Source organism: Vombatus ursinus, unplaced genomic scaffold, assembly GCF_900497805.2.
Source record: "Vombatus ursinus unplaced genomic scaffold, bare-nosed wombat genome assembly UNPS02012122.1, whole genome shotgun sequence".
Classification (NCBI taxonomy): domain Eukaryota; kingdom Metazoa; phylum Chordata; class Mammalia; order Diprotodontia; family Vombatidae; genus Vombatus; species Vombatus ursinus.
Window position 1 is genome coordinate 82557 of NW_020951900.1, and position 72089 is coordinate 154645.

At 42.9% G+C, this 72089-nt stretch overlaps 1 protein-coding gene across 1 annotated transcript; it reads right to left on the reverse strand.

The window, feature by feature from the left end:
* Positions 1 to 23918: 23918 nt before the first annotated feature.
* ALDH2 (aldehyde dehydrogenase 2 family member) lies at positions 23919 to 51668 on the reverse strand. The gene is made up of 13 exons (XM_027857367.1): positions 51480 to 51668; positions 38194 to 38298; positions 36264 to 36404; positions 36007 to 36086; positions 34419 to 34530; positions 31304 to 31432; positions 30552 to 30665; positions 29008 to 29110; positions 28185 to 28369; positions 27654 to 27818; positions 27160 to 27317; positions 26566 to 26680; positions 23919 to 24381 (listed from the first exon to the last, which is right to left on the reverse strand). Exons 1-13 carry the CDS (start codon positions 51591 to 51593, stop codon positions 24349 to 24351), a joined length of 1554 nt encoding a protein of 517 aa, XP_027713168.1. The 5' UTR covers positions 51594 to 51668; the 3' UTR covers positions 23919 to 24348.
* Between the last annotated feature and the right edge of the window lie 20421 nt (positions 51669 to 72089).

The following is a 72089-nucleotide window of genomic DNA, read 5'->3' on the forward strand; positions in this document are numbered from 1 at the left end:
AACTTAACCATGATCACACACCAAATCATAACTCCTTCCCCAGCTGGTCTAACCACTTTCCTCTTCTCCTTGCTGTCCTTCTCTGTCTATCTCTACATGATCATAGGATTATAAATGTATGGCTGGAATGGACCTTCAAGGTCATCTAGTCCCCTAATTTTACAGATGAAGGAACCTAGGCCCAAAAAAGTTGAGTCACTTGCCCAAAGTCACATGAGTAGGAAATAACCAAGCCAGGATTCAAACCCAGGATTCTGGCTCCAAATTCACAGCATAACACTGAAATACTTTTTGTATCTTCTGGTGCCACTGGTGTGGGGCCATTCTGTTCTCCTTTGGTCTCCGAAGTCATTTTCTTCTTCCATGTTGTATAAAGCATCTTTCCTGCCTGCCACAATGCCAGGTTCTTCCTCAGACTCCAGGAAAGACTCCTGTTTCCTCTGCTTTGTCCTTCCCAACACTATTGATCTCCCTATACTCCCTAGTTCCCTTTCCCAGAAGTAGCTGAAGGCTGAGTCTCCTTAGCTAACTCTCCCGAATCTATCCTGGGAGAGCATTACCAACCACTGGTGGGTCCCAAGAACTGGAGAAAAGAGGCTAGAGGTGGAGGAATAGGGACCCCTAGTGCTGATCAGTGAATGAATGAAGGTGAAAGTTAACTTGCTGCGTTCAACCCAGGAGATAACACACTTGCTATGTGTTATCTCCAAAGCCTAATCGCCTTTATCCAGCATTTTAAAACTCTAACAAAGGCTTAGGCAAGCAAGTTAATAAATAATAGTACAATTATTCCCTTTCTTCTTTCATTTGTGATTCGCTTGTCTCCCATATTATTACAGTTGGAACTGAACCCATCTTGCCCCGATGGAGCACTAATGATGGACCCCTACCAGGCCCTGGACTTTCCCACGTGGCCCAGGTCCCTGGCATTCACCTGGGGCAACCAGCCCTTTCCAGTTAATCCTTTCAACTGCCCTTTCATTGTGGCCCGTTGTCTGCCCCTGGCCCCACTCTAGATGTCCACTCCTAGATTCCATCTGGACCTCCTCTCTGTTACCTCCCAGTCACCTCAGCCTACTGTCCACTCCCATCCAGATCTTCCCATAGTCTTACTGTATAAAAGGTCCATCTTGCCTCCATTAAGGTGCTCAGATTCCCTAAGAGTCTGGCCCCCTTGTCAATACAAGCGTCACAAATGCTCAGATTCTCAAAATCTTGCCCACCTCAGTCGGTGTTTTAATAAACCTCGTCTCCGACTGAAAGAAGGCTTGAGTCGAAATCATTTAAGTCAGGAGCCACGTCTTCTGCTCTTGAATTTTGGGGTTCCCAGCACCCCTAAACCTCAACAGCCCTGAGAGAGTACACCTAACTCAAGTTCTTGGAAAAATTGCCCGAGAGCGGGGATAGGCCTTGGGGACTTGGTTTTTCATCTGGTCCACAAGATAATATAACTGTTTTTATTTCTCAGGTAAAAATATTTTCCCTGAGGGAACACGGAACTATCCCATTTGGAGGATTTTTAAGGAATAAAAAGCAGTTAAAGAGTTGTAAACTATTGGTTAATTAGGTAATTAGCATTTTAAAGGGCAATGATAAAAGCTGATAACACTTTGTGGCTCAAAACCCTAGTTAAAACTGGTTTACACAAAAATTTGTTAATCCTCGTTAGATAATTCTCTCCCCTAGGAGATTACAGAATCTTTTCCTCAGTCTCTCATCTACTTCCACATATATATAAGTGCCTTTTCTTCTTGGAGGCTGTCCCTCCCTCCGCCCCATCCCCCTCCCATCCTTCTTTCTCTTTCTGCCTTTCTTCTTTGCCATTTTCCTTCTGTCATTGCATTGGCTAGGTAAATTGCCAGTTTCTTCTGTGAAACTGAAGACATATTTGGATAATGGTTCATCAGCCCACCCGAGATTCTTGTGTCCCTGAGAGATTCCTCTAACTTGTCTGAACCTGAACTGCATCTCATTATACCCTGAGCACCATGTTAAATCTGTAGATTTAAGAATACTTTCACGGAAGCAGGATGCAATAATAGAAAATTGAGTCAGGGAGACCTGAGTTTATCTAGTTATGTATATGTTTGCCCCCCATCATAATAAGACCTTGACCAAATCACTTAACCTCCAGCCGTGGTCCTTGAATACTCCCTTTCAGGGAGTCTACAAGGTCAAAACTAGTCTCATAATAATAGTAAGATGTTTTCATTTCTAATACCATATCAATAGATATAGTCCATATAAATAAGAGCTTTGGGAATAGGGGAAGTCTTCTATAATTTTTAAGAATATAGAGGGTTCCTTAGACCAAAAAGTTCAAAAAATCTTTGTATTAAATGGTAGACTGTTGCTCTCTGTGTGGATAGAGTTTCACATTTGAAGTTCCTGATGCTAATGAAATCTCACACCCTTCACTTTTAAAAACCCTTTTACTACCAAATGATAAAGGAAAACATCACTAATGGCAGAACCAGGAAAACAGTGCAATGACTACAACCATGTAAATGGGAAGAAAGAGAAAATAATCAAAACTGGATGCTGGGAAATTATGACAGCCAAGCTTGGTTCCACAGAAGAGAGATGAGAATGTGCCCACCCCACTTCTTTGAAGAGGTAGAGAGCTTGAGTGTGGGACACTGAACATTTCCCATTTCATGTTTCAATTTTTTCCATATTGTGGTTGGTTTTATTGAACTATGTTTTACCCTTTCCCCATCCTTGTCGTAAGAGATAGTTCTCTGGGAGGAAAAGAAAGATAATTAGTTCACACAGAAACAAAAGATATCAATACCAATTTATTCTTTTAAAAGAAGGAGAAAAAAAAATCCCTAATGATGAGCTGAACACCTGGAAAGCACAGTAATTATTCAGTAACAAGAAAGCTGTAGCACAAAATGAAGCATAGGAAATGAAGATGATTCCTGTAGGATACAATCACTGGGCCCCATCTAGGAGGCAGCCGATTATCATTATCATCCCCATTTCACAAAGAAGAAAACAGGCCTAAAGAGGTTGTATAGTCGTGGGGGCAGCTGGGTAGCACAGGGAATAGAGCACTGGCTCTAGCGTCAGAGTCAATCTGAATTCAAATCTGGCCTCAGACACTTAACTAGCTATGGGACCCTGGGCAAGTCACTTCACCCTGTTTGCCTCAGTTTCCTCATCTGTAAAATAAGCTGAAGAAGAAAATGGCAAACCACTCCAGTATCTTTGCCAAGAAAACCCCACATGGGGTCCCGAAGAATGGGGCACACGACTGAAAAATGATCAAACTAAATTAGGCTACCTTCTTCATCTCTGCCTCTTGGCTTCCTTGCCTTCCTGTCTCAGTTCAATTCTCACATTCTACTAGAAACTTTTCCCAATCCCTCTTAATTCTATCCCCTTCTCTCCCAACTTATCCTCTCTATAGCTTGCTTATACATAATTGTTTTTATGCCATCTCCCACATTCGACTATGAGCTCCTCAAGAGCACACAGTAGGAGCACACTTAGTACAGTGCCTGGCACATAGTAAGCACTTAATACAAGCTTGTTGACTGATTGGCTTCCTCATCTGTATCATGAGAGGAGTGGATGGTCTTGGGGTCCCTTCCAGTTCTAAAATGATCCATCTCTGGTTTATATCTTACACCAATACCTTTAAATATGTTCCAAGGAGCAGGTTTTTAAACTTCCTTACAGTCTTCTTCAAATCAAACATGCATTTTTTTTCCTCCTTTGCAAAAGGATTAGAATCAAATAAACTCTAACCTTTTCTGCAAGTAAAGGTAAAGGCAACCAGGAATGGGGAAAGGAATCCTAAAAATAGACCCCAAGAACCCTGGGATTTTTTAATGTGAGCAAGGATTTTATGGCAGACGAGTAAGTAAAGAATGTTGGTCCTTTGGGAAAGGATGGGCTGGTACAAATTTTATGGGGAGGCGTATTTTTGGCATTACCTGCTTTTGCACGTTGCATTGACTTTTGTGAGGTGTGTTTGTATCAGACTGACTGGTTTTTGGTTCTGAGATTAAGAAAGGTTGTTGTTGTTTTTTTTTTAATTGAAATGTCCCCAGTTTATAGGATTCTTTGTTCCCTCTGCTCTTCTCATTCCTCCCTTATGCCAGCCCCCTCCTCCCATGACTTGGAAGAACTTGCCAGACCTTGTACCACAATGGTGTAGCCTTCAAGATCCCAGGATCACATCTGTCCTCCATCAAGTAACCAAGTTACACCCATGGGCAGGTATCAAAAGGGCTGTGACCTGTGTTGTTGCAAGGGATGCTAAACTCCATGTGATCACAGAACCACCAGGGTGTCTGAATGAAAGAAATGAAATGAATAAGCAACCATTAGGTGCTTTCTATATGCCAGGCGCTGTGCTAAGCATGGGCACATAAATGCACGAATGAGGCAGCTCCTGCCCTCAAGGAGAAGGGAAGGAGGGAGAGAACAAGCCTTTATTCAGTGCCTACTATGGGCTGAGTACCATGCTAGGTGCTCTACCAATATCATCTCATTTGACTCTCATGACAACCCTAGGAGATAGGTGCTATTTTGCTCCCCATGTTACAATTGAGAAAACTGAGACAGTCAGAAGTTGAAGTCAAACTTGCCCAGTGTCACATAGCTGGAAAATGCCTTGAGGCAGGATTTAAGCTCAGGTCTTCCCAACTCCAGGCCCAGCACTCTGGGCATTGTGGCGCCATCTAGCCGCCAAGAACCTTACATTTTAATGCATTTATTTGAGCAAAATGTCCAAACTCTTCTCAAGATCCTACAACTGTACCTTATGCAAATCATAACTAAATATTTATTAAATATTTATCAAATTTTAAATATTTATTTAAACTATTTTACTTTCATATTAAAATCATTTAAATATTTAATTTAGATTGAAAATGAACTATTTCTCAAACTTTGTTAAATATTTATCTATATTTATTATTAAATACATATCAAGTATTTGTTGGCAATGACAGAGCTTTATGGGAAGATGATACAATAGGAGCATGAGGGTTAGAGCTGGAAGGAACCTTAGAAAACTTCTACCAAGTGGATAAGAGATGAACATCTGCTCTAGGAGGCCAGAAAATAGAGATCACAGGAGCTCAAGTTGGAAAGAACCTTAGGCATTATCTAGTTGCCCTCTTGTCCTACCACCACCAGCCCTGCCCATTTTACAGATGAGGAAATTGAGTAAAGCGCCAAGAGGTTAAGGAACTTGCTCCAAATGCACATAGTATAAGTCCAGTTACTTTTCCATATGATAGCCCTTGAAATGGTTGAAGAGAGTTATCTTGTCCCACCCATCTGTTGTGTAACAGTTAAAGTTGTAGTGATTACATTATTTTCCAAATAAATACACAAAATGCAAGTTATAACCCTTCAGTGGTCAAGTCTGCCAACAGGTCTTAACAAACAAGTGTCAGCAGGCTAGCATTGTCAGGAAATCCAGCAAGCATTGACAGGAATATATGCATGTAATGACTTGTTTACAATACGATACTATTAGTTAAATAATGCAATATTGCATAATCAAAATTTCAATGCAGGAAAAAACCCCACAAATTTACAGTAAATTATTAAATTTAAGATGTGTCATTTAAAAATACTACTATTAGTTAATACTACTAAGCCTAAGCCGAATGTCTTGTCCAAGGTCAAAGCTGTAACTTGCCTAGAACAAACAAGACTTTGCCCCAGAGTACTAACTTGGGGAAAAGGGGAGATGCTTCCTCCTTGCAGTGACAACTGTGACTTTAGGATAATAGAAACTAGACGTTAAAGGGACCTCGAAGGCCACGTATCCTAGTCCCCTCATTTTACAGATGGGGGAATTGAGGCTCAGGGAGGTTAATCCTTGCTTCCCAGTGTACCACACAGCACAACCAGTCCTGGGTCACCACTCCTAGGATTCTGTCACCATGGGGCTCCTCTCTTTGGGGTCCGTTTTCTACCATAACCCTTCACATGTGAGAGCTGGATTTTCTAGGGGATAGGCTTCCCCACCTCTGGATGTAGCTACCTATAGTAAGACAGCATGGTATAGTGGATAGAGCTCTGGACTTGGAGTGAGAAAAAACTGAATTCACATCCTGTCTCAAGACACTCACTAGCTGTGTGATGCTGGGCAAGTCACATAAATCTCTGTTTGTCTCAGTGTCCTCAGCTGTAAAATAAGGATAACAACAGCACCTGTCTCACATGTTTGTGAAGATGATGATAATAATAGTAATAACAGTACTAAGAGCGAGCATTTGTAGAGGGCCTACTATGTGCCAGGCACTGTGCTAAGCACTCTACAGATATTATTTCACTCGATCTTCATGACAACTTCCAGAGGAGAGTGCTGTTATTAGCTCCATTTTACAGTTGAGGGAACTGAAGCAAACAGAGGTTACATGACTTGCCCAAGGTCACACAGCTAGTAAATGTCTATGGCTAGATTTGAACTCAGGTCTTCCTGACTCCAGGCCTGCTGTTTTATCCACTGTGGCTGCCCAGCTACAAATAAGATAACATCTGTAAAGAGTTTTGTAAGTTTAAAAATGTTGTCTTATTAATATTACACTTGTTATTACATTAATATTATTATATTAATATTTATTGGTTTTGTTCAGTCATTTTTCAGTCATGTCCAATTCTTTGTGACCCCATTTGGGGTTTTCTTTGCAAAGATACTGAAGTGGTTTTCCATTTCCTTCTCCAACTCATTTTACTGATGAAGAAACTGAGACAAACAGGGTTAAGTGACTCGCCCAGAGTCACACAGCCAATAAGTACCTGAGGGCAGATTTGAACTCACAAATCTAAGTCTTCCTGACTCCAGGGCAGGCATTCTGTCCACTGCACCATCTAGCTGCTCCATATTAATGTTATATTATTAGATATTTATATGTTATATATTTATATGATATAAGCCCATACAATGTAATAGGCATATTACATTAATAATAAGATTGGTTATTATTATATCCTCTGTGCTGCTTCCCAGTCCATGTTCTCATTTACCCCAGGTACCAGAATTCTGAGTTATGACTCTGTCCAAAGTAAAAAATATAGCAAGAAACAAAGCCAAGAATAAATGAAAAAGCTTTACTAAGTGCTTACTATGTGCCGGGAACTGTGCTAAGTTCTGAGTTTCAGACTGCAATTCCCTGACTATAAAAACCACGTTTCTTCTTTGAAAAACACATTTTTAAATTGTTAAATGAACAATTACTAAGTTGCAGGGCAGATGCTGATCCAAGTTGGCAAAGGGAGTCCCTCCCTGGAAGGTTCCTATATACCAATGAAGTCACAGGAGTAGAAAAAACAATCATCAAAAAAAAAACATTTCACTGGACAAAAAACCACCACCAACAATAACAAAGAATTGAATGTGAAATTGTGAACATCAATCAAGTGAATGATGTTTCTCCAGTACTCCAAAACTGCAGTTTCTCCAATTCAATTCTCCATTCTTTCTATTCTGTATATATGTATAAAGGTGCCCGTAGTCTCTGCTATTGGGATGGAAGCTCCCTATGAGGAGGGCCTGTCTTACTTTTGTCTGTGTATCTCCAACCCTTATTAGTATGGTATAGAGGTTCCTAAATTTATTTGGCCTATCACCCCCTTTTAAAAAAATTACTCAGCACCCCCCTGGAAACCTACTTTCTTTAACCCTTTAACATTTTTTTAAAATTTGCATCGTTTCAAAGAATATAAAATATTTTTAAATGACACATCTTAAATTTAATAATTTATTGTAAATTTGTGGGGTTTTTTCCTGCATTGAAATTTTGATTATGCAATATTGCATTATTTAACTAATAGTATCGTATTGTAAACAAGTCATTACATGCACATATTCCTGTTAATGCTTGCTGGATTTCCTGACAATGCTAGCCTGCTGACACTTGTTTGTTAAGACCTGTTGGCGGACTTGACCACTGATGGGTTATAACTTGCATTTTGTGTGTTTATTTGGAAAATAATGTAATCACTACAACTTTAACTGTTACACAACAGATGAAACATGTATGCATGATTTTTCAAATTTTTCTTATCTCCCCTTCTTTCTTTATGCTTCTACTGCCCCCTTATTTTTATTCAACGCCCCCCAATTTCACCAGAAGCTACTACTACCTCCTTGGATTGTTCCAGCTCTCCCCCGGGGTGGTATCACCTACTTTGGGAACCACTGGATAGTTCCTGGTGCATCGGAGATGCTCAATAAGTTCTTATGGATAGACTGATCAGTATAAACGCCTCTGTTTGGCATGTAAAGCTCTGTATAACTTGGTTTTTTCCTATTTTCCCTATCTTCTGCTATTGACTCCCTTCCTCACGTTCTGCAATTCAGAAACTGGCCTCACATGTGAAAGCCCATCTCTCTGGCTTTGCACTGGTTGTCCCTTATGCCTGGAATGCTTTCGCTTCTCACCCTCACCTCTTAAAATCCCTTTTTTTCCTTCAAGACTCATCTCAGACACCACTTTCTGCTGGAGACCTTTTCCAGTTCCCCCATCTGCTAGTGCCTTCTTATTCAAGGTTATTTTCCATGGACTCTATATGTACCTACTTAGGTAATATTGGCTCTCACATTAGAATAGAAGCTTCTTAAGGGCAGAGACTAATTTTTTGGGATGTCTGGAATGTTCTCCCTCCTCAACTCTGTTTACTGACTTCTCTGACTTCAGGTCCCAACTAAAATTCCATCTTATATGGGAAACTTTTCCCAAGCCCTCTTAATTCTAATGCCTTCTCTCTGTTAATTATTTCCCATTTTTCCTCTATCTCTATCTATGTATCTATCTATCTATATCTATATCTATCATCTATCTATAGCTATCTATATTTATCTATCTATAGCTATCTCTCTCTATATATATTTTATATATATATATATATATATATCTGTATGTATGTATATGTATATATCACTTAGCACAGTGCCTGGCACATAGTAAGTGCTTAATAAATGTTTATTGATTGATTTTGTGTGTATGTGTTCTGAGTTTGGCACAGTGCTCAGCACCTAATGGGTACTTAATAAGGCCAGGTGGCTTATTAATCATTCCCTCATCAAATACCTCTCAAAACAAGAAGTAATCATGGTTTACTGAAATATACAGCTCTGTCCTGAAAACACACACACACACACACACACACACACACGTGTGTGCAAAAACCAGACACTCCTTCTGGATCTTAGATCAGGGCAGAAGAAAAATCATCTAATCAGTACCAAGATGGGGATTTACTTGGGGGAATCCAGGTTTGGGTGGAAGAAAAGTTTTGGCAACAGAAAGCAAAACCTCTAAAGATGTCTATGCCAGGAAGGTCCCCTCCATCTCCAGACTTAGAAGTGTCCAGAGGCAGCATCAATAGTGAATAGTTCATTAATTTATTGAGACCCAATAACAAGGAAGTCCCTCCCCAACAAGGGCCCTCGAATTCTACCAATGAATGCATAGTATCATGCTCATCCAGAATTTAGTCTCAGCCCTGATACTTTCAGTATATAAACTAAGAGAAAGAATTACAAGAGTGTCTGGTTAGGTTGAGGCAAAAGCACTTGGTTCTTTAGACACTCTCATGATGGCATGGAGCGAGGAGTAATGCTTCCGTTACACTTTAATGAGGCACAGAATGTACAGAGGCAAATGGCATGGGACAGGGGATGGGGTGGGAGAGGGAGGTAGGCAGCCTGGGGAAGAGAACAGGTATGGAGAGGGCACAGAGTCACTTATATAAACTCATCACTGGACAGCAGTACGGACCCCCAGCTTGTGGATTAGCGCTCAAGAGGCAGGAGTTTGGGGTCACAAGAGGTGGAGGGCCGACTAACTCTTATCTATGCCATCTTTGGCTTAGTTCATTAACATATTAACATCATCTCCAAGTTATCAACATGACCTTAGGATTGGTTCATTTGCATCACTTTCTGCTGGGCCTACCTGGAGCTTATCTGCAGCTTCCAGACCCAGGGCAGTTAGCACAATGAGGTGTCCCCCCATTAGCCTTCTTCCCCTAATGTGGCCTCAGTCCACTTAGGAGACAGTTGCCTGTGGTTTCTATGCTCCCCTAAAATTTATGGGACAGTTTGTGACTTCTATGTCTCCCTCTTACAATCGTATTTCCTACTATTGTTCCTTATATTAGCTACTTATAAACTTACTGTAGAGTGGGGCTGGAGAAAGGGGATCACAGAAAGCAGGGCAAGATATCATTTCAACACAAATGGGAAGAGGAAAGGAGTACGAGATTATCTGGTGCCTACTGTGTGCCAGGTTCTGGGCTAAGTGCTTTACAAATATCTCCTTTGATGCTCACAACAACCCTGCCAGGTAAATCCAGGAAAGAAGTAAACAGCTGATCTGATATCCCCCTCTTCATATTTCTCGTAGCATCTTACTTGAGTGTCTCCATTTAATTCAATTCAATTTAAAAGCATTTATTAAATATCAAGGTGAGAAACAGTATGACTTAGTATTTAAAGGTCTGGCCTTAGAGGCTGGGTCCGTGTACCACTTCTGATATGTATTGGCTCTATGATCTTAGGCAGCCTCTTAGTACAGGCGGTCAGCAAACTTCTTCTACCAAGAGCCAGATGGAGGGGACAGCTAGGTGGTGCAGTGGATAGAGCACCGGCCCTGAAGTCAGGAGTTCAAATACGGACTCAGATCAAACACTTGACACTTACCAGCTGTGTGACCCTGGGCAAGTCACTCACTTAACCCCAAATGCCAAAAAAAAAAAAAAAAAAAAAAGGGGGCCAGATGGTAAATATTTGTGGCTTTACGGGCCAGGAGGCACAATCAAAGTCATATGTACATATTTCTATAACAAAAGAAAACAAATTTCCTCAAATCTTTTAATTACAAAATTAGAAGTATAATAATGAATGAGTACAATTATTTGCAATAAAGGTTGTACTAGTGAGAAGAATTAAATTCTTTGGGGGAGGGGTAATATTTTACTTAATTAGGGTTCAAAGTTAGTGTTCCCTATCCACAAAATCAATTGCAAAAGTCCATCTGTTAATGGTGATCTGTAAAGAGATTTACGTATTTTATGTCTGAAAATGTCTTTTCATGAAGATAGGTCCTGCCAAATACTGATATAAATCCATGGACATATGATTTTAATTGATCTTTAATTGAGCATATTCATCATTGTGTGGCAGTGGATAGAGCACTGGGCCCAGAGTCAGGAAAACCTGATTTTAAATCTGGCCTTAGACTGTGTGACCCTAGGCAAGTCACTTAGCCTCTATTTCCTCTTCTATAAAATTGGGATCATAATAGTACCCACCTCCCAGAATTGTTTTTAGGATGAAATAAGATAATATTTTTAAAGTGTTTAGCATAGTGCCTGGCACAGAATAGGCCTCATATGTTGTTCACATGTTTGGTCATTTTTCAGTTGTGTCTGACTCTTCATGACCCATTTGGCATTTTCTTGGCAGAGATACTGGAGTGGTTTGCCATTTCCTTCTCCAACTTATATGACTTGCCCAGGGTCACATAGCCATTACCTTTTCCAGTTCATTTTACAGATGAAGAAACTGAGGCAAACAGGGTTAAGTGCCTTGCCCAAGGTCACACAATTAGTAAGTGTCCAAGGTCAAGTCTGAACTTAGGAAGATGAGTCTTCCTGACTCTAGGCCCGGTGCTCTATCCCCTGCACCTGGCTGCCCTTTAGGCACCATATAAATGCCAGCTATTATTATCACTTAAAAGGTAGTTATAGAAGTCTATTAGATTCTTCTCTTTATAGTTACCTTTAGCATGTCATTGTATTGCAGATTAATCACTTCTGATTGAAGGTTAGATGGAAGCTCCTCAATTGCACAGTTAAATAAATTTTAAAATATGGACATTTCGTTTGCCTTGCATCAGGGCTCAAAAAGCGCTAATGGAATTGTAGTTTGAGCTCAGAAAATAGAGATCTAGCTTCTTGTTTTAACTGTTGACAGCTCAGGAAGCGTATAAAGCAGTTGGACATTTCTGGTCACCCAAATAGCATGAGTTGTCACTGAATTGATTTTACTATAGAATAAGTTTCACCTATAGGTACTGTTTTGCCTTATAATTTTAGGTTGGATTCACTAAGAAAAATTATCAAGTCTGCAGCAAAAGCTAATTTCCAAAGACATTCAGTGTTTGATAATAGTGGTTAATGGCAGTTCTTATTCAGGAAAAAAACATCAATATCAGCTCTCAGCTCAAAAAATCATAATTAAACTTTTTTCCCCTCTCCTTTTCTTATTTTGACATGATATATATGCACTGATAATAAAAAGGAAATAAAATGTGGAGGTACAGTGAAATGCATGGCACTTGAAACACTGTCAAGTTATAAATTTTCACATCACAAAATATTGTTCTTTTAATTTTTTTTTCTTGAGTAGAAAAACAGACCAGATTTGTTAAGGTTTGCAGACCCTTATCTTAATGCCCCCACACAACTCTCTAAGATTCTAAGTTACAAAACAGTCAGTCAAAAAGCATTAATTAAATGCTTGCTACGTGCCAATACAAATAAAGGGGGAGAAAAAAAGTCAGTCCCTACCCTCAAGGAGCTTACATTCTGTTAGAGGAAGACACACAAAAGGGAGCTGAGAAGGAAAGGGGTAGAGTGAAGGGAGAAAGGAGTGACTTGGTGGTGAAGTCCAACCAGTCAGAAGAGCCTGGAAAGGAATGAAAGATGGTTGGCCTGGGGCCCTTCCTCAAAAGAGCAATTCAGCAGAAGCTGGCCGATGAGAGAAAGGAAGAAAGCTGTTCCAGCATGAGAAAGCAGCCGGGGGCATCAGGTACTAAAGTGCACTGGTAGAGGGAATGGCCTCACCAGGACTTCCCCGATGAATGAAATCACAGGTCGGGACTCTCCCTTTCCTCTCCCAGTCATGTAAATGTGTAAGGCACTGGTGACCCAAAAGTGCTCTCAAAGACCTTGCGTTCTATACATACTTGTATGTGTGTATGTGTGCGTGTATGTACATGTGTATGTATGTGTATGTATATACACACATATGTATGCATGTGTGTATATAGACACACACACACACACACATATATATATTCAGGCATTCTGTTCCTCCTGTTACATTATAAATCCCTTTAAGGGGCAGGGCCTGAATCCTATTTTATGTTAACATTAAAAGTAATACCCTTCAGTTTGCCCATTGGGAGCTTACATAAGGGAATAAGTAAATCAAATAAACATTTTAGAGAGGGAAGTCCAGTTTAAATTCTGGTTTTGCATTTCCAGGGAGTTCCCACTAGGTGGCTACTAGACCTACAATACAATATACTATATTGTACTGTAAAATAGCATTCCAGAATTTTAGAGCTGGAATCAATCAACCAAACAATCAACAAACATTTATTAAGTGCCTACTATGTGCCAGACACTCTGCTAGGCACTGGGAACAGAAAAAGATGCAAAAAAAAAAAGTCTCTGCCCTCAAGGACCTTATGGTCGAATGAGAGAGACCACATGCAAACAAATATATGCAAAGTCATTATATAGGAAATAATTAATAGAGGGAAGGCATTGGAATTAAGAGGGATTAGGAAAGGCTTCCTGTAAAAGGATGAGGTTTTAGTTGGGACTTAAAGGAAGTCAAGGAGGTCAGTAGTTGGAGCAGAGGAGAGAGAGTGTTCCAGGCATGGGGAATAGCTAGACAAAATGTCTAGAGCTGAGAGAGATGGAGTGTCTTGTTCATGGAACAGCCAAGAGGCCAGTGTGAGTGAACTGAAGAGTAAGTGTTGAGGATTTAAGATTTAAGAAGACTGGAAAGTTAGAAGAGGGGTTAGGTTATGAAGCACTTTGAATGCCAGACTGGGCATTTTGTATCTGTTCCTGGAGGTTATAGGGAGACATTTATTGGGCGGCAGTGAGGGGTGGTGGTTAGATGGAGTATGACGTGGTCTGACCTACACTTCAAGAAATCGCTTTAGTGGATGAACGGTGGATAGGCTGGAATTCCAGGTATGGGGTAATGAGGCTTTTCACTAAAAAGAGGCAGAGTCAGAGGAAAGAAGGGGACATATGAGGAAACGACCTCAAAAGCAGCTAGTCCAGTCTGTACTTGTACAGAAAGTCCCACATACATACATGACAAGAGATCTTCTATAACATGTACAACAAGAGATCTTTCAGGAACTACTGAAAGACTTCCAGTGAGGAGGAATTCACCACTTCCCAAAGCAGCCCCTAGCACTTTAGGACAGTTCTCCCTGTTAGGAAGTTTCTCTTTACATCGAACCTGACAAAGGACCATAGTTCTAGAGCTCTAGTCTAAACCCTTCATTTTATAGATGAGGAAACTGAGGTCCAGGGAAGTGAAGTGACTTGTCTAAGATCACATAGGTGGTACATTGGTAAAGCTGGAATTTGAACTCAGGTTCAAAGGTCTCCAAATTCTGTGCTCTTTCTACTGTATCAGGTTTCCTCTACTTAAATTTCCCTCTTTGCACCTTCTACGCATTTTTCCTAGTTCCTTTCCAGGCTATACTCCTGACTTTCTGGACTTTTGCTACCGTGCCCCTCCATGTGCACCCACTGTCCTCCTGATATTCAGCTTCTTTTGATATGTCTTCTCTCATTAGAGAGTAAACTCCTTTAGGGCAGAGACTGTCTTCCTTTCTGTTTGCATTTGTATTCCCAGCACTCTGCATAGTGTGTGGCACATAGCAAGTGCTTAATAAGTGCTTGTTGACTTTTATTCTTTGAGTTCAACTAAAACAAGTTCAATCTCTTCTGTGTGGCAGTGCCTCAAATACTCAAATGCATCCACACTAAATCTTTTCTACTTCAGACTAACCATTGCCAATTTCTTCAGCTTATCCTGCCCAATCCAATCCAACAAATATTTCTAAAGGACTGCATATGTACACAATGACAAAATGGAAAACAATCCTTGCCCCTCAGAAGCTTACTGGGTAGATACTGGGTATCTGTACTGGGTAGATACAACACGTATTATTGATTGAGGAGTTAGAGAGTACTAACACCTAGGCAGATCAGGAATGGTGTCCTATAATAGGTGGCAAGCACAGGATCTGAACCTGAATGGAAGTTAGGGATTCTAAGAAGAGAATACAAGGAAGGTGTAAATTCCAACCATGGGAGAATGCCCATGCAATGGCGAGGCTGTTGGGTTTTTAAAGCTCTTCATCACCTAGCCCTCTATCTCTCCAGTCTCCTTATACTTTATTCTCTGACCCCTTCTTCCCATGTATTCTTTGACACTGGCCTCCTTGCTGTTCCTCACACAAGACACTTAATCTCTCAACTTTGAGTATTTGCATTGACTGTCCCCATGCTCTACCTCCTGGCTTCCCTGCCTTCCTTCAAGTCTCAGATAAAGTCTCATCTTTTTCAAGAAGGCTATCCCAGTCTTTATTAATTTTAGTGCCTTGACTCTAAGTTTATCTCCAATTTACCCTGTCTGTAACTTATTTTTCATTGTTTTAATTTGTCACACCCATTAGACTAGGAGCTTCTTGAGAACAGGAACCATTTCCCCTCCCCTTTCTTTATACCCCCAGCACCTTAACATAGTGTCTAGCATAGAATAGGTGTTTAGTAAATTATTGTTGACTTGATTGTGGAGGCAGGAGGTGGGATAGTGAGATCAAGGAGTTTTAAGTAGGATAGTTTGGTGGGAGCGTGGAGGAGGAGACTCATTGGAAATAGGTAGTACCCAGAGATAGGTAGAACTGGATAGTGATGAGATTTAAATGCAAGCTGAGGAGTTTTTATTTCATCCCAGACAGAGAGAGACTCTAGTGTCAGATGGAGGAATTTTAGAATTCTGGATCATGGAGGTGGAATGCCTCTGGATGCTGGTGAGATCGAGGACATAAAAATCTCTGTGGATGATGGAGATGGAGTGAAGATGAAGGCCACTGGGAATCGAGGAAGTTATTTAATGTGGAGGCCAGGCCATATGTTTTGGGAGACCTATGTGTTCCCCTAAGGTGAGGGCAGGGTTAGAGGAGAGGAAGGCTGTGATCAATGTGTCAAATTCCATTAAAAATGAAAGAGAATATCCTTGGTGCCAGTCACTGCATGATCCCAAAGGAGCAGAGTGTGATGGAAAAATCATTGCCTTTGGAATCAGAGGTCTGAGCTTGAATCCTAGCTTAGACACATTACCTGTGTGACCCTGGGTAAGTCATGACTTTTCTGGGCCTCAGTCTACCCATTTGTAAAATGAAGATGTTGAACTAGATGGCCTCTGAGGTCCCTTCCCTCTCTAAATCTATGATCCTTTTGATACTAATCTTATGATCCTATGAGACCCTCTGGGCCTCAGTTTCCCCATTTGTAAAAGGAGGATATTGAACTAAATGGCTTCTGAGGTGCCTTCTTAGTTTTAATCTATAATCCTTTGATCCTAGTCCATGATCCTATGATCCCTCTCTGGACCTCAATTACCTCATCTGTAAAATGAGGAGGCCAGAAAAGATGACCTCCATGGTCCTATGATCCCTTCATTATCCTAATTGCCCTGGTCTAGGTGCTCTCCAGCTATCAGTTGAATTGCTATCCCCACCCTCCTTCCCCTCCAAAAAAAACCCCAGCAAGTAAAATACTCCCCTATTTTCCAGACTAAATTGGAATGATTTCTCATGTTGCATCATTTATCATTTAAGAGCCTACAAGAATAGAGTTGTTTTATACTTAATACTCCTGCGACCATCCCACATCCAATTACCCAGAGAGATTAGGTTGCCCACAATATGAGAACTCTGGTTATACTCCAGGACACATGAGCCCATGAAGGGTTTGTACCACTCATAAAACCCTGAAAAAAACAATTGTTTAGGGTGCCTATATCAGTACTGGAGTGGAACAAGGAAGGGGTGGAAGTTGAGAGTCAGCTGACTGATGCTGGATGTCAAGAAAAACTTCCTAACAATTCGAGCTGCCTCAAAGAGCAATGGACTACCTGGGGAGGGAGTGAACTCCCCGTCTCTGAAGGTATTCAAGCATAGGCAGGATGATCAACGGTTTGTCAGGGATATTGTTGGGGGATCTTTGCTCAGGGATGGGTTGGCTCAGATGACCTCTAAAGCCTCTTCCAACTCTGAGATTCTGTGAAAGATAATGTAAGCCAGAATACTAGAGGCTTTCAAGATCATGACATTTGAGGATGGGGTGAAGGAAGTGGGAATGTTTAACCTGGAGAACAGAAGGGGGGGAACACGAAAGCCATCTCCAAGTTTCTGAAAGGTTGTCATGGGGAATCAATCAGCAGCTAGGGGGGGCTGTGGACAACACTGGACCAGGAGTCAATCCATCAGTCAATTGACATTTATTAGGCACCAACCATGTGTCAGGCAATCAGTTAATGAGCACTTATTAAGTGCCTACTATATACCAGGCACTGTGCTAAGCACTGAGAGAAGCAAAAGACAGTCCATGCCCTCAAGGAATTCAAAATAGGGGATACCACAAGCTAACAAATTTGTACAAATATGCAGAAGTTATATACAGGATAAATAGGAAATAATTAATAGAAAGAAAGCACTAGAATTAAGAGGGTCTGGGGAAGGCTTCCTGTAGAAGGTGGGATTTTAGTTGGGACTTAGAGGAAGCCAGGGAGGCCAGTAGTCAGAGCAGAGGAAGGAAAGTGTTCCAGGCAATGGGAGGCAACCAGAGAGAATGCCTGGAGTTCAGAGACAGAGAGTTTTCTTCATGGATCAAGCAGGAAGCCAGCGTCACCAGATAGACAAGCGCGTGTCAGGGAGTAAGGTGAAAGATGATTGGGAAGGGGTGGGGAGGCCTAGGTTATAAAGGACTTTGCATGCTAGAGTATTTTGTTATCATCTTCCGATGATGGGGATTCCCTAGAGTTTATTGAGTAGGGAGATGACACAGTCAGACCTTCACTTTAGGAAAATTACTTTGGTGGTTGAATAGAGAATGGACCGGAGGCAGGCAGAAGTCCCTCCCTGCAGCAGCTATTGCCATGGTCCAGGCATGAGAGGATGAGGGCCTGCACCAAAGTGGTGATAGAGTCAGAGGAGGGAACGGAGTATATTTGAGAGATTTTTCAAAGGTGAAATCAATAGGCCTTGGCAACAGATTGTATATGGGAGGTTAGAAAGAATGAGGAGTCAAGGAAGACTCCTAGTTTGTGAGCCTGGGGGACTGGAAGGAGGGTGATGCCCTTCTCCATCTACAATAACAGGGATGTTTAGATGTGGGGAGAATTTTGGTGAAAAAATAAAAGCAAAGGGGTGATATTAGAGTGTGATAAGGCCACAGGAAAGGAGAGATGTTCCAGGGTAAGAAGGCAGTTGAAACATGTTGGCAAAGCTCAGAGAACCAGATACTGGGCCAGGAGAGGATTGAAAGGTAGCTGGTGTGGGACCCTTCCTCAAAATGGAGGTTCTAGGAGGAACTCACCAATGGGAGAAGAGGGCCTAGCAGGGTTGAGAGGATCTGTGGCCCTCTAGGTCCTCAAGTTCAGCCTTTTGACTGGGTCTAAGTTTTACAGAACAAATCCTTTTATTAAGGGGATTTGTTCTGTGAAGTTTGGGTTCAGTCAAAAGGACCTAGAGGGCTACATGTGGCCTCAAGACCACAGGTTCCCCACCCCTGTAAGGGGTGGAGGGATATTCTAGGGTGAGAAAGCCAGTCAATCAATCTATAATTTCTGAACAAAAATGTAGGCTTTGGAAGCCCCAAACAGGGTAAACCCTTCAGATTTTTAGGATGAGATTAAGGAAAAAAATCAGTCACCTTCAGAGAAGATGAGTAAATGTACCACTGCTGAGCTTGGAATGCTTCCCAAATCTCATGAAGGGATGAAGACAGCTTCCAAATTTCACCAAGGACACAAAAATCATCCCAACTGGGGCTGTTCCTAGTCTGTCTTTTTATTCTCTGCAACTAGTACTGTGACCAGCACATAGTAGGTGCTTTATAAATATTTGTTGGATGAAAGAACAAATTCACTCACAACCAAGTATAATATACCCAAGTTTGTGCTGTCATCAAAATAGAGTTTGTATTCTTTCATCTCTAGGCCAGTAGAAAAGAATGTTGGACTTGGAGTCAGGAAAGATCTGGGTTTGAATTCTGCATCTGATACTTACTAGCTGTGTGACTCTGAGAAAGTCACTTACTTTTTGTTTGCCCCAGTGTCCTCAGCTGTAAAAATGGGGATCATAATAAGCACCTACTTCATAGGATTGTTGTGAGGAACAAATGAGGTAATATTTGTAAAGTGCTTAGCACGGTGCCTGGCACATAAAAGGTGCTAATTATGTGTATATAAATATATAATAATATATATAATTATTATTATTGTCACAACTTCTATGGGCCTCAGTTTTCTCATCTATGTAGGTCTCATCTATGACCTACATGGTCTTTGAGGTTCCTTCTGGAGTTTTGATATTGTGATCTTATAAGTCACTTCACCCCCCTGGGTCCCAGGTTCCTCATCTGTAAAATCATAGAGTTGGACTAGTCTCTAAGATCTCTACCAGCTCTAGAACTATTATTTTTTCTAAGTCAATCACAACTATGTAGAACCTTTTAGCTGACTTATTAAAAGTCCCAATGATTTTCCTGCCCTTCCTAAGTTTTTCAAGAAGCCTAACTGGGCTTTGCCTCCCCCTCCCTTTCCTCCATTCCCCAGCCCCAATTCTAAAATATCTCTCTCTTCTCGCAAGGCCTTTCTCAGGTTAGCTATTAGTGCCCGTCCTGGGCAGGTTGCCCACCCTGAGCTAACAGCTGCCTCCCAAGGTTGTTGAATATGTATCCGTAGGGTAATTACGAGCAGTCGCCCAGTATAGGCCTCCCATTTAGAGAGCAGCCACCTGTCTCTGGGGCCACTAATGGGGTGGAATTTGTGCCAATGCCAATCACGAGCTCGGCCGTGTGAGCCCTGGCCAATCACCGCCTGCCAGATCCTCAAGACCAAATCGGAGGCATGGCTTTTGGATGATCGTTTATGTCTGAAGTTGAGAGTACGGCAGAGTATTTGGTCTTCACAGAAGCGAGCACAAATCCTCCCTAATCTTTGTGCCTTCCCTCTGAGACGACCCCAATTTATCCTGTACACATCCTGTTGCTTCTCCATAGTGGTTTGGGTCTTTTCTTCTCCATTAGACTGTGAACTTATTGGGAGCAGGGGCCACTTGTTTTTTGCCTTTCTTTATAACCCCAGCACTTAGCACAACGCCTGGCACGTGGTAGGCACTTAACAAATGTTAGCCGACTGGCTGATTGACCCTCTCCAGCATCTTGGGACCTGGTCTGTTGTACTATGATGTCCTTCCATAAATCCCACTTGAATATCTGAACTTACGTGTTGGGTTCTATTTTTACTATTCATTTACTAATTATTATTGAATTTTACTATTCATACACTAAACATTCTGTGTATTGTGGTTACACAGAATAACCATCTATTTAGGGAGTATTTGCTAAGTGCTAGGAAATGAGCTGGAGAGGTCAATCATTTCTTGAACCCAGGAAAGCATCCCCTGAATCCCGGACATAAGTATTCTGGCAAATACAGAGATAAAACATTTATTAAGTGCTTACTGCATGCCAGAAACTGTGCTAAGTACTGGGGTACAAGGTCTGAATTCTAAAGAAGCTTATATTCTATGTGTGAAGACAAAACATAAAGGGGGATTGGGAAAGGAAGAAGAGTATCTGACAAAGGTAAGGGTAAGGGGAGAGAAAGCTGGTGTGAAAATGGAGAGCGAGCAGCAAGGCTTGGCCTTCTCACAATAGGGTGTGCTTCAAGGAAGGACTCACTGATCATGGAGTCATCCTGTGGCAAGGGGTTGGGGAGGTGTGGAGGTGGAGCAGGCCCCTGAGTCTGCTCCACTATTAAAACAAAATGGTGCAGTGGAAAGTGTGCTAGATATGTAGTCAAAGGACCTGGGTTCAAATCCCAGCTCTGTTACCTGCTACCCATGTGACCCTGAGCAATTCACAAATTCCCGGGGCTTGTTTCTATCCTTGTAAAACGAGGAAGGTTTAGTTATGTGATCTTTCAGATCCCTTCCAGCTTTATGTCTGTAATCAGATTAAAAATTACACATTTTTGTAAATTTTGTAAATTGTAAAATTAACAAATTTTTTCTTTTGCCTCTGCTCTTGGGCTGGTTACTGTGAATCCATTTGCTAGAAATGGGTGATCAGAGCTGAGAAGCCTGAGAAGAAACAAACGCCCGAATGTGCCTCTCACCCAACCACCTCCTCTCTCCTGATGCAAACTTCACCACCACAAAATGTCATTAAATTAAAAAAGAGGAAATCATAGAGAGATGTGGCCAATTGAGATATTGCAACTGATTCATACTTCCATGGATTGTGATAAGACCAGAAAATCTCTTTAGTACCCATGACCTTTCTCTGAGAAGGCCCTGGAATGTTCTAGGGCTTGGAAAAATTGGTACAATTATATATATGTGTGTGTGTGTATTTATAAGTATATATGTATGTATGTATATATATACATATATATATGTATATAGGTAGTGTTTAGAAATTAAGAGATTTGCCTAACAATCCAAATGGGAAAAACTAAATGGATGAACATATCTATTGTTTATAGGATGACCAATCCACTGAGTAAGTAAATCAGCATATGTATTTATGGGATCTAATCTAACTTGCTCATTTTACACATGAAGAAAACAAGGCCTAGGGAAGTAAATGGACTTGCCCAGGGTTATTTGGGACAAACATTCTAGATTGGCAATGATTTGGGTCTGGAACAAGAAGAGAGCAGTACTTTTTAACAGGCCCAAGCTTCTCTTTGGAGCAAAGACCCATTTTTCCCCCCAAATGTTCTTGGCAATATCTGGTTGTAAATATTTAAATACCATAATCTCCAAGGAATCAAAGTTATGGGCGACCCAAAGGAGGGACATATGGTGGGCTAAAGTAGGATATAGCTCATCTCCCACTATGACCTATGTTCAAGGAGTGGCATGGGTTCTTGTTGAGGAGATACACAACTGGAAAAGGAGGTGGGCTGGTCACATGACAAAAGTAGAGGAAAACAGAGTGCTCCACGTGTAACCCCCAAATGAAAAGAAGCAACCCTATAGCAGGAGTTAACTTTTTTTGTATAAAGGACTCATTTGGCAACATTATGGACTCTTTTTCAGAATCATGCTTTTAAATCATACATAAAAATAACTGAATTGCAAAGGAAAATAATTATATTGAAATGTTTTTTTTCTATCCATGTTTGCTGGACCCCCTGAAATCTCTCCACAGATCCCTTTTTAGTCCACAAACCCCAAGCTAAAACCCCTTCACCTAAAGGAAGCCCTCAGGCATGATGAGTAAATCTTCTGGGGAGGATCCATGGGAGAACACAGATAAGAACAGAATAAGATATATATTTATCTCAGGATTTCAAAATCCATCAGCAACGAATATCACTAACGATCTTGAAATATTAAGACATATACATACTAAGGGGAGGAAACGTTTGGTTCCCATGCTGACCCACCCAGCTTAGCCGATGTAGTCAGAGGATGTAAACATTCATGAATAGGTCTTAACACCTTGTTACCACAGTAACACTATCTGTGATTATGTACGGTTCAGTCACATCCAACTCTTAGTGACCCCATTTGGGATTTTCTTGGCAAAGATACTGGCATGATTTGCCATTTCTTTCTCCATTTTATAGATGAAGAAGCAGGCAAACAGGGTGAAGTGACTCGCCCAGGGTCATACAACTAGTAAGTGTCTGAGACCAGATTTGAACTCATGAAGTAGAGTCTTCCTGACTCCAGGCTGGGCACTCTATGCACTGTTCCACCCGATTATGGACTTAAGGACACTGTCCCTGTCCTATGTGTACAGTTTGGTTAGGGGAAGGGGCGGGAAAAGATGTGTATAAATAAAGCTGATCAAATCTACTTGTGAAGAAACACCTGCGATAAAATATTGGCGAGACACTGCACTGAGGAACCATCCATTTAGTTTTTCCCCCTCTGAGGAATGTTCTGAGGGTGCATTGTTGCTTGAAGAGCTATTGGGGCCCACTGTTCTCTCGCGTTATTTAGAGCTAGAGAGGAAACCCCTCAGAGGCCAAGGTTGTCTCCTACTGCTTTCTCTAGTATAAAAGGGAAAAAGAAAGACAATCATTACAATTATTTTTGCTGTGATAAGAGGATTGGAGCTGACTGTGAACAAAGCAGAAGCCCCTCTATTAGCAGATCCAAGGAGCCTGGCAGTTCTGTTAAAGCTTAACACTTTTTCATTGCCCTGCCAAGGGTGGCAATGAGCTAAAAAGAGCCTGTCTCAGCTTCATCAGCTTTGAGAACCAAAAGGGGAGCAAACTACCAGAGAAGCACCTTCACTTAGTATAGATTATTCTTCAAGGGACTGAGGACATGAAGACCTGAAGTCCAGAATGATGAGGTGCTCTGGGCCCATGGATTTCCTCACTCATGCATCTCTCTGCTAGTATTCTCTAAGTGCATCCACTCTCCTCAACAGACGCTGACCACAGTGGAGGAAAACTGTGGTCAAGATCTGTGATGCTTTGATTATCCAAACTTTTGCCTGCTATTGATTAAAAATTATGATTATTCCTGTTTTTGCCTTCTACAGAGTAAATGTTATTATTGTTTTTGTTTTTTAATTATTACATACTTTATGTTTAAGATTTAATGGTATCATGGTGACTCATTTCATATAAATAGAGGATCAGGAGCTACAATGGCAAACAGTCTTTGTGTAGCAACCACCTTCCCCCCTACACAGAGCAGGGAGGGAGAGGGTAAGAGAGAGAGGGGGAGGGGGAGAGAGAGAGAGAGAGAGAGACAAGTGAGATGTGGCAGGCACCTACCCTCTAGAAACCCCAGACCTTTTAGCACGAGTGCAGGTTAAGTGAATGAGCTAGCCCAAAGAATGAAGAGTCCATGCCAAACTCAGGCTATACAAAGATTTACATGACACTTTAAGATTTACAAGGCACTTTACATAGGTGATCTCACTGCGTACATGCACACGTGCCATGGAGGGCACTGGGTCTTCTTCTAAGAGAGAACAAATTGTATAAGAAGCAAAGGTATGAAGGTTTTTAATAAGGTTTAGCCCTAAAGCAAAAAAAGGTGCCAAAATGTCGATAAGAACGTGAGCCAACGTATGCAAATGTTTCAGGTATAAAAAATTCACCCATAGCTTGTAATGTCGTTGCAATTAAAAAATACAGTATTTTCCCCTCACCATGGAACCCTATCATTCCACAAGCTTTTTTGATTGTTTCTCTACAGAGGCACTCTTCGTGGTCCAGGTTCTAATCCCAATCTAATCAAAACATCAATGGCAGGCATGGTTGGGGAAATCCCACATTCTTCTTTAGGAATTCTTCTCAGGAACTTTAATGGTGACCTTTTAATAGAATAAAGAGTTAGAAAGTTTTAAAAGGAGGGAATGTGGAATAATGCCCAATTTTGACCCCAGAGAGGAGATAAGGAAAGACGGCCCTCTTCTTTCCTGGGAGAAGAGGGAGGGCGCGGAATACTGTACATGCCGCCAAGATGGTTCATTGTGCCTGCAAGGGACACAACTGGGCAGGTATTCCACATGGAAATAACTTGCGTAAAAATAAAAGACATCAAAAAAACTTTTTTTTAAATCAAACAGAGGGAATGTGGAGTTAAACATTAATTTCTGTTGTCCCCTAGAATAACACCTGTTTCAAAAGCCTCTCCGAGCAAAGCTATACTTACTTAACTGTAGTTTTAAGAGCCAAATGCAATGTTGTGGAAATGGAAAATTGTAACTATTGGTTTGAAGAGACTATTCAAAGGATATCTTGCAAGAAGATGGAGAGGCTTCTTTCCTTTGAAAGAGCGGTTTTGATCTTTATCTTGTGAAGAAAATGAAAAGAATTCTTGAGAAGAGACTTTGCTTAGCTCCTGAATGAACTAAATGAGGCAGGACCACGCTCTCAGAAATGAAGAGACATTATCTGCAGCTAGATCGAGTGAGGATTTGAACTCATTCTAACCATGATCCTTCAACCAGCTAAAATACTCTAAATATTTGTTTATTTGGGTTTCTGAGGGTTATGCTGTTAACAAACTGTATAAACTGTAATTTTTAATGAAGCTAATGCTGGAAGATTGGAGCTTTGATACTTATAGATAAGCAACTGTTTATGGGGAAAGGTTTTTCTGATTTATTAAATATCTAATAAACTGGGTTGGAGGCTCTAAGTTAATTAATTGGTGAAATAATATTCAAACGTACTCCTGGATTATACTAGAACTCATGGTGATTGAGAACAAATACAGTAATGGGTTAAATAGCTGACTAATGGGTGACTAACAAGTAAGGTGCCCTCTCACTGGGGAATACATGACTATCAAACTATGGGATACTGTAGTATAATGAAATATGATTGCACTGTAAGGAACAAAAAATACAAAGATTTCAGAGAAACATGGAAAGAGTCATTTGAGCCGATTCAGAGGGAATTAAGCTATCTCCTGCACATAATAACATTCTTGCCCTCTTCCATAGCCTTGCAAAGATTATTCCCCATGTCTGAAACCCTTTGCCTCCTTACCAAACCCTGTGGGAATCCCTAGGTCCCTTCACGACTCACATGAGATGCTGCTTTCTACCCAAGGCCATTGGGTAAGATCCTTCCAATCCCAAAACTGCTTGGTACATATTTTGAATTGATTTGTGTCCAGAACAATGTAAACAGCTATCTAATTCTCTCTCTAGACCACAGGTTTCTGAACCTGGGTCTATGAACTTGTTTTTTTTAAAAAATATATTGATAACTGTATTTAAATATAATTGGTTTCCTTGGTAATTTGGTCTATTCTATTCTATGCATTTAAAAATACAATTGAGGGGCAGCTAAGTGGCACAGTGGATAGAGCTCCAGCCTTGAAGTCAGGAGGACCTGAGTTCAAATCTGGCCTCACAGACACTTGACACTTGCTAGCTGTGTGACCCTGGGCAAGTCACTTAACCCCCATTGCCAAAGCAAAAAAAAAAAAAAAAAAAGTGTATATATATATATATATATACACATCATATATATATACACACACACACACACATCATATATATATATACACACATCATATATATGTACATATATATACATATATACATTATATATATATATATATACACACACACATATGATTGAGAAAGGCTCCATAGACTTCCCCAGACTGGCAAAAGAGTCCATCCAGGACACACAAAAAAAGTTAAGAATCCCTGAATATGAGGCAGCTAGGTGGTGCAGTGGATAGAGCACCAGCCCTAGAGTCAGGAGGACCTGAGTTTAAATCTGCCTTCAGATACTTACTACTATGTGACCCTGGGCAAGTCAATTAACCCTGATTGCTTCAAAAAAAAAAAATTACTCAACATTCTAGAATGTAAGCTCGAGGGCAGGGACTATTTTTATTTTTTATCTTTGTATCCCCAGCGTTATGCTCAGCACTAAACAGGAGTTCAAGAATTGCCTAATGAATGGAACTGAATATGATGAAGGTAAAATAATTCTTGGTAAATAGGCCTCCTAAGAGTTAGCCCCATACTCACAGTTTTCACTTCTGTGTACGCCTGCAGGCCATACTCGCCCAGCTCTCGCCCGTTCCCAGACATCTTGTAGCCTCCAAATGGGCTCTGTGCGCTAAACACATCATAGCAATTTATCCTGCAATTTAGAAATTTAACAATTTAGAACAAAGTTTCAAAAACAGTTCCCAGTGGAAGCTTCTTGCTCTCCCAATCTCCATTTCAAGTGGTGTTCATGGGATTTTTTTTTTTTAAATTACATTGTTTTCAATGAAAATCCACCCTTTCTCCCTCCTGATTCAATTGAAAAAGAAAGAAAAGCAAAACCTTTGTGACAAATGTGTCAGGCAAAATAAATTCCCACATTGGCCATGCCCAAAAACCAATTCTCAGACAGCGCCCTGAGACCATGACCTCTCCTCAGGAGGGGGCACGCATGTTCCAACAAGAGTCTCCCACAACGGTGGGTAGTCACCGCCTTGATCAGAGTTCTAAGGTCTTCCTCAGTTGGAGGTCTTTACAATATTGCCACACTCAAGGGTGGCCCGGTACACAGAAGGTGCTCAATCAATGCATGCCGGGTTAGCTCCCTGTCCGGGGGTCGGGTCAGCTCCTTACCACACTGTGCCAGCCTGCAGCACCTGGGAGAGATAGTTGGCTTTCTCCAGGTCTTTGGTGAAGACCGCTGCAGCCAGCCCATACTTGGAATCGTTGGCTCTCTCCACCACCTCTTCAATGGTCTTGAACCTCATGATCTGCATGACCGGCCCAAAGATCTGCGGGGCAGACAGAGGGGTTAGCCGCTCCACTGTGGGCAGCTCCTATCTTTGGGAGTTTTTCCTGACATCCGGCCAAAATCTGCCCCTCTGAAACATCTACCCACCACGTTCTCTGGGCCCAAGCAAGACAAGCCGATCCCCCTTTGTCCCCGTGACCAGGCCTCTAGTTACTTCGGGACAGCAGCCACAACCCTCCGACGCCCCGTCCACCAGATCTTCTCCCCTCCAGGCTAAACATTCAACCCAAGATGAGCCAATGGGTCAGAATGCTCGACTGAGACCTTCCTCTCCCCTCTGCGGGGAGAAAGCAGCCAGTGGGGCTGCGGGGCTCACCTCCTCCTTGGCGATGGTCATGTTGTCCTGCACGTCCCCAAAGATGGTGGGCTGGATGAAGAAGCCCCGGTCAGCAGCAGGGCCCCCTCCACACAGCAGCTTGGCTCCCTGATCTTTCCCTGAACTGATGTAGCCTAGAATCTTCTGATACTGTTCTTTATCTACCTGTGGGGGCAGAAGAGCAGCTCGGTCCCAGCTCCCTGAGTCTGGCCTGGGTTATCAGAGGGAACTGGGCCTCATTTCAGATTAAACTGTAAGCTCCTGACTGTCTTCGGCCTCTTTTTGTATCCCCAGCTTAGCACAGCGCCTGGCACATAGTAGGTGCTTAATAAACGTCAACTGACCGACTACTTATGAAACACAACCCACGACAGACAAAAGAAAATAACCAAATAGACAGAAAAGGGAGGAATCCTAAACACAGCCAGCATTCAGGAAGGGCGCCTTTGGCGCATTCCCCTGCCCCTGGACTCCGCTCCCCCAGGCTCACGCACACAGGTACACCCACAGAGAACAGACTGGCCCTCGCACCTGAGGCCCCTGCTCGGTGCGGCTGTCAAAGGGGTTCCCCACCACTCGAGCCTTGGCCCGGGCCACACTCCTCGCCACAAACTCAGAGTAGATGTCCTCCTGCACGAAAGTCCTAGAGCCAGCAGTGCAGCACTGGCCCTGGTTGAAGAACAGAGCAAAGTGGGCCTGCTCCACGGCCCAGTCCACTGTAGGGAGGAAGACAGGAAACAGGTGAGATTCCCCAGGTGTCCGTCTCCTGACTTTGGCGCCCCTCCGGGCAATTTAACTCAACTCACATTTACTCCTACTTTGTGACCCCATTTGGGGTTTTCTTGGCAGAGATACTGCAGTGGTTGGCCATTTCCTTCTCCAGCTCATTTTACTGATGAGGAAACTGAGGCCAACATGGTGAAGTGACTTGCCCAGGGTCACACAGCTGGGAAGTGTCTGAGGCTGGATTTGAACTGAGGTCTTCCTGACTTCAAGCCTGGTGCTCCATCCACCAAGCCACCTAGCTGTGCTTTATTCCTACTTAGGATGTGCAAGGTAAAAGGTGGTATGGCACAGTGGGTAAAGAGCTGGCCTTGCAGTCAGCAAGACCTGGGTCCAAGTCCTACCTTGGACACAGAGCAGCTGTAGGACCCTAGACGAGTGACAGAACTCCTCAGGGCTCTGGGCCCTAAGCTGCAAAGAAGGTGCCAACCTGTGTTGGTGGAGGGAGTTTCCTCACCTGGGAGTTCCCTATACCAATAAAGTCACACATCAGGTTTAACAAAAGCTACGCAAGCACCACCGTGCCTGCTGGGGACGCGGGCACCCCCTCCCCAGCCTCCGCAGGGCTTACTGTCGGCATCAGACAGGATGATGTTGGGGCTCTTGCCGCCCAGCTCCAGTGTCACTTTCTTCAGGTTACTGCTTCCCGCAGCTACCTGGATGAGGCTCCCAACCTGTGCAGACAGAAGAGGCATTAGGGTCTACGAGCCAGGGCCACTGTGTATTCAAGGCAGCAGACACTGCTCCAAATTCCCTTGGTTATTTGCTTCCTATGGGACCTTAGGCAAGCGACTTCATGGCTGTGCCTCAGTTTCCTCATCTGTAAAACCAGGGATTGGACCAGATGGTCTCTGAGCTCCCTGGAAACACTCAAACTGGAATTCTATGAGTTAAGAAAAGCCAGACTCCTCACTTTCTCCATCCTTGCTGAAACTCACCTCCCTTCCCTGACAGGTTTGCAAAGGAAGGGATTCACCCAGTATCACAGACTCCAGGGCACTGTTTAGTCAGCCAGCCCTTAGTTAAAAGCTAACATCATAACAACTAGCATTTACACAGCACCTACTATGTGCCAGGCACTGTGCTAAGTGCTGATATTTCTATAGTAATAATAGCTAACATTGATATAGGGCCTACTACGTGCCAGGCACTGTGCTAAGCACTTTCCAAGTGTTATCTCATTTGAGCCTCACAACAACCCTAGGGGGTAGGTGCTATTGCTATCCTCATTTTACAGGTAAGAGAAGTGAGGTCTTTTAAGGCAAAGTGACTTGCCCAGGGTCACACAGCCAGACAGTGTCTGGGTCTTCCTGACTCCAGACCCAGGGCAAGTTCTGCCACGTCATTCCACATCAACTACCATGTCTGCCAAAAGAAGGGACATGTGCTTCATCAGCAGTCTTGAGGAATATATTATTGGAATTTGCTCCCCCGCCACCTCCCTCTGTGCCTCCCCATTCCTACACTAATAGCTGGCTACCCAATTATTACATGCAACTGAGGAGGAAAAAAAAAAAAGGTTTTTTTCCCCACAGTTGTGGGAAATCCAGCTGGCCACGCAGCAACCAAGGCCATGCTGAGCCCCCACAGCATAAAATGCTAGTGGACAAGACCCCCTCCGTTTGGAGACTTCCTCCCATCCACTGAGAAGCAGCCTCTAAGGCAGAGTAAACATGGTGTCTTGGAGCTGGGGAGGCTGTCCCTTTGACTCAGGATGTATATATCATCCACCATCCCCTGCCTCTTCCCACCCTCCACCTCCCATTGTGTGTGTGGTCTTCCCTCATTAGAAGGTAAGCTCCTTGAGGGCAGGCACTGTCTTTCTTCTTGTCGCTGCATTCCCAGTGCTCAGCATGGTGCCCATAGCAGGTGTTTAATAAATGCTTGCTGCCGGCATGCTTTTAAAAGTGCTGCTCCGACCTGGTCTATCTCCCACAACTCACATGCTCCAGACCTCTTTATTCTCACTCTAAGAAACGGTCTGAAGCAGCAGCTTCTCAAAGGAGGTGCCACACCCCCAGCGTTACCCAGAAGCCCCTCTTCGAGGGCACCCAAGAAGGGAGGACCTGTCAGTTAGCGGCCGAGCTGCCCGTCGCCGTCCCTGGGACTCCTTACCTCGGTGGAGCCAGTGAATGCCACCTTGTCTACATCCATGTGGGAAGCGAGGGCAGCACCAGCCGTCGGGCCGTATCCGGGGATGATGTTGACCACTCCAGGGGGGAAGCCAGCCTGGGTGTGAACAGCCAAGGGCATGGGTGGGGTTATCTCTCTGTGCAGAGGGCCCCCACCAGGCCCAGAAAGGCCCCAGGGGGCTTCTCCCCTCTTCTTAGAAAGGCGAAAGCCAACAGGGCAAGAGGACGGCACGAGGCAGAAAGAGACTAAGTCTCGACTTAGCCCACATGGGGCTTGGGGGGAGCCCCTTCTGCTCAGCCGCAGGATCCTGACCCCAGAGCTGGAAAGGACCTCAGGGCTCACTGAAGGGCCCAGCACAAAGCAGGGGCTTAATCAACGTTTGTGAATGAATCACACCATCTTCCCTCCACTCCCCTCTCGGACTTGTGCCAGTGGCTCCGTCACTTACTGCAGCAGGGACAGATGGAAAGGAAAGGAAGGGGAGAGGAGAAGTCAACGTGCGTTTGTTAAGCGCTTCCTGTATGCCAGGCATTGTACAAAGAAAGGCAAAGATGGATGGTCCCTGCCTTCAAGGGGCTCACATTCTAATGGGGTGTGATAACATGGCCCACAACAATGGGAAACCAGACAGGTTTCCAGACAGGGAGATAATCCAGAGGAAATCCATGGAGACTAATGATACAATCACAATGTTAAAAGAGAGACAAAGGGCCAAGAAGAGCCGTGGCACTCACCTCCTTGATCAGGTGGGCCACGTAGAGGGCCGTCAGGGGCGTCTGCTCGGCCACCTTCATCACGACCACGTTTCCCGTGGCCAAGGCCGGTCCCAGTTTCCAGGCCTGCATTAGCAGGGGGAAGTTCCACTAGAAGAGACATTGTTCAGTCATTTCCAACTCCTGTGTCCCCATCTGGGGTTTTCTTGGCAAGGTCACTGGAGTAGTTTGCCATCTCTCTCTCCAGTTCATTTTACAGATAAAGAAACTGAGATAAACAGGGGGACGTGACTTGCCTAGGGTCACACAGCTAGGAAGTGTCTGAGGCTGAATTTGAACTCAGGTCCTCCTGATTCCAGGTCCAGCGCTCTATCCATAGCACCACCTAGCTATTATTTATATGTTGTCTCCCCTATTAGAATGGAAGCTCTCTGAGGACAGGGGCTGCTTTTGGTCCTTTTTTCTCCTCCTCTGTATATGCCTGGGACATAGTAGGTGTTACTGAATATTTGTCAATCAACTGATCTCTGGAGTGCTTTTATTCCAGTGGGAACGGCTAACTGCCAAGTACGGTCATCCGCTGGCTTGACGGGCCCAGAGGTCTGTCCTTCCGTTGGCGTGAGCCCTCTCTCTCTGACAAAGCCAGGAGCCAGCCCCCCACGCCACCCTCCTACCCCACTGAGGGAAAGACTACAGGGCCGTCCTAACTCCAACATGCCGCCACCACCTGCAGACTGGGCCGGGCTGCCCCTCCCAGAGCCCTAAGTCCCTCCCCAACCCTGCTTCGCCCGAGGGACCTCGCCCCAGGCCCATCTGAGGGACACAGTAAGACAGGAGAAAGCCCTGAGTCACAAGCACTTTCCATTCCGTCCTGCAGAGGGATCTAAACCGCTCAGCCCCAGAGAGAGAGGGGCACACAGGCGGGAGAGGCAGCACGTGGCAGAGGGGCAGCCTGGCCGCAGGCAGCAGGGGACGCCTAGAATTATTCTGTGGCTTTGTACAAAACTCTTCTGCCGACTTAGCCTGGTACCCTTCAGAGAACCTGTAAACCCTCTTGTGCCTGGACACCCGGCCTGAAGGTGAGACGCTTGGCAACCAGGGCCTCGGAGAGATGCTGTACCTGAGAAAACCGGAGACTACCGGCAACCCGGCTCCTCTGGACTTGTCCAGGCAGGGCCAGACCAGTCAGCCAACGGGCATTTATTTATTAAGCCCTTACTATGTGCCAGGCCTCAGCTAAGTAACTGGGGAAATAACCACGTACTGACAAAATCTGAGAAAATATGTAAACATGTGTACACATATGTATATATACACATACATACATATGTACATATATTATACACACATAGAGAGAAAGAGACAGCGACAGATGAAGGGGAGAGAGAGAGTATTAGAAGGGGGTTGGAGGGAGAGGGAGACAGAAAAATAGAAGAGAGAAGGAGAGAGAGAATAAAGGAAGAAGGGAGGGAGAGAGATAAAGAGGAAGGAGAGACAGAGAAAAGGAGGGAGGGAAGAGGGGGAGAGAGAGGGCAGGAGGGGAAGAGGAAGACAGAGATGGGGGAGAGAGGGAGAGAATGAATGAATGTAACTGGGAGGTCATCCCTGAGGAAAGGCACTAGCTTTAAAGAGGCCTAGGAAAGGTGTCACAGCAAGACAAGCATTCTCCACACATGCTGCTCACAGCCTGTGAAAAGACTCAGAATCAGAAGTCTTGTTCGTGGACCATCCAGGTGGCCAGGTCACTGGACCTAAGAGGCCGTGTTGGGGAGTTAGGTGTGAGAAGACTGGAGAGGTAGGAGCGGGCATTTTGTAACTGCTCCTGGAGGCACTGGAAAGCCCCTGCAGATAACTGAGTGGAAGGGTGACATGATCAGACCTGCATTTTAGGAAAACCACCTTAGTGGCTGAATGGAGGATGGCCTTAAGTGGGGAGAGACTGGAGGCAGACAGACCCCCCCAGCAGCTCCTGCTGTAGTAGAGGGGTGAGGGATGAGTGGCTGCACCTGGGGGGTGGCAGGGTCAGAGCAGAGAAGGGGGTATATTGAAAAGACATTGCAGATGAGGAATCATCAGGCCTTGGCAACAGCTTGGATCTGGGAGGTGAGAGAAAACAAGGAACTGAGGATTACGCTTAGGCTACAAGCCAGGGGGCGGGAAGGATGGTGTTGCCCTAAATAATGAGCTCAGTTTGGGCTATGTTGAGTTTAGGATATCCACTAGACATCCAGAGTCAAGTGTCCAAAAGGCAGCCAGCGGTCATTAAGCACCTACTGTGTGCCAGGCCCCGGGGACACAAACACAAAATGACAAACAGTCCCTCCCTGGAGGGAACCAGCATGGAAATGGGTGATCCAGATGAGTAAGTACCTGCTGACTACCACAGGTGTCAGGGAAGACTTCCTGTAGGTGGTGGTACCACAGGCTGATCCAAATAAAAAAAATCAGTATATTCAAAATAAAGGGCTAGAGGCCAGACTGGTGATTCCACTAGCACAGGGGCCTCCTGGGTTAGGAAAGTCCCTATGCCCGGCACAGGCGAGCCCCTTCTCTGGGCTCAGAGCCTCAGAGAACAGCCCAAGGCACGAAGAGCCCCAGCCAGGATGCTTCAGAGGCAAGATCTGAACTCAGATCTCGATAACTCTAAGATCAGCTATCCATGCCCTGCGCCAAGCTGCATCTCACACATTCGAAATACATACAAAATAAATGCCAGGTAATTTCAGGTAGAGGCCCTGAAAATATCCCTTTTTTTTTTTGGAAGCACTTTTTTCAGTCGTGTACACCGCAGACTGACTAGGGTGGCGATGTGAACGGATACACCACCTATCACCAGACCCATCCGTGGAGCCTTTCTAGCCTGGCAGTCCCGGCCACTGCTTGCCCCTCGGTGGCACCATCTTGGTGCCTCCTTGCCACTACAAACCATAGGAGGATGACCTCAATGGGAGCCTTCCTCAATGGCAGCCACTGCTGCGGCTGACCCCGTGTAGCCTTGCCTTCCGGAGCAATGGGATTGCTCGGTTTTTCTGCCTCATTCCAGGGAAAGCTCAGGTAAGCGGACACCAGGCCAACATTCAGATTTGTGGGGAGGGAGGGAGGCAGCAGGAAGAGGGAAGAGGGAGACATCACTTACTGGAATGATCTGGGCACACACCCCAACAGGCTCATGGCGTGTATAGCTGAAATAACCTCCATCCACGGGGATGGTCTTCCCGTGGTACTTGTCAGCCCAGCCCGCGTAATACCTGAAAACATCAGTGGGTTTAGTTCGTGCCTTCTAAAGCCCCACACAAAGGAGAGCAAGCAGGTTCAATCCCCCACTTCTCAAAGAGCCTTCCTCTTTGGCTCACTCCCTGGGAACACAGCAGGAAGAGCTAAAGATTTGGCCTGGAAGACCCAGCCAACACAAGACGTGATACTCAGAGTTCCAAAAACAACACGAAGCAAACATACTCTCTACTCTCCAAAAGCTTACGCTCCAGTGGGGAAGGGGTCAAAGAAAGACAGGAAAAGTAATGAGGAAACTCGGAGCAACCTTCTTGTTTGGGGTAAGGAAGGGAAAGACCCAGATTTCATGAGTATAGTAACTTCTGGATGCAGACACTACCTCCACTGATGCAGATCACAACCCCTTGTAAGCCGTGGTCATCTGAGTGTTGCCTCTCGCAGTGAAAGGCTAAGGTACTTGCCCAGGGTCTCATAGCTACAATACGTCGGAGGCAGGCCTCGAACCCAAGGCTTCTTGACTCCAAACCTCAATTTGCTAACACTGCACTGTCTGTCATTTGTATTTGCGATAAGTAATGTTCATACACAGAAGCGGGGTTTATTTCATTCTCTGAATCCTCAGGGTTTTATGTAAATAGAGTAGGCATTTAATCAATGCTTGCTCATTGATAAGGCATAGGAGAGGAGAGAGGAGAGAAAAAAAGAGAAGGGAGAGAGAAGAAAGAAGGAGGGGAGGGAGAGAGAGAAGAAGGAAAAGAGAGAGGGAAGAGATTGAGAAAGGAGAAAGAAGAGAGAGGGAGCAGAGAGGGATATGTGTGTGCCTATGTGTGTATATGTGTGTGTACATGTGTGTATACACGTGTGCATGTGTATGCATGTGTGTATCCACATGTGTGTGTTTGACTTAAGCATGCCCACCCCCATTTGCCCCATCTGTTCTGAAGGGTGGATTGTTCTCCTCCCCCTTCCTCCTCTCAGAACTAGTAAGAGGAAACACCGTGTCGGTGAGAGTGAAACAAGATGTGCGATTTAACAAGCACTTTCTAGGCACAAGGCACCATGCTGGACAGTGAGAATACAAAAAGAAAAATGAAACAGATCCACCCCCAAGGGGCCTTGCATTCTACTGAGGAGAAAGAAAAGTTAAAATGACATCCGTGAGATGTTACTGCTTTCTTAGAATTATGTATTTTAGATATGTGTATTTAAAAATATATACTAAAACAAACAAAATATAATACACACAAATACACGTGTGTATATTGCACATACACATAAATCTGTATGTATAAATCCATAAATGTGTACACATAATACACATACATGTATATATACACACATGCGCACATATATGCACACACACACACACATGATCTTCCGTAACTCCTAAAGAGAGTACCACAGTGACTCCATTTCCCCCACACCGTCTTGGTCTCCTTAGAACCTTCCTCTTCAGAGCTAGAAGCACAAAGCACAAGAACCACGGTACCTACCGAATGCATTTGAGAACCATGTCCAAATCCACGAGGTAGGAGATGGCGTAGGGTTTGCCGTTGTCCAAGGTCTCCAGCGTCTGAGGAAAGAAAAGCCCGTTCAGTCTCTGCGTGCGCACGTGCCTCGTGCCTCGTGGCTCTACACCTGCTGGTCACCACAGACTCCTCCTCTTAACACAGGCTTCTGAAGCAGGCGCCAGGTGTGTATATTTGGGTGGAAGGGAGGGAGGGCAGGGATGCAGGGGAGGGGCACATACGGCCAGGTAAGTCCGGTCCCTCTCGATCAGGTCTGCCAATCGGTTCAAGAGCCGTCCTCTCTGCGACGCATCCATCTTCCTCCACGGGGAGCCGAGGCGAAACGCCTCTCTTGCGGCTTTTACCGCCTTGTCCACATCTGCCTGGAAAATAAAGACCAGGCCCTCCCTCAGTCTACGCACGATGATGATGGTGACCGTAGAGAGAAGGGGACCGACCAGGGACTGCTATTCACAGGATTCTAGCTCGAGGGGCCAGCCAATACATGTCCCTTATTTGCCAATGAGCTACGTGAGAAACACAAAGATGAGGAGACCTACAGGATCGTAGATCTCCAGCTGAAACAGAACCTAGAGGCCTTCGGGTCCAGTCCCCTCCTTTTACAGTGAGAGAAGTGACTTGTCCAAGGTCACCAGGGCAGTAAGAATCACAGGTGGGATTTGAATCCCGGTCATCTGACGCTTTCTACCATTCCATACCCTTCTCTCCATATGCGTTCATCCCCAAATCCTGGGCATGCACAATAAATACCTATCGATCTAAGCAAGGCAAAGACTGAAACAAAGGTCCAAATACACGACAAAACCCTCCCAGCAGCGCTGTCTATGGTGGCAATAAAATGTGGACATAAACGGGATGCCTGCCCATCAACTGGGGAGATAGCTGGACGGAGGATGGCGTGTGAACATAATGAATCATTACTGGACAAAACCAATTTGATGGATTCAGAGAAACTTTGGAAGACTTGTATTAACGGATGCAAAACAAAGAAAACAAACCCAGGAAACAACCTATACAATGACCACAATATGTAAACAATAGTGAAATTCAAAGGCAGATCAACTCAGATGAACTTGGATGCTCAATATGGATTCCAGGGGACAGCGGATAAGGCCTCCCTCCCTCCTTCTCCGGAGAGCTGGAAGGGTGGAGAGAGACCACGGATGACAAACTGTGATGGTCGTGTCTAACGTGTGGCGGCTCAGTGTTGCGCTGTTGTTTTTTTTTTCTTATGAGGAAGGGCATTATGGTGGGGGTATAGTATATAGGGAAATAACATGGTGTAAAAAAAAGTATCAATAAATCTCAATAATAATAAATATGTATTGATCCAGTCTTAAAACATATGCCATGTACATGTATATGAACTGTACAATTAATATAGCTCCCCAATCTTCTCTCCACAAACTCAAACTCAAAGATGTGAATTTTTGCTAGAGGGGAAGGGGAAATAGACAATGAGAAAACTTCCTCTACTGCTTTGCCATTTTATAATCTTAGTATGCAAGAGGTGAGGTGACTCCTCCAGGGCCACCCAACCGGAAGGTTTCCAAGGCTGGACTTCTTGAAACCAGACCTTCCAGTTTCCAAAGCCAGCTTATCACATCACCTCACAACACATAAGTAAATACAAAATTGTTGACTGAAGCATTTCTGCTCACTAAATGTGTAAATAAAATTAATCTTTAGTTCTACAAACACTTCAGGTGTTAAGGATAGGGTCACAGATTTTTCTCCCTCACTATTGCCCTTTCAAAATCAGAGTGGGAATGAGCAGTCTTACCGGTATCTATTTTTAAATTATAAAAAAAAAAATGCTATCCATCCCCACAGAAAGAACTGGTGGTGTCTGAATACAGATTGAAGCATACTTTTTTTTAACTTTCAAAATAATAATAACAATGAAGGCTCAAGACAAATACATTTCTGGGATTTCACATCTCCGCCTCCTCCCGCCTTCTCAGAAAGAGAAACTAGTAAGATGATACACATTTCAAAAGGAAAACGGTTGTCTTTCTAGAAGAGACTGAAATGTGCCAGGTCTCCCTCACTCTCTGCTCCCGCAAAGAACACAGGGAGCCAACAAAGCACGTCCTGGCCTGGTTTAGAGATTCCAGACTTGCTATCTGCTCAGGGTGAGGCTCTCAGTACCTTGTCTCCCTCGGCCACTTGGCAGATCACATCTCCGGTGGATGGGTTGATGGTGGGGAAAGTCTTCTTGCTAACAGCATCATGCCATTCATTGTTTATGAAAATCTGCCACAGGAAGAAAAAAAAAAGAAACTTTCCAGCAGTCAGTCAATCAACAAGCATTTAATTAAACATTTACCATGTGCCAAGCACTGAGCCTTTAAGCTTTGGGACTTGCTATTAACTGGAGACCACCATGAAGCACCATGAATGGAAGGGGCACCTGGACAAGACCTGAACTGGCGTCAGCTTGACCACCCCAGAGGTCAAATCTGGGGAGAGAGAGATCATCACTGCATTTGGCGAGTGTGCCAGGGAAGGGAAACCCTCAGCAGAGACACTGAAATGTCACAGAACAACATGCTAGAAACTGTCCTTAGCTCAGGAGAAGGAAGATAATGGCCCTGGGGCCATTTTGTCCCAAACTCTAGAACTGCAGAATTTCCAAGTCAGAAGGGAACGTATTCTCCATTTAGACCTGGAGACCTCCAAGGGGTCTGTGAATGGATTTAACGGACTCCGTGAACTTGGCTAGGAAAAACTGACATCTCTAGCTCTATTTCAGGATAACTGGTTTCCTTTCTAATCCTTGCATTATTCTCAGAAGGGGTCCACAGGTTTCACCAGACTGCAAAGAGGTCCAGGACATAAAAAAAGAGTCTAAGATCCCCTGAACTAGTGCAATAAAAACCTGAAAAAGAATTTGGTTCCGTGACAAGTGGTGATCCAGCCTGTACCTGAAGCCTTCCAGCAGAAGGCGCAAGGGAGGGAATAAGCGTGTCAATAGCACCTACTATATGTCAGGCATTGTGCTAAGCACTTAAAAAATAATAATTATTATTATTTCATTTGATCCTCACAACCACCCTGGGAGATAGGTGCTGTTACTACCCCCATTTTACAGATGAGGAAACTGAGGCAGACAGGTTAAGTGACTCACCCAGGATCACAGAGCTAATGTCTGAGGCACGATGTAAACACAGGTCTTCATGACGCCAGCCTGGTACTCTATCCACTGCACCACCCAGCTGCCTCTAGGCACTGTGAGCATGTCACCCCCCTCAATTCAATAAACTCCGGTGGCTCCAGGATCAGATAAAAAAATCCTGTCTAGCTTTTCAAGTCCTCCATAACCTGTCCAGTCTTCTTATACCCGACTCCCTGCCAAGTTCCCTTTGATCGGGTGACACAGGCCTCCCTCCTTTCCTCTATCTCCCGCCTTGGTGACGTCCCCCTGGCTGGCCCGTGTCTGGAATGAACTCTCTCTCCTCATCCCGACCTCCCACACTCCTGTCAGTCTCAGATTCAGTCCCACCTTCTATAAGGTGCCTTTCCTTTTTTTTTTTAATTAAAAAAAATTTTTAAGCCCTTTTTTAAAAAAAAATATTAAGTTTTTATTGACATCTTGTTTTTCACACACCCAGTCCCCAGTCCCCCATTCCCCCCACCTTTTCCAGTCCTCCTTAATCTTCTGCCTTCCCAGGGGGTAGCTAGGCAGCACAGTGGATAGAGCTCTGGCCTTACAGTCAGGAGGACCTGAGTTCAACTCCAGCCTCAGACATTTGACACGTACTAGCTGTGTGGCCCTGGGCAAGTCACTTAACCCCAACTGCCTCACCAAAACAACAACAAAAATCTTGTACCTTCCCTCTGAGGCTACCCCCAATTTCTCCTATCTCTGTCTTGTTGTCATGTAGCGGTTTGCAGGTTGACTCCCCCATTAGACTGGGAGCTCCTTGAGGGCAGGGCCTGGTTTTTGTTTTTTATCACCAGTGCCTGACACACATAGTAGGAGCCTAATAAATGCTGCTTGACTGATGTCACTGGTATAAGGAGTCCCTGGGTAAGGAAACTCAGCCTACAGATAAATGTAGATGGGCACCATCTCTGTCTGCCATTCATAGTCTCAGAGAGTTGTCCAGGTCATCGACAAGTTAAGTGATTTGCTTGAGGCCACAGCCAGCATGCCTCTCAGGCAGGACCTGAACCCAGGTCTTACCAACTATGTTCTGGTTCTCCATATACCACACCATGCCGCTTTGCCGATATCCCTGTTATCCCCATTTTACAGATGAAGTAATTACCCAGGCTCACATAGCTGAGTATCAGAGGCAGGTTTTGAACCTGACTTCTGGTCCAGGATGGATCCCTTTCCATACTTTCTCCACTGCTGTCTCTATAACTGTCCTGCCCTCTCACCCTCCCTTCTTCCCCACATCTGTCCTTCTTCAGAACACGCTGGGGGGTTGGGCTGGACTGTTTGCTTAACGAGCCTGAGTCAAAGATTCGCACCTGGGGGGGCAGGGCTCTCCCTTGGTGCAAAGCCCAGGGTTTGAGATAACAAAGTTACTCACACAGGGAGGGCCCCATCCCCAGCCAAGTTCAGGGTTTCACGCTCTCTCAGCATTATACAATAATGTTTGCTCGGCCTGCTCTGTGAGCTAGGATTTCTACATCAGAGAATGGGAAAGGAAATTTCACAACAGAAAGAGTCTTTGGGGCTAAGTACTCTCCAGTGACTAGCGACAGGGCTTTACTAAGGTCAGAGCAGAAAAAAGAAGATAATTGTTGTTCAGTCATTTTGAGTCCTATCCACCTTTCCATGACCCCACTGGGGTTTTCTTGGCAGAGATCCTGGAGCAATTTGCCATTTCCTTCTCCAGCTCATTTTACAGATGAGGCAACCGAGGAGAACAGTTAAGTGACTTGCCCTGGGTCACCCAGCTAGTCAGTGTCTGAGGCCAGATTTGAACTCAGGAAGAGGACTCATCCTGACTCCAGACCTGGTGCTCGGTGCACTGTGCTACCTAGGGGCCAAGGAAGCTAAGGCGATCTATCAAACCATTAAAAGAAGGCCAGCACTTAAAGTGCCTGGCACAGGCTCCTACATACATCACACCCCATCCCATCTCAGGACAGTACCTGGGCCAGCCATCTCTTCATCTCCCACTAGGCTGCACTCCTCTGGAATCTCCCACCATGCCCCTGCCCTGGGTACTGCCTTCACCCCAAGCCACCTTCAGCTTCCCCCACTAGAACATAAGCTCCTTGAGGGCGGGAACTGTCTTTCTTTCGGCTTGTATGCCCATTCCCAAGTGGAAGACTTTATACAGACCTCAGAGGTCACTGCGTCCAACCTGAGACCACCCTGGCTCCCATGGCCAGCACTGACCTAGCACCAGAATCATCAGAACTTCTGCCTTTGACCCAGCAAGATGTAGCAACATCACCCCAGAAAACCCGGCAAGGTCTTTAAAATGCATTCTTCACATCTCCCCTCCCACTCCTCATCTTCTGGTGCCAGCAGGGCCCCTGCTCTGGCAGGATCCACCTCACCTGGGAAGGCTTTGAGCACAGATGAACCCAACGGCAGGCAGTCTGCACTGTCTAAGCTAAGCCCGGCCCTCTCCTCTCCTAGTGTATCTCAAGGACAGAGGACATGACTGGCAGTGCCCTCCTCACCCACAAGCTCAGCACCACCAACTTGGAGCCAGAAGTCCAGCCCTGTCCAACGTCTTCCTCTGACCCAGGAGGAACCTGAGGGTCAGAGAGTGGACGGACTGGACCCCACCAGGTAAGTGCCAAGTGGCCAAGCAGGGATCTGAACCCATCCTCTGATGCCAAATCCATTCCTCTTGTCAGGGCAGAACACAGCCCCTCCCAGAGGCTCTGCTTCTCACCACAGCCTAGGATCCAATGAGATTTCTCCACTCCCACCCCCTGGCTCATGTTGAGAGCCAACTTAGCCTAGTTCAAAGAGGCCCTTTGAAAGCTTGGAGCCACAAAATGCTAAGTCATGGAGACAGGTTGGCCTGAATCTCCTGAGGGAAACCACCCACACCAACAAAATTCAGGCCTTCGGTTCTCACTCAAGGGTGGACTTTGCTGTAAAGAGCTAGAAAGAGGTCACCAAATGATACCCATTTGCAGTCTTAAGCTTTGGGCATGCTGAGTCATTCTCGGTGGTTCTTTTACTTTAATCTTTTTAAACAAGTCCCACCCAGTAAACATTTGAACCATTCAGACAATGGGATCAGAACCTTCCCGGGGATTCCAAGGTCCTTGGTCCAAAGCGCTTGGAACCAAAGGCAGACTCCACCCCCAACACTCAATTATACTTTTCCGTCTTCTGATCTCCACCCCTCATGCCAGGACAGAGCAGAGAGAGTTGAATTCAAAAATAAACAGATCCTGTCAAGAGAGCTTTATTTTGTTGGTTGAAAAGTAACTCACAGGAAGTTCTCCAGACTAGGATTCTGGGCTGCTAAATAGAAGGGTGGGAAGATACTGATCGGACCCAATGCAGAACCTTACAGCTTAGAAACGAAAAGAATGGAATCTTAGCGAAAGACCCAAGCAATGGGCTGGCACTGTTTCCTAACATTAAAATGTAGTTCCAGGAAGCAAAATCATAGAGTTAGAAGAGAAGTCAGAAGTCATTTAGGTTAGAAGCCATTTAGTTCTTAATGTGGGGTTCGGTTTTTTTTTTTTGTTTTGTCTTTTGGTGAGGCTGTTGGGGTTAAGTGACTTGCCTAGGGTCACACAGCTAGTGAGTGTTATGTGTCTGAGGCCAGATTTTAACTCTGGTCCTCCTGACTCCAGGACCGGTGCTCTATCCACTGTCATTTTTTTAAAAAATAGACTTTCTGATAGCTATTTCAATATCATTGGTTTCCTTTGTAACGCTATTCATTTGGTTTAATGCATTTAAAAACCTGATTTTGAGGAGTCCATTCATAGGTTTTACTAGACACTGCCCAAGAGGTCTGCTGGGGATGGTTAAGAACCCCCAGACTGAAATGATGAACAGGCTGACTTCACAAAAACCTGGAAAGACTTGTATGGTATAATGCTGAGTTGAGCAGAACCAAGAGAACGTTGTACATGATAACAGCCGCGTTGTGTGCGATGACTAATATTGATAAACTTGACCCTTTTAGTAATACAAGGATCTAAGACATCTCCAGAGGCCTTGTGATGGAAAATGCTATCCACATCCAAAGAATGAACTATGGAAGTTGAATTGCTAATTTTTTTTTCTTTTCTATTGAATTTTGTTTCCTCTTTCTGATGGTTCCTCCTATTGGTTTTAATTTTTACTTACAACATCACTAATGTGAAAATATGTTTAATAGGAATGTAAATGTATAACCTATATCAGATTGTGCACCGTCTTGGGAAGGGTGGTGGGGAGGAAGGGGGAGAAAAATTTTAAACTCAAAAGCATATGGAAGTGATTATTGATAAATCAAAATAAATTAATAAAAAATTTAAAAAAAAAAAAGAATCCCCAGACTGGCCCTACGTCTACCTCTCCTCCCCAACCTGCAAAGCGATATTCCTAAAGCACAGACCATGCTGTCCACGTCACGCCCTTCACTCCGAACACACCCCCACCTTGGGCTCTCTCTAGCCCCCATCAGGATCAAACAGAAAAACCGTGTTCGGCTTTCAAGGCCCTTTACAACTGGTCTCCAGGTGACCTCTCCAGGCTTTCGGGACATTATTCTCATTTACATAAATCACCAAGGGACAGTTCCCTGAGATCAATCTGCAATTTGCATCCATTGTTCCTAGATTTGCCTTCCAAACAGAAGGCTAAAACAAGCTGAAGCCTTCCCCCCACCCCAACCCCAGCCAGCCCAAGTGTGCTCCCCTAAGGCCGTGGGGATAAGATTATTTTCAAAGTGAGTAAATCAAGATTCAGCTACCCAAAAATTCATTCCTGACCTGGACAGAGGATGGCCCCCAAATAGAGGCACAGGGGCTAATAAGGAAAGAAAGAGGGTCTATGCACATACCCTCAGTTTTCCTGAAGAGCTCATACAGAGAGGACTGATGGCCCTATTCTCCAAAGGGTTTAGCAACAGTCCCACCTCTGAGCTTCTAAAATGTTCCAGACTTACCACACTGATAAGTTCAGTGGACCCCAAGAATGTTGGAGTGCTGCCTGAAATGATGAGGAATAGACGTGTGGGTCCTATTGTACTGAAAGAATTTATTCAGTCCCCAAGTTAAAGAAAGGCATTTATTGGGGTGATGCACCCAAGCAGACCTGCTCCCATGTGGAAGAGACAGAGCACAGGCAGCAGGCTCTGCTTCCCGAAGGAGGCAAAGGCTCTTAGGCAGGTTAAAGGTATGGTTTAAATATAATTTTATGGAATGGGGGGAAAGGGGACAAGAGAGTGGGAGGAGCAAGCCTGGTTCCAAAATGCCTGGGACTTCAGGTAGTCCGGAGGTATCTTTATCACACAGATAAGTAAAGAGAATAGGAGAGGGGAGGGGAAGAGTTGTTCTGGCATTGGGGGCACTTTGTGAAAGCATAAAGTTAGTCCACAGTGGGGGGCTTCAAGGCATAGTCTTCTTTGATCACTTTTCCGGCTGGTCACACCCTGCATCTTATCTCATACCTTACATCCTGCATCCTGCTTCCTCCATCTGCCTGGAGCACTCCTTTCTACCTCATCAACACCACCTTCAAAATCATCCTACAATTCCTCAGCTATCTCTCGGTCAGAACCCAATTCCGTCTGGAAAGGAGCACTATTTCCCAAGTCAAGTCAGTAAGCATTTATTAAAGCACCTACTATGTGCCAGGCATTGTGCTAAATTCTGGGGATGCAAAGAAAGGCAAAAACAGTCCCTGCTCTCTCAAGAAGCTCAGTTTAATGGGGGCATAATGAACAAAAAATTCTGTATTAACAAGCTATCGACGGGATAAAATGGAGATAATCTCTGAGGGAACGCACCAATATGGAGGGGGCATGGGAAAGGCTTCTTGTAGAAGGTAGGATTTGAGCTGGGAATGAGAGAAGCCACCCCCATCACACCCTTACAACAAAATGGAAGGGGCAGGGAAATGAATGCACAAGCTGTGGTCTTAGGAATGTAATAGTGTAAGGGAAAACAGAAGTAGCACAGTGTATGTGGTCCTACAGAGAGCCAGCCTCGGTCAGAAACATCTGGGTTCAAGTCTCACATCCAATCAGCGCTCAAAGTGACTCCTAAGACTAGACCGTGCACTGATGGGGAGTTCCTTCATCGTCTTCCCTATACCACGAAATCAGGAGGGATAAAAAAGAAAGAAAGAAAGAAAAACAGATCTGTTTTTTTAAAAAAGGAAAAAATACAAACAATTCAGATAATTATAGGAAACCTTGTATAATGATTGCTGTCAAGTGAAGAAAGTAGAAAGAGATGAAGAGATGGAGGAAGAAAGGGACCCGAGAGCTGGCATCGAATTTGTGAAGGGTTAGATTTGTTCAACAGGGCCCCAAACGGCAGAACCAGATGCAATGGGTGCCCGGGAGCATTTTTAGGATTGGAAAGTGGCTAACAATAGAGCTATCTGAAAATCAAACAGGCCACCCAGGGGGTGGGGGTGGGGGGGTGTTGCAGACTTCTTTCTCCCACTGTGGAGGTCTTCCAGCAAAGGCTAGGCAACCACTCCATCAGGCAGGCTAGAGCAGGGATTTCTTTTTGAGTAGGGGCTGAATTAGCCCGGGGCCATGGGCCCTCCCAAATCTGAAGCCCCCTAATTCTGAGGGGGTAAAAAAACAGAGGTTAAATAATAACTCATATCGAAGCAATGATCAGAATCTGGTTCAGGTGGCTGATGTTAGAACTCGAGCTCTTCTTGTAAAGAACTGGCGGACTCTGGGTACAGACAATCCTGGTCAGGCGAGAGAACATAATGGAGGGCTTGTAAGAACCCTGGGATCACACAAAATCAGATTCCAACCTGGAAGGGACCTCAGAGCCCATCAAACTCATCTGTGTTTGGGGAAGGGTTTGAAATCAGGTCTTTCTGACTCCAAGCCAGGGGCCACCTTGCTGACTCTAAACATTACTCACACCTGAGTCTCAGGCACTGTCCTAGGTACTGAGGGTCAAAACCACCAGCTTACTCGTGTAGGCAGAAGAGCCAGAGCTTACTGTGATGACACACTGTTTTACATTTTTCTGTTTAAATTACACAACTTTTTTTTTTCTTTCTAATACTGACTTAAGCAAGGACCTGAATAAAGTCTCCAGTTCTCTGGGATTTGTTAGAAAAAAAGACTATTTCTCCAACCTTCTAATTCAGGGAGGTATCACACATACACCTTAGGTAGAGACTTTTCCAGTCTCATTTCACTTAACTCCCCTCACTTTCTGTGCCCCTGACTGGCCTCTGTGCATTTAGGGTCTCCCACTAAATCTTTGTACAAGCCATACCTCATATCTTAAATTCACTCCCTCCTCATCTCTATCTCTAGAATTATTTTTAGCATCTTTCAAAGCTTGGGTACCACCTCCTACAGGAAGCCTTTCCTGGCTAACCCCTCCCCCCACTATTTTTGAGAGATCTGTAAGATCTTTTGTTTATATATTGTCTAATTCTCCCCCAGTATCCCCCCAATACCCAGTCCCAAGGACTCATCTCTTATATCAAAGAATTAAAAAGAAAAAAAAGAGGAAAAAAATTCAACAAAACTGATTCATACATCAAAAAAAATCTGACATTATATGCAATGTTGCACCTACCCTGCCCCCACTTCCCCACCTCTGCAAAGGATGGGGGGGAGGAGCACTCCCCTACTATTAATGGTTTTCCCTACTCAAATAACCTCGCATACACATCTACATGTTGTAAATAAATGTAGAATTCAAACCCAGTGGACTGAGAGACTCCTTGAAGGTAGAAACTGTTGTTTTTGTCTCTTAATCCCTAACCTGAAACCCTATAAGCATTTAATTAATGTCATTTTTGTTTGGCCCAACAATGGGTGGGGCATTTCAGTCAAATTTGATTGATGTAAGAAAAAAAGACATCTTCCTAACAATAAGAATGATTCTGCTTCAGGAGGTCAATCAGAGGATGATAGTTAGAGGTCCTGAGCTTCCCTCCTAGCAATTTTACAGATGAGGAAACTGAGGCTCAAAAAGTAAATTGACTTGCCCACAGTCATGAAAGTACTAAATGGCACTGGTGGGATTCCAATCCATGGTGCCTCTACAGCAGGGGTGGGGAACCTTTGGCCTCCAGGCCACATGTAGACTTTCAGGTCCTCAAGTTCAGCATTTTGACTGAGTCCAAGTTTTACAGAAGCAATCTTTTTATTAAGGAGATTTATTCCATGAAGTCCACTTATGGGTTATGCTATAAACCTGAGGCATCAGACACACAGCTCACGACACTCCTGAGGGCAAGCAAAAATTAGGAAAAATTTAACAAAATAAAAACTAAGTCAATATGGGATCTTTTATGGATAGCTCACTTCCCACCTACCCCCTTTCTGAGTCTGACTCAACTGCTATAGAAGGAATTCTTCTCCAGATAAGGGCTTCTAACTGGAAACTCCTGTGATTCTGAAGTGAGTGGAAGGCCAAAAGCTTTGGTGGGTCACCAGATGAGGGATTATTTGGAAGTGGGTAGCTAATTAAACCATCTAGGAAGGCCAGGAAAGCTGTCGATCTGCATACGTGGTGGCAGGAGGGCCTAAGAGGGTAAAATCACAGAATCCTTAAAGTACTGGAAGGTCCAGACCCCAGTTTGTTAACTTAATAGCTAAACCCTAATTACAGGGAAAGGAACCGACTCAACTGTGTAAAAGCTAAAAAACTAGACTCTATCCCTACCCTATCCTCAATTTCCAATAAAATTCAGAAAGGAAAAAAAATGTGGACAAAGGAGTTGGGGCTTGTGATGGATTTATTGCCTTTCTAATTTGTGGAGTTCAAAGAAAAGGGCTGGATTTGGAGTCAGAGAAAGTAGGCTCCAATCCCAGTCCCTCTATGACCCTTGGTAACCTGATGAAACTCTCTGAGTCTGCCATTTCTTTAGCTGTTAAAAAGAGGGAGGTGGAACCCATGACCTCTGATCTTCTATCCCACTTGTTAATCTGTAATCCTATCATGTGTCAGCAAGCAGGAGAAATGTGCAAGACCCTGAAACTCATCCAGATATGCTTCCCCCCATAGAATGCAAAAAGCAACAACAACAACAACAAACTTCCTAAGGGTCAGGACTCTTTAGATTTTTGTTTTTGTATTCTCCAGAACCTAGCACAGGATCCAGAACATAATGGGTGTTTCAGAAGTGCTTGTCAATTGACTGGCTAGCACACAGTAGGTGCTCTTGATTAGGGGCTGCTCTTGTGTAAGAGAAATCTCCCAAAAGAAGCAAACTCTCCCAAAGAAGATCAGCACCTTCTTTGAAATCTATTATTTTAGTTGGAGAGGTGACTTCCCCAAGAGGTGAACACAGCCAGTGGGTGTCAGAAGGAAGACTGAAGCCAGCTCTCTATCCTGCCCCAGAAGACCGTACAACCAGAAAGATAAAAGCAACTAGGTACAGTGGGAGAAACAAGCAGTTTATTCCCTGACAATTTCCCCTTTTGGGTTCCTGGCCCTCATCTATTTTGTGATGTGCTGAAATAGATGCAAACTAGCGGCTCCTCTCTGTGCCTCTCCCCCTCACTAATTAACTGCCCAGACTAAAAGTGGAAGTGGGGGGAGGGGGGAGAGAAGGACTGTCGGAGAAGGAACTCAGAGCCCAGCTATCAATCCCAACTAAAGAAAGTTGAAGCTGGTCCAAGTTTTCTAAGAGAACAAAAGGTCAGAGTAGCCCATTCTTCAATAACATAATTCGGAGAACCCAATGATGTTTCCTCTTTGAAAACACAAGATTCTGATTACTCAAGGGCTTTGAGCTGTTAATCCACTGGGGGTGTTGGTTTTTGTTGTTGTTTTTATGAACAGAAAGGAATTGTGTGGCTTGCCTTCTCAATGGGTGGGGGAGGGGTGGGAGAAAAAGGATTTGGAATTCATTTTTTTTTAAGTGAATGTTAAAAAATTAATAATGTGAGGGAAAAAACCCACCCAAAATGTCCATCGTGCTGTGGATAGAGCAGTGGGCTTGAAATCAGGATGACCTGAGTTCCAATGCTGCCTCAGATACGTCCTAGCTGTGTGACCCTGACCAAGTCACTTAACCTCTCTCAGACTGTTTCTCCACCTATAAAATAAGGGGGTTAGACTCTAAGGATCCTTCTAGATCTAGTCCTAGATCTAGGATCCTCTGGCTGAATGATAGAGTGGAGAGAAGGCTGACTCTGGAGCTTGAGATATTGAGTTCAAATCCCTCTGACTTTAGCTGTGTGGTCGAGGACATGTCCTCAGCTCCTAAATTGGTGAAACAAAGGGAGTTGGACTGAATGGCCTCGAAGGTCCCTCCCATCTCTGGCCCTATGGTCCTGTGAACTTTCTGATAATTACAGATAGCCCAAAAGGGAAACGGGCTTCCTGTGGAGGGAAGGGGGTACCCATCCCTAGAGACAGGCTGGATATCAGGGATGTTAGAGAGGAGTCTCTTGGACCAAAATATATGTGGCTTCTTTCAACTCTGAAATTTGGTGATTCAGAGATCAATCAATAAACACTTATTAAGCACCTACAGTGTGCCAGGCACTACACTAAGCTCTGGGGATACAAAAGGAGGCAAAATGACAGTCCCTGCCCTCAGGAAGCTTACACGCAAATGTAAGGGAGGGAGCCCACTACAAACTAGCTATATACTGGATAAATAGGAACTAATTAGCAGAGGGAAGGCACTGGAATTAAGAGGGGTTGGCGAAGGTCTCCTGAACAAGGTGGGATATTAGCTAGGACTTAAAGGAACTCAGAGAGGTGGGCAGGTACAGCACAGGATGAAATGTTCCCACAGCAAACCAGGTCAATATTGACTAGTTGGGGGAGTAGTTACTCCCTGATATCTTTCCCTTTCTGGTTCCTGACCCTGATACACTTTGTAATCTGGTGGCAGCACCACCTGCTGAACGGTGCTCTGGTGGACATTATCTAACGATGGTGGCCTCTCCTTTGTCCTCAAGCCCTGGTCCAAAGAGGCTCTATTTCTCAAGAAGGAGATGAAAGACATTTGCCTGAGGAGGAGATAAACAGACACCTATCAGCCAGAGGCTTTAAGAGGAGGGGAACAACCCCGGGGGGCTCTGAATCACAGACTTTTCCTACCAGAATGGGCTCTGCTGACCAGCTAGCCCAATTTCCATCCCCCTCTCTCTGACCGATGAGGAAACTGAGGAAGAGAGCAGGTCTTCAAGGAAGTAAGGCATTCTATCCCTCTACCATCACCCTGAAGGGACAGTTCAGGGAAGATATTGGCAGGGGTCAGGGGGAAGGAAGACAGAAGAGACATCCAGAGAGGGCAACAGGGGAGGGTGAAAGGGAAAGAGGAGGACGTCCTGGTAGGGAGGATGGGAGAAGCCTCATTGGGAGTGAGGAGGAAAGGCCCAGGTCAGTGAAAGGAAAAGAGGTTCAGGCTGGGATGAGAGAAGGTAAGAAGGAGCAGAGAGCACAACACCAAGAAAGAAGAAAATTAGCGAAATTAGAAATTTAGAAAATTAACGGTGAGGTGCAAAAAATGTGGGGGAGGTAATCAAGGTTGGGGGAAGGAAGTGGCAGGGAGAAGAGAGAACAGAGGAAGGGAAGTCAGTCATTATGCACGATTAAGCACCTACTATGTACCAGGCACAGAGCTCAGCGCTGGGGAAGAAAGTAGGAGAGTAAGAAAAAGGAAGGGTGGGTTGGAAAGAAGGAGGCCCACAGAGAAAGAGAGGAGGAAGGGTGGAAAAGAGGTGTCAGGGAAGAGGCAGACTAGGGAGGGGAGAGTTAAGAAAGAAAGGGGGTAAGTGGAGAAGTATAGAGGAGCAGGAAGAGGGACCGGAGGGAGAGAAAAGTGAGGCAGAAGGCAGCATGGGGTGCAGAGGGGAAGAAAAGGGAGGTGTGGGGTGCTGTGGCGGTAGAAGAGAAGAAAAGGGAAGCATGGGGTGCAGAGGGGTACAAAAGGGAAGCATGGGGTGCAGGGGGAAGAAAAAGTAGGCTTAAGGTGTAGAGAGGGAGGAAAGGGAGACATGGGGTGCAGAGGGGGGAACAGAGAGGCATGGGGTGCAGAGCACAGGAGAAAGGTAGAAAGGAGCGAGAGGAGGGAAGAACGGGTGAAAAAGAAGGCTTGGGGTCTAGAGAAGAGGGTGCACCAGGGAGAAGAGGCTGGAGGGGGCACGGAAGAGGGAGCAGAGGAGAAAGGAGTGAGGCGTGGGGTGCCGAACAAGCCGCACACAAGCTGGTGCCCGGGGACAAGAAGGAAGGGGTGCAGGCGGGCATTCTGGGCTCCCCCAGCCTGGTCCGCCCCCTGTCCCCGGGGTAGGGGCGGGCACCCAGGCCGGCGGGGGCGGGGGGCGTCCCACCTTGTTGTAGAAGATCTCGGGTTGCTCGTTGGGGGTGGGCACGGTGGCCGAAGCGGCCAAGGACAGAAAGCGGCGGCCCAGACGGGGCCCGAGCAGGGCTGCGGCCCGAAGCATGCTGCGAAGGCTGGAGGCCGGAGGTCGGAGACGAGCAGCTCAAGAACCCCGTCTGTCCACCACGGGCGTGAAACACAAACTCACAAACTCACGCGAGCCGTCACTCAGCCGCTAGGCAAACGGAGGGGCGGAGCCTGCTCCGCGCGCTCCGCCCACTGGCACTCGTTACCAATGGGAGGAGCGAGCGACATCTGGGGCGGGGCCAAGGAGAGCAATGCGGGCCGGTGGTGCTGAGACCCGGGTGTCAATCACTGGCCCCCACACGCTCACGTGGGAGGGGATGGAAAATGTCAGAGCTGGGAGGGCCCTCAGAGCCTAGAATGTCAGAGCCTAGTCCCAAATGGAGTCTTAACAATGAAATCCTCAATAATGAGTAGGTCAAAGAACAAATCCTAGAAACAATTAATAACTATGTAAAAGAAAGTGGTACTGATGAAGCAATGTATCAAAATTCCTGGGATGCCGCTAAAGCAGTCCTCAGAGGGGCAAATCGTATCCTTACAAACTCATCTTAACAAAATAGAAATAGAAGATTAATGAACTGAATATGCATTTAAAAAGATTAGAAAACCAACAAATCAACCTAAAATGACAAATGAGGAGATAACGGAAAATTAGAGGGGAAATAGATAAATTAGAAACAAAAAACCCCGTAGAAATGAAAGATAAAACTGAAAGGTGATTCATTGAAAAGACTAATAAAATTAATAAACCCTTAACTAATATGACTAAAAAGGAAAGAGCAAATCAAATCAATACAATAGCAAATGAGCAATGTGAAATCGCAGCAAAACTGGGAGAAATAAAAAGAATAATCAGAATATATTTTGTACAGTTACAGCTAACAAAACTGAGAACACAGAAGAAATAGAGGGGTATCTTCAAAAATATAAAATACCCAAATTATCAGAAGACTAGTCGGAGATCTTAAATAACCCAATCTCATAAACGGAAGTAGATCTAACTGTAAAGGAACTACCAAAGGAAAAAAAAATCCTGGTCCTACTGGATTCTGTGAATACCTCCCCAAACCATTTTGAGCCCCTATTACCTAGGAAAGGCCTAAAACCTTGATTGGCCAATCAGGAGAAAGGCGTTTTGACCCACTCTGAGCTTAACCTACCATAACGCCTTGTGTGCTCTGGCATAACAGACATGCTTTGCTCTGCTCTCTGGGTGATCCCAAAATGCTCCTTCCTATATCAGCAACTACAAGACCAGATGAAGCTGATCAGGAACCATCTTCTGTTTAGGACTGTCCAGGGCAGGATGCCATTGAACCGGACACTATCTTGAATAATGTGACTTTTTCTTATCTTGGTATTTTATGGACAAATGTTATGCTATGTGTATAGTCATGATAATGATAGAAGAAACACAGACATCCTGGATCTATAATTTCAATTGATACCTTGATATTCTCTTATCTTATTGTATTTATAATCTATCCAATTAAGAAATTCCTTTCTCTCAAATCTGGCCTCAGACCAAACACTTGACACTTACTAGCTGTGTGACCCTGGGCAAGTCACTTAACCCCAATTGCCTAAAAGTAAAAAAAAAAAAAATCCTTTCTCATATTATGGTTAACATATATGGAGACTACAATTTTGGCTGACATAGGCATCCTGAGCAAGGGGGAGGGGGTGAGAGGGAATTACTCTGAAGATATAAGGTCTGCCTTGTCTATCCATCCTTGGGCTCATTTCCACAATGAGCTCCCATGCATATCCCCATATGCATGTTCCCCTGGCTCTAAGAGAAATAAACATGTACATGCAGCCTAATTTTGTTTGTCCTTCTTAGAATGAACTCAGTAATGGTTGACAAGTCATAAGAGAATTCTATCAAACTTCTCATACTTCACAAGTTATTCTCAAAAATTGAGAAAGAACCTTATAAGAATCCTTTTATGAGACACATATAGTCCTAATACCTACAGCAGGGAAATATAAAACACAAGAAAACTGGGACAATATCATTAATTAATACTGACTTGAAAAATTTAACAGACTTCAAGAAATCAATTATTATGATCAAGTGGGATTTATTCCAAGGATGCAAGAATTGTTCAATGTTAGGAAAACAATTGACATGACTAATCACATTAATCATTAATAATTATTAATAATCATTAATCATTAATCACACTCTTTTTTTGCCAAAACAAACAGAAACTCCTAGAAGGTATAGGCTTAGAGGGAATTTTTTAATCTGTCATAAAAGGCATCTATCTAAAACCAAAAGCAAATATTATGTGAAATGGGAATACACTAGAACTCTTTCCACTAAATTCAGGAGTGAAGCAAAGATACCCACTCTCCCTACAACTGAGACATAATGTGTGTGATGAATACAGAGAAGCATGGAGAGATCTGTATATACCAATACAGAATAAAGTCAGCAGAGTCAAGTGAACAATATTCACAGTCATTACAACAATGTAAGCAGAAAGGACAACAAAAATACCAAAAGATCACAAGTAAATATGACAAAATTATAAGGAGCAAGCAGGTGTGGAAGGAAGAGGCAGGAGAAGACACTCACATTCCCCCCACCTGTTCATGAAGGTGAGAGGGACACAGGTCTCACACACTGCACAAGTTTTCAGACTTTTTCAATTTATCAATCAATTGTGCTGGTTTTTTTTCCTCTTTAAAAAAATACTATTTGTAATATGAGATGGATCTCTGGGAGGAGGAGTGAGAAGGATGCCAGGGATAATCATGATGTAAGAAACAGAAGACATCAATTAAAAAATTATCTTAAGAAGAAAGGGGGTGGGAAGGCAAAGTTGGGAGGAGTCATAGAACAGGGAATGTCAGAGATGGGAAGGGCCTGAGAACAGGAATGTCAGCGCAGGAGAGAGGCTACAAAGCAAAGCGAACAGAGCCCTGAGTCTGGCCAACTCAAATACTTTACTGATCCTTGCAAAGCCTCAGTTTTCTCATGTTTACAGAGAGAATAATCCCTTGAATACCTCCACCCTTTCCCCCCACAGGTTTGTTGTGAGGCTTAAATAGGACAATGTGCAAGAAAGCACTTTGCAAACATGAAAGCACCATATGAATGTCAGTTATTATCATTGTTTGTATTATCGTTATATATATTATGATACCTATTATTATATCACTGAAGTCAGAATAGAAAGAAACCTTGCAGAGAGAGCCCCAGCATTAAGCTTTCTCATCCAAGTCCTACGTGGACAAGGCCTCCGTCGGTGCCAACGGGTGGCAGTCCAGCCTTTGTTGGAAGATGTCCAGGGAGGGGGAATCCATTGTCTCCCAAGGTACTCTGTTCCATTTGGGGATACTCTAATTGGTTTGGTTTTTTTCCTGAGGTTTTACTGAGTCCTATTTTTTGTACCAGACATTTCCCCAATCTAAGCCTACTGCCACGAATTTTCCCTTTAAACAAGAAATTTTTTTAATCAACCTCAAAACCGAATAAACAAAACCAACCGAAGCCTTATTTGACAGTACGTCTATTCCCACAATCCGCCACCTCTATAAGTAAATGAGGGAAATGGATTTCGTCATCTATTCCAGGGGAGCAAAACTAGCTGTTGCAAATACTTTTACTGTTGTTTTTATTTGCATTACTGTGGTCTCTTTGGGTATTTTGTTCACCTGGTTCTGTTCCCTTATTTCTGCATCATTTTGTACAAGACCTCCCAAGTTTTTCTGAATTTCTCATATATTCATAATTTCTGAAGGTGCTGTCATTCACACATCACCCTTTATTCAACTGTCAATGACTCAATCTGCAAGCACTTACTAAGCCTCTCCTATGTGCCAGACGCTATGGGATAAGAGCTGGGGATCCAAAGACGAAGGTGCAATGGACCCTGCCTCTCAAGGAGAGGGAGAAAACATGTACCCACATAGACTATGCTTGGTAAGTGTTTAACAACTGGCTCTCTAGGGAAAGTGTAAACTTGGTGCACTTTGAGACCTGCACTATTGACATTTTCTTCATCTCCTTCTTAAGTGTCGGCAATCATTAAAACAATAAAACAATAAAACAAGCAATGATTTGTAGCATTTGTTGATTATTTCTGAGGTATAAATGCTCACATAGAAAATTTTCACAATGGCTTCTCTAGAGCCCTGTACCAGCTAGCTCCAGCATATCCTTACACCTAGGTATGTGTATACATACATATACATACACACATATAATATACACATGCATGTCTACGTATTTAGAGGGTGTATGTGTATATACAAGTCTATGTGCAAAGATATGCTGGATCCAGCTTATACCAGTTATATATCCAGTATATCCTTAGATATAGGTATTTATATAGGTATATATACACATATACACACATATGTGATACATATATATATAGGTATCTGTATATGTAAATATATACCTATATGTAATGTATATAATATGATATATAATTTTATTACATATATTATATAACACATGTATGTGTGGTTATAATTAATATATTATATACATGAATAATTATAATACAATATATAACATGTATATTATATGTGATTATATACTATATATTTATACATATATACACAAAATTAGACTATATGACATAATTATTTATTATATGCATACATTCTTATTTTGTGTGTGCATATGTATACATCATGTGTGTATTATGTATAATTATAAGTATATGTTCTGTGTATATTTTATATATAATTATTATATATTATGTTTACATATACATATACAATTACAATATAAAATAAATAAATGTAAGGTAATTTGGAGGGAGAGGTGCTAGCAGTCAGAGATGCTGGGAAAGGTCTGCTGTAAGAGGCAGTGTCTGAATCGAGCTGGAAAGAGAGGAGGGAATTTCAAGAGGCAGGAACAGGTAGAAACTGTATTTCAGGCATGGGGTCAGACAAATGCAAAAGCTCCAATATGGGAGATGGAATCTTGTATGTGAGGGAGAGGAAGATGTTTGGCCCTAGAAGGAATATGTGAAGGGGAAAGAGGTAAATCAACCTGGAAAGGCAGATTAGAGAAGGATTTTGAGGGACTTTTAAATTCTAGGGTGCTTACTATTTGATCTTAGAAGTATTAGGGAGCCATTGGAATTTATTGAGCTATGGTGTGGCATGATCAGAACTGGGTTTGTTTTTTTTTTTTGAAACTCAAATCGCTGGCAGTTGACTGAATTGAATGAGAGAGACTATTACTTGAATTAAGGGGCCGTCATTGTGTGAGGAGAAAGGAGAAAAGAAAAGACACTTAGACACTTAGCTTACATATTTATTAGCCGTGTAAACCTGGGCAATCACTTAATCCTATTTACCTCAGTTTCCTCATCTGTAAAATGAGCTAGAGAAGGGAATGGAAAACAGCTCCAGTATCTTTGCCAAGAAAACTTCAAATATGGTCATGAAATGTCAGATGTGACTGAAAAATGACTAAATAACAGCAAAGTATAGAAGATTAAAATTGATCCTGTATCATTTATTTATTGATCCTGTTTATAAGTAATTGATTTTGTCCTGTAATTGCTTAAGTCGTGGCTCTTTGCCTCTGAATTGAACATCTGGCCCGCGATGGGCCTTCTTGGTTCTTCTTGCCTCAAGGAATTTAAGTGACCTTGGAAAATGTGTGTGAAAGCAAAGGAGTTGGGCCTGATAGCTCTACGCCACCAAGCCAGCCTTTGAGGATGTCTGGTCTGAGCTGCTACCTCGCACCTGGACTCAGACAATGAACACTTAGTCTCATGAGAAAAGAATTGGGGAAGGGGGGGTCGTTGTGAGGCCCCATCATCAAGCTTCCAACCAATCATGCTGTTCTCTGTGCCTCAGCTTTGTGACCAATCATGTTGTCCTCAATCCCATGATGTTCTTTACCCTGTTCTGTCCCTTGTTCTGTACCCCTCAAAACCAAAAAAGGGGAATTGTCCTTTTATTCAAGGTCTTTGGCACAAATGGAGGCAATCCATTTATTTATTTATCATCCAATTGACCCATTTATTGGCAGGCAGCATGCCCCATTAATAAATGTAATCCTGGGTACAGATTTGCCTCAGTTTACCTTTTTGTCAAATTTCACCCAAGACAAGTGGAAATCACTGGGTTAATAGTTAGGAACAGACATTTTCCCCATAATTACTTATTGTTTTCCAGAATGCCTGGACCGATTTCTAGTAAAGTGTATTAATGAACCAGTCTTCCCATGGTTTCTCAAAAATCCACTATTTTTGTCTTTAAACATTTTTGACAATTTTATGAGTATTATAAATCTCATTCTCTTATCAGTGGTTTGGTGCATTTTTTCTCATAGTTCTTTATAGTTTGGGATTCTTTTTTGTTCATATTATTTTACCACTTATCTATTGAGTAGGGGGATAGTTGTAGTTATTGTTAAAAACAAAACAATTTTCTGTAGAATCATTGAAGGGGAAATTAGAGGCCGAGTACAACCCCCTTTTATCAGATGAAGAAATTGAGGCACAGAGAAGTTAGTGACTTGCTCAGACTCACAGATTTAGTAAGTCTCTGAGGCAGGATTGGAATTCAGGTCTTCTTGATTGCAAGTACAGCACTCTATCCACTTCTCCAAAGCCACCTAACATGGGGGTGAGGGTAGTTGCTCTTTGAGTAATTGGTTTCCACCTCAGCCCTTAGATGTAGTCGCAGACAGCAAAGAGTAAACAGCAGAGGGAATGAGGTATTCGTGTATTAATGAGGTGTTCGACTGTCTAGATACCTAAAGAAGTCTCAAATGTTTTCTAATGGCAGCTAGGTGGCTCTCTGGATAGAGTCCTGAACCTACAGAGTAGAAGATCTGAGTTCAAATCCAGCCTTTGATCCTTACTAGCAGTGTAATACTGATATAAGTTGCTTGAGACCGGGTCCTGTCTCTCAGCCTCAGTTTCCTCATCTGTAAAATGGGGATAATAATTGTCCCTACCTCCTGGAGTTGTTGTGAGGATCAAATGTATTAATATTTGTAAAGTGTTTTGCAAACCCTAAAATGTCATATAAATGGTAGATTTTTCTCCCCCAACTTCTCTAAATGACTTCAGGATTGGATTGTCTAGCTATTTTAAGAGCCTCTAGGGATTTGGCCAATTTTTAGCTGGTCAATCCTAAGCTCTCCTTCCAGTGGAGAGAAATGTTTTCACACATTACCGCTGCTATCTGTCCTTTGCTTTGACTACATCAAAAAATGGGGGAAGGTGAAGAGGGAAAGAAAGGGAGAGAAATAAAAAACCAACTGCCTCCTTACTCTGGCGTTGAGATGAAATTGGCCTCTCTTCAATTTCTACCCACTGCCTCCATCTGCTTTCTGAAAACAAGAAGAACTAATGTAATCCCTTTTTAAGCTTTTACCAATATTTCCTATTTTTGTTCCTTTTAAAAAAAATTTTACCATGAATCTGACAAACACTTAAAAAAACTCAAAATAGAGCAGAGAAAGCAAATTATATGTGAAATTATATTACATATAGTTTGTTTTTTTAAATGTACATAATAAATTTAACCTGTTACTTTGAAAGCTGTCCTGCTTATCTATGTTTCTTTCTGATCTTCTTTCTTTTTTTTCTTGGCAATATTATTATTAGCCCCCACAAGAAAATCCTTCTCCCTACTGGAAAAAAAGAAAAAGAAAACTCTTGTAGCCAATAAGCAGAGTAAGCTTTCTCTTCTTAGCCTTCTCCTTTGATTGGCAATATAGTTCCTTCCACAACCTCCATTTTGAAGAAATGTCTAGGTCAGTCACACTCACTCCATTCCTCCCTCAACTCTGCTCCGTATACTATAGATTTCTCCACCATGTGGGCATCTTCTCTTCTACCTCACCCTCTCTATCTCCATCCATTTTTCAGTTTAATCATTTTTCAGTCATGTCCAACTCATTGTGACTTCTTTGGGGGTTTTCTTGGAAAAGATACTGGAGTAGTTTGCCGTTTCCTTCTCCTGCTCATTTGACAGATGAGGAAACTGAGGCAATCAGAGGTTAAATGACTTGCCCTGGGTCACACAGCTAGTAAATATCTAAAGCTGGATTTGGACTCAGGTCTTCCTGACTCCAGACCTGGAGTTCTATCCATTGTGTCACCTAGTTGCCCAAAGGCAAGCATCATATTAAGTGAAGATACACTAGAATCTTTTCCAGTAAATATAGCTGTAAAGCAAGGATGCCCACTCTCTCAACTATTATTTGATGTCATTCTGCAAATGCTAGCAATAGCAGTAACAAGAGAAAGAAATCAAAGTCATAAAAAGAGGCAAAAAAAAGATTAAGACCATCTCTATTTGCTGATGATATGTTGGTTTGCTTAAAAATCATAGGGAATCAGCAAAGATACTAATTGAGACAATTAATAGCTTCAGTAAATCTTAAACTGCAAATTATTTTCAAAAATCAACAGCATTTCTATATATAATAATACTGCAAGAGGAAACAATTCTAAATAACTTCAAAATTCATAAAGTATTTGGGGATCAAGCTACCCTTAATGCACACAAAAAACTTATATAGATTCAATTACAAAATGCTCCCTAAAGAAAAAAACACAACAAAAAATAGCTGGAGGACCATTTAGTGTGCTTGGCTGGGCCATGTCAATATAATAAAAATGACAATACTATCAAAATTAATTTGCATTTTAATGATATATCAATCAAATTATCAAAAGGATACTTTGAAGAATTTGATTAAATAATAATAAAATTCATTTGGGAAAATAAAAGATCTAGAATATTAAGAGAAATTATGAAGAGAGGTCAGGATAAAGGGAGATTAGCACTTCTAGACCTCAAACTATATTATAAAGTAGCAGTCATCAAAACCATTGTGGGGAGGTGTTAAAATCAAAATGGTGGAATGATAAGAATCAATGCAGTGAGTTCTTTTCCACAAACTCCTCCTAACAGAGCTAGAAAATGTACCAAGGCAAATCCTGATGAGGAAATCCAGAAAAAGTTATAATGAGTCCTTTGTCCAGCCTGACTTGGCATATGGAGACTCCAAAACATTTGTGAGTAAAATACAGTTTGGGCACAAATTCAACTAGAATTCCTGGAAGTGATGAAGCAAGAATTTTTAAAAAGCATCTAAAATGTGTTTATAAATTGAATGAGTGCTTGAGGGGGAAAAAATGGAAAAGACATGAGAATTATAGAAGAAAGAATTAGATCCAAAGGACTCATGATGAAAAAATGCTATCCACCTCCTGAGAGAGAACTGATGAAGTCTGAATGCAAATTGAAACATACTTTTTCACTTTCTTTATGTTTCTTGCTTTCTATTGTTTTTTTGCAACATAGCTAATATAGAAATATGTTTTACATGACTTCATATATATAATTGATATCATATTGCTTTCTCAATGAGCAAGGGAGGGAGGGAGAGAATTTGGAACTCAAACATTTTTTAAATGAATGTTAAAAATAAAGTAATTTCTTAAAAAAAAAGAAAGAAAGAAAGAATTAAAGAGAAAATTGACAGCCTGGCACAAGAGGTCCAAAACCTTGCCCAAGCAACAAATCTTCTGAAAATTAGAAGACCAAATAGAAGCCAATTACTCCATGAGGCAAAAAGAAATATTAAAACAAAGTAAAAAGGCAGAAAAAAAATAGGAAAAATCTAAGATATCTCAAAGCAAAAACAAGAGACCTGGAAAAAGAATCAAGGAGAAAAAAATTAAGACTCATTGGACTATTTGAATAACATGACCAATAAAAGACCTTAGACATCCTATTTCAAGAAATCTTCAAAGAAAACTATTCAGATCTCTTAGAACTAGAGGGCAAAATGGAATAGATAGAATCCACCATCCACCCTTTGGAATAAACCCCCAGAAATTCCCAGGAATGTCATAGCCAAAATCCAGAACTTCTGGGTCTAAGAAAAAAATCCTGAGAGCAGCCAGAAAGAAAGAATTTAAGCATCAAGGACTTACATGAAGGATCACACAAGATTTAGCAGCTATTGCATAAAGAGGTGGAGAATTTGGAATACTATATTCCAAAAACCAAAAGTTGTGGTTTTATAGGCAAGAATAACTTAACCAGCAAAACTGAGTACAATGGTACATGGTAAAAAAAAAATTAACCCTTGGTGATATAAAGGACTTCCAAACATTCCTGATGAGAAGATCAGAGTTTCAAAGAAACTTTGAAATTCAAACACAGGAGTGAAGAGTAACAGCCTCAGACATTTACCAGCTGTGTGACCCTGGGCAAGTCACTTAACTCTGTTGCTTCAGTTTCTTCATCTGTGAAATGAGCTGGAGAAGGAAATGGCAAAACACCCCAGTATCTTTGCCAAGAAAACCCCAAAAGGGGTCATGAAGAATCAGACACAACTGAAACAACTGAACAGCAACAAATGAGGGTGCACAATGAGACATCTTATACAAACAAGGTGGAAGGCATGGAGGGAGTCATTGACACTGAATTGAAAGAAAGAAGAATACACACACACACACACACACACACACACACAGTAGCTGGGTACAGAAATCCATTTCATTCAACAATGAAATAGGATGAAAAGGGGAGACTGAGGGAGGGGGAAATTAGATGGAGGGTAATTTAATAGAGCGATGAGTCCTAAGCAAAATAAATGTTAAGGATATACAAAAATATTTATAGCTCTTTCTAAGGTGGCAATGAATGGGAATCCAAGAGGGTGCCCATTAATTGGGAAATGGATGAACAAATATACAAATGTAATGGAAAACTATTGTGTTGAACTCTTCTCAGGGTAATGACCAATCATAAAACATGCTACCCACCTCCAAACAGAGAGATAAAGGATTCAGAATGCAGAATGAGACAATTTTTTTTTTTTTATTAACTACACATGTTTGTAATGGGTTTTGTTTTTCTGGTGTTCTCAATGGAGGGGGAGGGTTTGGGGGGAAGATAAGAAGGTAGATCTTGGCTGATTGAAAAAAAATGCATATTAAAAAAAAAAAAAAGAAACTTGGGAACTCTAATCAACCCAATTACCAACCACAATTCCTGAGGACTCATGATGAAATATGCTGCCCACCTCCTGACAGAGAGGATTCTGAGTACAGACCGAGACATTTTTTTAAAAGACATTGACAGTGAGTAATTTTGTTTTGTTTGAATATACATGCTTGTAACAGGGGTTTTGTTGTTCTTGCTTTCTCAAAGGGGAGGGGGGAGGCAAATGGGAAGGAGAAAAAGCTGATCTTTGAAAACAAAACAAAATTTAATTTTTAAAATGATCTAATATTGGTTAAAAATAGATATAGATCAATGGAACAAACTAGACTGAATCAGAAACAATGAAACATAATAGCAATGTTTGATTAGCTGGAAAATATAAATTACTTTAAAAGAGCTCCCTATTTGATAAAAAAAAAATCTGGGAAAACGGGAAAGCAATCTAGCAGAAATTAAGTTGAGACTCAACATCTTACACTATACTCCATAAAACATTGTAAATGGATACATTACATTAATATTTAAAATCATAATATTAAAAATTAGGGAAGAAAAAGATGATATACCACTCACAGTCACAAGTAGGAGATATATTCTTTTTTTTTTGGCTAGGCAATGGGGTTAAATGACTTGCCCATGGTCACACAGCTAGTGCGTGTTATATGTCTGAGGTTGGATTTGAACTCACGTCCTCCTGACTCCAGGGCTAGTGCTCTATCCACTGTGCCACCTAGCTGCCCCTAAGAGATATATTCTTAATCAAACAAGGAATAGAAGCAATTACAAAAGATAAATTAGATAACTTTGATTGCATGAAACTGAAAGCTTTTGCACAAACAAAATTAATGCATCTATCATAAGAAAGGAAGTAGTCTAATAAGAAAAATTCTTTGTATCAAATTTCTCTGAGAGTTTAATATCTAAAATATACAAATAGTTAACAGATATATGCCATTCCTCTATAAGTGATCAAAGGATATGCACAGTTCTCAAAAGAATTGTAAGCTATTAAGAACCACATGGAAGAATGCTCCAATTCACTAAAAATAAGAGAATTACAAATAAAGACAATCTTGAGGTTCCACCTCAAAATCTACAGATAGACAAATTTGGCAAAAGATGTGAACAATGAAGTTGAAGGGGGTGTGAGAAGATAAGCATACTAGAGTATTGTTAATGGAACTGTGAATCAGGACAACCATTTTGGAAAGAAATTTGGAATAAAGTATCCATACTTCTTGACCCAGAGATTCCATTACTGGGCTTTTACTACAAGGAGGCTGTTGATCAGAAGAAAGTCCCCAAATACACCAAAATATTTATTGCAATAATTTTTGTGATAGAAAAAAATTGGAAACAAAATAGATGTCCATTGATTGGGGAATGGCTCAATAAATTGTGTATATGAATGTAATAAAATAATACTGTGCTATAAGACATGATAAATGTGATGAATCCAGAGAGGTACTAGAAGAGCTACATGAATGAATGCAGAGTGAAGTAAGCAGAGTCAAGAAAACAATTAGAAGTGCATTTTTTTAGTTTTATGTAATTGATTCCAAAGCCCCAAAGGCCTACTTCAAAATAATGATGAAAACGATAATAATAATAATAATGGTAGTTAACATTTATATAGCACCTACTATGTGCCAGACATTGTGTTAAGCGCTTTACAATTATTATCTCATTTGATCCTCACAATAATCTTGGAAGGCAGGTGTTCTTATTATCCCCATTTAACAGACGAGGAAACTGAGGCAAACAGAGGTTGCCTAGGGTTACAAAGCTAGTAAATATCTGACACCAGATTTGAACATAGATCTTCCTGATTCTAGGCACAATCTAGCTGCCCCTGACGAAAAGGATAAAGACAAAGCCAAAATCTAGCCTTTTCTCAATGGAGAAACACCAGAAGATTTCCCAATAAATATTTCCCAATAAATATATTCCCAATAAATGAAGGTAATTTTGTAGGGAAAGAAGGCACTAGCAGCATGGGGGATGCAGAAAGGCTTCATGTTGGAGGTGGTCCTTGAGCTGCGTCTTGTCTTGAAGGAAACTAATGATTCTAAGAGAAAATAAGAAAGGTATGCATCCCAGTAATGTGGGACCCAGTGCTAAGTCAGGTAAGACAGGATATAGAGTTTCTTGTATAAGGAGCTGGAGGTTATTGAGCAAAACCTTTTCATTCCTCTCAAACCATCTATGGCTCCCTCTCCCCCTACCTTCTCTGCTGAGAACCTTGCCACATATTCATTGAAAAGATTGAGGCCGTTTGCCAAGAGCTCCCTCTTCTCCTCTCCTCCTCATCGCACATCATTCAGACCCCTTCTTCCTCCACCCCTGTCTCACATGAAGAGATGGTCTTTCTCCTTGCTAATGCAAATCCCAATATGTGCACAAGTGATCCTGTTCTGTCCCCTTTCTCCAGCAGATTGCCCCCTCTATCATCCCCACTCTCACTTATTTTCAATCTCTCCCTGTCTACTGACTGTTTTTGTATTCATGCCTCCCTCATCCTTAAAAAACCCTTACTTTATCTGTCCATCCCAGCTAGTGATCAATCCACACCTCTCCTCCCTTTTGTAGCTAAACTCCTTGAAAAGAGTACTTACAGTTGTTGCTTCTATTTCTTTTCCTCTGACTCTCTTTTTTTTTTAGGCAATTGGGATTAAGTGACTTGCCCAGGGTCACACAGCTAGTAAGTGTCAAGTGTTTGGTCTGAGGTCGGATTTGAACTCAGGTCCTCCTGACTTCAGGACCAGTGCTCTATCCACTGCGCCACCTAGGTGCCCCGCTCTGACTCTCTTTTTAACTCTATAGACTGGCTTCTGACTTTATCTTTCAACTGAAAATGCACTCTCCAAGTTACCAATGATGTCTCTCCATTTTTTTAAACATTTATTGATGTGTTTTGTTTTAATATCACCAATATTTAAAGGTAAGTCTCACTTTTGAGAAGTTTCTTGTAACAAAATAAAACAGATGAGTAAAATAATAACACAATATTTACTTCACTCTGTATCAGTTTGAATAAGTCTTTAATTTTTCCCATAAGGACTGCTTTGGATGCATTCCAAAAATTTTGAAATGGTATGTCATTGTTATCATTATGTCTAATGTCTCTCACACCAGTGGAAGGCATCCTCAGATTTCACTGAGGATTTTTAAAAATTAAATTTATTTTCAGATCAACATTTCTCCCACTTCCCCCACTACTTTCTTCCCTATTGAGAAAGCAACAAAAACAAAACAAAATCATTACAAACATTCATAGTCAAGCCAACAAATTCTCACATTGGCCATGACAAGAAAAATGTGCTTCAATCTGCCCTCTGATTTCATCATCTCTCTATCCGGTGATGGGTAGCATGTTTCATCATGAGTCCTCTGAACTGTGGTTTGACTTTCACCAGTTATTTAAATCTATCTTTATTTGTGTAAATAGTGTTTTGTAATTGTGCTCATATAGTTCCTGCATGTGTTTCTGGGCAGGTAAACTTCTATTGGTAATTATTTTAAATGGAATTTCTCTTTCTATTTCTTTAGGATATTTTGATGTAATATCCTAAAGTGCTAATGATTTGTGTAGATTTGTTTTACATCCTACAATTTTGCTGAAGTTCTTAATTGTTTCAATTAATTTTTTTTTTTTGCTTTTTGATGAGGTGATTGTGGTTAAGTGACTTGCTCAGGGTCACACAGCTAGTAAGTGTTAAGTGTCTGAGGCTGGATTTGAACTCAGGTCCTCTTGACTCCAAGGCCAGAGCTTTATTCACTGTGCCACTTAGCTGCCCCTCAATTCATTTTTAGTTGACTTCCTTGGGTTCTCTAAGTACACTATTACATCATCTGCAAAAGTGATAATTTTGTTTACTCTTTGCCTATGCTTATTCCTTCAATTTCTTTTTCTTGTGTTATTGCCATAGCTAATATTTCTAGTACTATATTGAATAGTAATGATGACAATAGATACCCTTGCTTTCTTATTGAAAAGCCCTCTAGCTTATTCCTATTACAGGTAATTCTGGCAGCCATATATTCACAGCTATGGTGACTGGGGGAAAGACAAGGCTACTGTACCTCCCTCACCAAACACTCTAAGTTATCCTGCCTACTCACAGCTGCAAAGAAAATTAGATCACCGAAACAGCTCCTTTTGTATACCCCTTCAGTTCCAGCTCAGCAACCTCTGAGTCACCAGTTCTTCTGGCTCTGCAGCCAATTAGAAGACTTTTCAGCATCATGAGACATAGGCCCCTTAGTCACAAATGGCCAGAAACAGGCTCACCCCAAGTTTCTACATAATCACAGGCTGAAACTAGACACGGAATATTTATCGTGTGCTTCAAGGATTGTCTGGCTCTCACAGGCACCCCTTACACAAGAATTATCATCACTATTTTACAGAGGAAGAAATGTAGCTGAATAAGCAGCGGCCTAATCTAAGCCTCCTGAAGAGATACAGTATGTTACAGGAGGAAAAATAGTGTTATTGGAGTCAAAGGACCCATGTCTAAATCTTGTCTCTAACACTTGACCTTGAACAAGTAATTTAATTTTTCTGGGCCTCAGTTTCCTCATCAGGAAGCCAAAGAAGTTGCTGACTGATCTAGGAAGTGCTGCTACCATAGTAAATTAGGAGAGTTGTAAAAACCCTGTCTTCTTCTCTTTCTATTCCCTCTTAATGTCTTTCCTCTGTTCCAATTTGTCCTGTAGATATATAGTAATTTATATGTTGTCTCCTGGATTAAATTGTGAGCTCCTTGAGAGCAGAGACTGTGTTTGACTTTCTTTGTATCCCCAGCATCTAGCTCAGTTCCTGGTACACAGTCAGTACTTAATAGATGCTTGTCTGCTTATTTACTTGACTTAGGCATACGCATGTTCTTGCTGTCATGTCCTTTAGTAGCAGTCATCCATGCTGCTGAGTGGGGCAGGGGGAGACAGGGAATATGAGCTGCTATTATTAGTCCAAGTATTCTGCCCCAGCCTTATCTCTAGGCAGGCACGGAACAAAAATGCTACTTATAACTAGCTTCCTGCCACCTTCTCCTGCTTCTCTATCAAGCAGCTGACTCAGAGAGGATTGTGGGATAGACCCTTGAATCCCCAACATTTTATTCTTTTACATTATCTCCAACCTTTGGCTTCGTGTTTATTCTTTCTGATCTTAAGCAAATTTGCATTCGAAGATGTATAGATGATCCTGTGAATTGGGGACACCCAGGGGTCCCACCAGAAGTGAATGGCAATGGTAGCAGTGGGTTCCTGTAATGGTGGTGGCTGACAACGGTGGAAGTAGTTACAGTGGGAGTGAAGAGATAGTGAATTAAGGAAAGACAAGTTCAGGGAATGGGACCCCTTAAGAAATTCTGGGTTTGGACTCAGCAAAGGAACAGAGCCCAGCTAGGCTGCATAGTCAGTGGGGAACTTGGTTAGTTCTACATGAAGAAAAACATAGAGGTGGCCTGGCCCATGAGGGCTAGTCCTTGGAACACACTTAGATATGCTCTGCCTGGTTTCAGTTCAACACTCCCTGGATTAGAAATTGAGACATACCCCTTTGCCACATGTGTTTCTTACATGTTTGCCTTATTTCCTTTGTACTGAGCCCACTCATCTCATGAATCTTTTGTGTGTAGGAGGAGAATACATACCAGGTTTGGATGGAATGCTTGCCCCAAATGTTCTTAATAGACATTTAAATACATTTTGTAAAAGCTGATTGACTGGCTGGCTACTTGTTAATGGGGAGCACACCACAGGGGGCTCAGGAGCAACAACACTAAAAATATATAGCTCCTCAAGATTAACACATGCAGTCAAGTGGTATCAAACTCAGATAGAAAGGTAGCCCACTAAACCATACATCAGGATTCCTATGAGGCACATATTAACTTAGTTTCAAAATGTAATATTATCTATGTTTTATTGTATTTTTATTTATTTCATTAAATATCTTCCAGTTACATTTTAATCTGGTTTGGGTGCACTCTGGGATGTTGTGGCCCCAAGTGCCACCCACCACACAGAGTTGTGTTTGACACCTCTGAAATAGTCCAAACTTCTTATTTTATGTCTTAAAGAGGTGAAGCCCAAGGAAGAAAACTGACTTGCCTAAGGAAACTGACATGGCTAAGGAAACTGACATGGCTGAGGAAACTGACATGGCTGAGGAAACTGACAGGGCTAAGGAAATTGACATGGCTAAGGGAAACTAACATGCCTGAGGAAACTGACATGGCTAAAGGAAACTAACATGCCTGAGGAAACTGACATGCTAACTGATTTTCCTGAGGAAACTGACATGGCTAAGGAAACTGACTTGCCTGAGGAAACTGACTTGCCCAAGGTCTTGGGCAGCTAGGTGGCCCAGTGGATAGAGCAGGCCCAGAGTCAGGAAGTCCTGAATTCAAATGTAGCCTCAGACACTTACTAGCTGTGTGACACTAAACAAGTCACTTAACTGTTTGCCTCAGTTGCCTCATCTATAAAACGAGCTGGAGAAGAAAATGGCAAGTATGTTTGCCAAGAAAACCCCAGATAGGGTCACAAAGAATTGGACACAACTAAAAATGACTAAGTAACAGTAGGACCTCATAAATTGAAAGTAACAAAGCTAAGTTGTTGGCTGAGGGAGGCTCTGGGTAAGCATTTAAAACATTATGCAAATATGAGCTGCTATTATTAGTCCAAGTATTCTGCCCCAGCCTTATCTCTAGGCAGGCACGGAACAAAAATGCTACTTATAACTAGCTTCCTGCCACCTTCTCCTGCTTCTCTATCAAGCAGCTGACTCAGAGAGGATTGTGGGATAGACCCTTGAATCCCCAACAATTTATTCTTTTACATTATCTCCAACCTTTGGCTTCGAGATGCTTCCAAACATTCTTCGTGCTTTTTTGTATCTCTTTGTTGCTCAAATCTAGCTCATCTGGCTTCTGAAAGAGGAAATAACAAAAGTCTTCCCCAAGGCCTCTGGACCCTGAGATTCCTAATGAGTTTAAAATGGGGAGATGGGAATAGTAATAAAAACTGATATTTCTATAATAACTTATGTTTCTGTAAAGCATTTTGAAGCATGATTGTGTCTGATCCTCATCACCTCCCTGAGGGGTAGGGGCTCATGTTATCCCCATTTATAGATGAGGAAACGGAGGTCCAGATCACACAGTTACTTGAACCTAGGTCTTTCTCACCTCTAGTCCAGCATACTTCCAACCCTGAAGTTCTGTGATTCAAATCATGAATCCCTCTCTCTATTCTTGTTGCTCAGAATTGTTTTTGAAAAATTTGGGAGCAGAGAGGAGTACCCTGCAGAGCTAATTTCTTAATCCTTTCTCTGAGTTGTCTGAGAGATCTGGGGAGACTCTTCAGTCTTGGTCTTGCCCCAAGTTTACATAGATGACTGTATTCGTGTAATGCCATCCAGTTATTTGCACTCCCAAGAAGAAGAGAGAGTTGACCAGTGATTATGGGCACAAGGCAATCTTTGTTAGAGGGCACTAGAGTCAGTTTCTTGGAGATACACCCAGATGTTATTTTTGAGAACGTAGCCTAGCAGTATTCCTGGAATTCGATTAATCAAATTTTATCTTTCAGTACTACATGGGACCAACTCGCAGATTCTATCTGAAGCAGCTTTAGCCTCCAGCTGATGGTACCCAGGATGATAGGCTTAGAACTGGAAATCAAGCCAATAGGATTTATTAAATGCCCACTATAATGGGACAGCAAGGTGGCACCACAGTGCACAGAGTGCCAGGCCTGGAGTTAGGAAGACTCATCTGCCTGAGTTCAAATCTGACCTCAGATACTTACTAGCTGTGTGACCCTAGGCAAGTCACTTTACGTTGTTTGCTTCAGTTTCCTCATCTATAAAATGGGCTGGAGAAGGAAATGGCAAATTACTCCAGTATCTTTGCCAAGAAAACCCCAAACAATCACAGAGAGTCAGACATGACTGAAACAACTGAACAACAATTAAGAACAACACAGCAAATACTGAATTGAGAGCTGGAGATGCAGAAAAAGGCAAAATTGGTCCCTATCCTCAAGGAGATCCCATTCTGATGGAGGAGATATTGTTGAAGGTAATCTCAGGGGGAAGGCATTAGCAGTTGAAGAGATGTTAGAGGCAATCAACCAATAAACATTTATCAAGTGCCTTCTATGTGCCAGGCTCTGTGCCACTAGGGACCATCTACTTGAACCCCTTCATTTTATAAATGAGTAAAATGAGGCTAAATATGACTAGCCTTCAGATAGCACTTTAATGTTTACCAAGCTCTTTACACATTATCCAATAATCCTGCGAGGTAGGTGCTATTATTACCCCTATTTTGGAAATAAGAAAATGAAGCTGAGGTCAAATGACTTGCTCAGGGTGACATAGTGTCTTCAGTAGAATTTGAACTCTGGTCTTCCTGACTCCAAATCTAACACTTTGTTGTTTTTTTTTTTTTTCCTTTTTTGTGAGGCAATTGGGGTTAAATGACTTGCCCAGGGTCACACAGCTAGTATCAAGTGTCTGAGGTCAAATTTGAACTCAGGTCCTTCTAACTCCAAGGCTGGAGCTCTAGCCACTGCGCCACCTAGCTGCCCCGCAAATCTAACACCTTCTACTATGCCATCTAGCTGCTTTGGGCTACAATGACTTACCCAGAGTCATATAGGTAAGTAATTATGATGCTGTTGGTGTTCGGTTGTTTCAGTTGTGTCCGACCCCATTTGGGGTTTTTTTTTTTGGCAAAGATACTGGAATGATTTGCCATTTCCTTCTCTGGCCCATTTTACAGATGAGGAAACTGAAGCAGACAACATAAAGTGACTTGCCTAGGGTCACACAGCTAGTAAGTATCTGAGGCTAGATTTGAACTCAGGCAGATGAATCTTCCTGACTCCAGGCCTGGCACTCTGTGCACTATGGTGCCAACTAGCTGCCCCATTTGCTGCATTGTGCTAAGCGCTTTACAAATATTATCTCATTTGATCCTCACAACAACCCTAGGAGATATATGCTATTATGATCCCCATTTTACAGATGAAAGAACTGAGGCAAACAGAAGCTAAATGACTTGCCCAAGGTTACACAACTAATACAATTCTAAGGCCATGGAAATCTTGCTCTGTCCATTGCACTACCTAGCTGCCTTGGCAAGTCACATCTCAATCTTCTCTCTGCTATTTCTAGAGCAGAAGACACATTTGTCATTGGGAGGTGGTCTTGGCAAGGAAGAAGTCGCATGCTAATGTAGGGCCATCCGAGCCACAGCTCAGGAGCTGCTATCAGAGCTCCCACTAGAGCAGGAAGCCCAGGATATGGACAGGAGGTACTTTCAACATACTCTTGTACATGCTGGGCTGTACACCAAGGACCTGTGATCATATCAGTGTGGGAATTTCTGATGAGGACCAAGGCTGACTGGAGCCTTTCTATAACTTTTGGAGTACAGCCTGAGGCTCAGAGAGGTCATGGGAGCTGCCCAAGGTCACAAAGCTAATAAGTGTCATAAGCAGGATTTACACCCTGGTCTTCCCCACCTCAAGTTTACCCTTTCTTTCCTCTATC

Excerpts from the sequence above, each read along its gene's own strand:
- ALDH2 (XM_027857367.1), bottom strand. The coding sequence starts at position 51,593 with ATGCTTCGGGCCGCAGCCCTGCTCGGGCCCCGTCTGGGCCGCCGCTTT. Across the intron at positions 38,299-51,479 it reads CCGAGATCTTCTACAACAAG|ATTTTCATAAACAATGAATG; the intron begins GTGGGACGCCCC and ends TTCCTGTGGCAG. Across the intron at positions 34,531-36,006 it reads ATGGTTCTCAAATGCATTCG|GTATTACGCGGGCTGGGCTG; the intron begins GTAGGTACCGTG and ends TGATGTTTTCAG.